At 35.5% G+C, this 51226-nt stretch overlaps 2 protein-coding genes, 1 long non-coding RNA gene and 2 other non-coding genes across 7 annotated transcripts; 3 read left to right on the forward strand and 2 right to left on the reverse strand.

Annotated features, from left to right (window-relative positions):
* The first annotated feature begins 3476 nt into the window (after window positions 1–3476).
* LOC107908673 (uncharacterized) lies at window positions 3477–8146 on the forward strand. Its single transcript, XM_016835916.2, has 4 exons — window positions 3477–3677; window positions 3876–3943; window positions 5237–6061; window positions 6321–8146. The coding sequence occupies exons 3-4, from the start codon at window positions 5237–5239 to the stop codon at window positions 8010–8012; spliced, it is 2517 nt and encodes an 838-aa protein (XP_016691405.2). The 5' UTR covers window positions 3477–3677; window positions 3876–3943; the 3' UTR covers window positions 8013–8146.
* Window positions 8147–9830: 1684 nt separating this feature from the next.
* On the forward strand, window positions 9831–9928 carry LOC121220653 (small nucleolar RNA R41). The gene has a single exon (XR_005917872.1). It is a non-coding gene; the product is annotated as a small nucleolar RNA R41 (small nucleolar RNA).
* A 27-nt stretch (window positions 9929–9955) lies between these two features.
* LOC121220656 (small nucleolar RNA Z155) lies at window positions 9956–10035 on the forward strand. Its single transcript, XR_005917875.1, has one exon. It is a non-coding gene; the product is annotated as a small nucleolar RNA Z155 (small nucleolar RNA).
* A 1305-nt stretch (window positions 10036–11340) lies between these two features.
* LOC107917412 (cysteine-tryptophan domain-containing zinc finger protein 3) lies at window positions 11341–23263 on the reverse strand. 3 transcript variants are annotated; one of them, XM_016846767.2, is made up of 14 exons: window positions 22638–23259; window positions 20604–20676; window positions 20362–20492; window positions 19875–20225; window positions 18455–19737; window positions 17841–18277; window positions 16216–17753; window positions 15950–16110; window positions 15602–15762; window positions 14867–15027; window positions 14105–14479; window positions 13193–13343; window positions 12977–13100; window positions 11341–11676 (listed from the first exon to the last, which is right to left on the reverse strand). In XM_016846767.2, exons 1-11 carry the CDS (start codon window positions 22809–22811, stop codon window positions 14285–14287), a joined length of 4665 nt encoding a protein of 1554 aa, XP_016702256.2. In that variant the 5' UTR covers window positions 22812–23259; the 3' UTR covers window positions 11341–11676; window positions 12977–13100; window positions 13193–13343; window positions 14105–14284. The 3 variants fall into 3 exon arrangements, with proteins under 3 accessions (XP_016702256.2, XP_016702283.2, XP_016702276.2); XM_016846794.2 differs by lacking the exons at window positions 20604–20676; window positions 22638–23259 and having other exon boundaries at window positions 19875–20286; XM_016846787.2 differs by lacking the exons at window positions 11341–11676; window positions 12977–13100; window positions 13193–13343; window positions 15602–15762 and having other exon boundaries at window positions 14244–14479; window positions 22638–23263.
* Window positions 23264–30185: 6922 nt separating this feature from the next.
* On the reverse strand, window positions 30186–31779 carry LOC107917447 (uncharacterized). Its single transcript, XR_001689732.2, has 2 exons — window positions 31040–31779; window positions 30186–30640 (listed from the first exon to the last, which is right to left on the reverse strand). It is a non-coding gene; the product is annotated as an uncharacterized lncRNA (long non-coding RNA).
* Between the last annotated feature and the right edge of the window lie 19447 nt (window positions 31780–51226).

Consider the following 51226-nt stretch of genomic DNA (forward strand, 5'->3'; position numbering starts at 1 on the left):
CCTTTCAATCTCAGTCTTTCTTGTAGTTAATTGATATTTTATGATTTTAATTATTGTAAAATAAATAAAATCTTCAATATTTATAAATTAATTCAATTAATATGTAATGCAAACCATCCCTAGAACCTACTTCTATTTCTGGAATTCAACAAAACCAACTAACAGTCAAGATCCAACTTCTTATCAACCAATAGTCATCATTCACTTTCTTTTATACATGTATATATAAATATATTTTAACATTAATAGTTTAAAATAACTTTATATATTTTAATATCTAACCATTAATTTCATCATGTTTATAAATTTTCGATTTAATTTAATATATTTATCATATTGATCCAGAATATTTTTTTATTATAATATATTTATCTAATATCACTTTAAATGTGAGGTTGTCATATATCTTTATATTGTTGGTCGTCGGTTTTCCAAATTAAAGTACCTGTTAGGTAAAAGAAATTCAGATATCAAGTAAATACAAATTATCAAATTTAAGTATCTCTGTATATATTAACCTTTTTTGTTTTAAATATAAAAAAATTCCAAAATCCAAAATTACATCTCACTTATAATGTTCTAGTGTTCCAAGCTCTATTCTTTGTATTGTTTTGGCAGTTTATCATTGTATAGTTACAAACTATCTATAGTAATGCTTAAAAAATAAGAAAAGTAATGTATTTCTTGTATTGCCTAATTACTTATTAGCATACTAAGTAACTTTGAAAGGTGTCATTATATAGCCTAAGAAAGAGGCAGATAATATTCTAATAATGGGAAAAAAGTAGCTACCTATTAGCCAAATCTGAATTATCATTAGAGGCGCTCATAGGACAGGTCAGGCCTAATCAAAATTTTAATTCCATTTGTTAGGCCCGGGTCCAGCTTGAAAAATGGGCCTAAGATTTTTTTTCCAAATTTGGCCCAAGTAAAAATGTTAAAATTTGGGCTCAATCTGTATTAAGTTTTTATATAATTTTTTATATAAAATTTTAAAAATATATAATACATCAAAAATACTAAAAACATTAAAATATATATTTCTCAACAAATTGAAACTAAATTTTAAAGATAAGTACAACTTAACAAGTAAATACCTATAAAATAGTAACAAAATTAACAATAAAATAAGAGTTATACAATAACAACAAAATAGTAGCAACATTATAGCAAAATGGTAGCAAAATAGTAAAAAAAAAGCAAAAAAAATCAATTTTTTTTTGCATATTCGGGTCGAGTCAAGCTCGGGCCAAAAAAGCTTTGCCCAAGGCCTGACCCATTTTCTAAACGGGTTATTTTTTTGCCCAAGCCTATTTTTCGGGCTTATATTTTTACCCAAACCCTCCTACTTTTCAAGCGGGCGGTCCGACCCATCCCATGAGCAGTTCTAATTATAATTGGTGTATGATAGTTTTTTTTCCTAATTATAATAGTTTCAATAAAATCAATTAAGTATTGAATTAGATAATTAATTAATTCTGATCAACTAATTTATTAATTAAAATAAATCTAAAAAAACTTATATATGTTTTTTAGAGTAGAATTCAAATATAAAATTTTGGGAATTCTCAAAACTTCAATCTTATCCTTGAGCTAAAGGAATGCATGGTTAATGATTTCACACCTAAACCCTCTAAATAGTTTGCCCCTTTATTATAAATATATATAATATATGGGCTTGATGAAGTTCAACAAATAATGAATTACACAATATTTAAAATGGGGTTTGGGCTTAATTCCTTCTATTCATTGATAACAATATTTAAAAAAGTATTTATATTTATATATTCTTATAATTAAATTTTTGTTATAAATAAATATTTTGGGTACAATATGGGTCTCTACAAGGAGCTCCATATATATATTTCATAGTATCAAGACAAAATTAGATTTTTAGGGTTTTTCTTCTCTTTTACTTCTCGGTCATCAAAGGCATCTCTTGACTTATTTTTTCACCCTGAGAACCCTACATATTTTCTCCTCCACATCTCCATTTACGATTCCAACTTATAAAGATGAACCGTTCAAATAAATATGATTTTATTATCAAAATAACATTTTAAACTAATTCATATCGAAAATAATTTTATTCAAACCTTGTTCTAAAAAGATTAAACAAATAGTCCGACCCGCGAATAAATCTTAAGATGTAAGAATTAGGGCTTAGAGTGAGCACTTAATTATAATGGGTAATGGTTAATGGCTTAACACCCAAGCCTTGGATAGCTTGGGCCATTGTTACAATTTTAGGCTCAACTCCTCTAACTAACATATGGGTTTTATGGACTTCAATAAGAGACATTTGAAGAGCCCCTTCCTCTTCATGTTGGTTATAATCAGTTTCATTTTTTTTTATTCTTTTTTCTTTTGGGTGTCAATATTTAGCCTTAATTTTTTAAGTTGTAATTACAATCATAATTATAATCAGTCTAAATTAAAATAAATATAAATAGGATTCACGTAACAAGACTTAAATTAAAATAAAGATAAATAGGATTCACGTAACAAGACTTAAATTAAAATAAAGATATATATTGAGAATTCACACACGGTGATATTTGAATTTGAGTGCTAAAATTTCAACTTTAATTAAGAATTTATGTGAATAAAAATGTTCTAGAAAGGAAAAGAAAAAGTTAGATATGATTGTTCGTAGGTTTTAAGTATATATAAATCTTAAAATTATGCATCAATTTTAATTTAACGTAAAATATGATACTTTGATTTGGTGCAATTGTATACCTAATATTTTTTACTAAATTTTTCACAATCAATAAAGTGAGAAATAATTATATCTAATCCAAAGGTAAATAATTGTATTAATTTAAATTTTAAATGACTAATATTTAATTAAAATAATTTTTTTAAAAGAATTGAATCTGATCTCGATTGGTACCATTTTACTCGAAGGAAGGCACGTTAAATTAAATTTTTATCACATATTATTGAATGAAAATCAAAATTTTAAATATATAATTAAATTAAATCAAAATTATGTGTCTAATTAAACATTAGATTGTTGACCTGAATTACTATCTTAATAATAAAAATAAATTTAATTATAAAATATATATTATTATTAATATTTTGTTATTGATGAAATAATCAAATAAAATAAATCAATTTTTTAAAAAATTCAGAAAAATTCTTAGCTACCGAGGGATTCAATCTATTAGCATTTAACATTTGTACCAAAAACAATCTCCTAAAATTATTAAAGGGTTAATATAACTTTCAGTCCTTAAACTTATCAATTAGATTCATTTTGATTTTTGTATTTTCTTTTGGTGCACTTTAAACCTGAATTTGACAACTAGACCCCATATTGGTCAAAAATATAAAAGGCTGACGACATCAAAATTTGATGAAATCCGGAACTAAAATAGATCTAATTGAAAAGTTTAAGGACTAAAATGAAAAATAACCCATTACTAAAATACGAGGGTCGAAAGCCAACGTAAAATGGAACATAGATTAACAATGTTCATTTTCGGTCAATCGAAACCCGCCTTTGGTCTCTCAACTCTCTTAAATCAAACCCAACAAAACACAAGCTTTAATCTCCTTTTTTCCCCCTTTTTTAACAGCAAAATTAAAGAGAAAATTTCCTTCCTTTTTTTTCCTTCAACAATTCAGCTTTCTCGTATTCATGAAAACCAAGTTCTCTCTTGTACAAGGTAACTAAAATCTTCTCTTAATCTTCACCCATTTCCATGTCTTTTTCTAGTGGTTTTTAGCTTTGCTTTTTATTTACGGTAACTGGAAAACAGTGAAGTGAGAAAAAAAAGTAATGTTTTTTTTTGGTAAATTAGGAAAAAAAAAAAGGTTGACAATCGAGGTTTATAGATGTTAACAATAAAAACCCATTTTTCCAGGTTGATTTTGGGACGTGGGTTTTAACGTTCAAGTTCATCCATAAAGGTTTCAAGTTCATCCATAAAAGGTTAGCCATATGTTTTCTCTTTAACCAAAATAAAAATAAAAAACGCTCTATTGCTTGCTTATTTACTTTAATGTGCTATTTGCCTTTCTTTTTTTCTTTTTTTTTGGGGGGGGGGTTGATTATATGTTTGGTCAAATTGAGTTACATGTTAATTTTCACTGTACAATGGTGGTTGATTCCATTTTACTGTAGAAATTGTTTGACATGTTTATGTATTGACAAACTATGTTTCATTGTCGTAGTTTAGATTCTGGTTTTATGTGTTTTTTTCACTGTTCAATTGGCACGTTAACATGTGCCTTATCATCATGTCGTTAACCACAAGGTTTTTTTTAGGTTCTTGTTGTTGGTATTTATCTGTCTTAATTATAGTAAATGAAAAAAATATGCTGGAATTTGATTTTCTTATGATAGATTTAACCATTGTATAGCTTTTGATATATTTGCATTGGTGATGACCTTAGTTTGCACATGTGCGCGCGCTTGTGCGTGTTTGTTTCCTTTTGATGAGTGCTTATCTTTGTCGATTGAATTCATGAAGTTTTTGGACCAGTTTCGTGTTAGGCTGGACAACAAAATCATCTTAGACCCTTTCGGGAAATGCATATCGAGTCAAACATATTACCTTCTGTGTTTAGGCACTCTTTTTGCGAGACTGGCTAAAAAACCTGCCTGGTTGAAACTTTTTTTTTATTACTTCTACGTTTAGTTGAAAAATGGGACTATATCGAACTCCATTTCTCAATTTTTTAGTATCCAGTAACCAACACGGGACCCTAAGGATGCCATGCTCAACAATCACAAGCACATTAGGCTATATAATGGTTCTAGTGCCTGGTGTGCAGTTGAATTCTTGGGGGTCACAGATAGATCTCGAGTTTAAGAAAAATGGTAGAATTTTCCGCGCATTGAATGCTGGTAATTACGAATTTTCATGTGCAAAAGGATTCCTCCGTTTTCTTCTGTTCATTCTTTATCTTGAATTGCAGTGGATACTTTTGAGAAATTGTGCTTAAGCCTTTAAGTTCGAGGAAATTGTATTTAGCAGTTGCATGTAGGACTAGCAGTAGAAACTGATGCTTTCTATAATTCTATTTCGAAATATTGAACTGTTCTCATACACAATGATAGTATTTCTTTTTATTCCATTTATATAAGGGTGGTGTACCTATGTTTTATATTTAGGACCATCTTGAAGCATATTACGGCTAAGAAGCCGGTTTTATGCAGTCTTAACTCCATTTTAGTTTTTTTTCTTTCCAGTTTCATTGTTTTTGCTTGCTTATTGTGCAGATGGATACTACTGTTTCGGATAACGACATAGTGGGCATTAAAGATGAATCTGCTGAACAATTACATGCTTCATGTTCATTTTTGGATGAAATATTCGGAGATCCACAGGTGATTCCTCGTGTTGGAGATCAATACCAAGCAGAAATTCCACCTCTAGTTGGAGAATGTCGCAGTTTACAGGTTGTAAAGGAACCAATTGACACAAAAGTCGTTACGAGTGTGCCAAACCCTTTCCCAATGGGGTTGCCTATCCCTCTTATCTGGACAAAGACTAAAGTTGAAAGCATAAATGGTGCGGTTGACTTTGAAAACAGTGGAGAGAGCCACATTACATTAAGCCATTGGTGTGCAGAATATAAAGTCGAAAGTTTAGGTTCCGTGTCGGGTAATGGGAACGACACGAGAGAGTATTTAAAGCATAAACCTACAACCAAAACTAAGATGGTTGTTGATTTACTCTCTCCAATGGAGCCAAAATCTAAGCCAAATCAGGTGGATGGTGATCTCTATCCGCTTCCAGGCTCTTCTAGTGAAGTGTGGAAGGATATCGAACTCAACAGTTTTCTTCTCGGGTTATACATCTTCGGGAAAAATCTTATCCTTGTGAAAAACTTTGTTGAGAGTAAAGGGATGGGAGAGATATTGTCTTTCTATTATGGAAAATTCTACAAGTCGGATGGATATTGTAGATGGTCAGACTGCCGAAAATTAAGAGGCAGGCGGTGTGTTCATGGACAAAAGCTGTTCACTGGATGGAGGCAACAGGAATTATTGTCACGATTGTCTTCTCACGTTTCAGAAGAATGTCGAGATATGTTGCTTGAGGTGCATTTCTGACTTTTTTTACACAATCATTTGATCTTTCTAAATAATTAGACATTTATTTATGTTGTTATTCTTGTCTAACTTTCAAGAACCTCTATCGGTTTTCGTTTGAGCTCCCGGTTTTTGTTATCGAGTCTACTTATAGTTGAAACTCTCAGTTCATTGCGGAACTATTGCACCTAATTTTGCAGTTATATTTGGTCTATATTTGTGAGAGAAATGTTTGCGCATGATGTTTTATGAACTATGATTATTGTAGGTTTCTAAGACATTTGGCGAGGGAAAAGTATCCTTCAAAGAATACGTATTCACTATAAAGAACACAGTTGGTATTACTATGCTCGTAGAAGCTGTAGGTATTGGTAAAGGAAAGCAAGATCTCACTGGCAATGCAATGGAACCCATAAAACCCAATCACGTAGTTTCTTTTCGTCCTGAAATACCAGTTGGCAAAGCATGTTCTACTCTTACATCTGTGGACATTATCAACTTTCTAACCGGAGATTTTAGGTTGAGCAAAGCTAGATGTAGCGATCTTTTCTGGGAAGCTGTTTGGCCTCGCCTTTTAGCTCGAGGTTGGCATTCTGAACAGCCTAAGGATCAGGTTTTTTCTGGTTCAAAGAATTCTCTGGTGTTTCTTATGCCTGGTGTTAAGAAGTTTTCAAGGAGACTAGTGAAAGGCAACCACTATTTTGATTCCATCAGTGATGTTCTTAATAAAGTTGCATCAGAACCAGGGCTTCTTGAGCTTGAAATTGAGCTGCCTAAAGACGGCAGAGAGGAAAACGAAAATAAGTGGGAGCCTGCAATAAAACAAGATCCTGGTTTTATATCGAACAAACATGGTCGTTACCTCAAACCACGAAATCCTGGTTGCAATCGAGATCTAATGAAGTTTACGATTGTAGATACTAGTTTGGTCCGAGGGACTGAACGGTCCAAGGTTAGAGAGCTGAGAAGCTTACTTCCCGAAGTTGCTGCTAACTTATCCACCCCCTCTAGTCTATACAGTGATTCTGAGGAGGATACATCTGATGACTCGGAAGATGTATCCGAAGAAAATAGCGTTTCTCATGCTGCAGAGGCCACGGCTGATGAGGGAGAATGTGCGGAAATATCAGATTGTGTAAATAGTAATTCGAATATTGCAATTCCCCTTACCTCTGATATGAGCATTGTATCAGTGAAAAACCATGAAAGCCACCATGCAAGTCTGCTTGATGACGACTGGAAAATGGTTACGAAAGAGCAAGGTTTAACCGATTACGCCAATGGAGAATCGAGTTGTAGTGTTGAAAATGTTTCTGCTAACAGGATGTTAAATGAAGACAATTTGCACTATCGGTCTAACTCACTCGATGATTCCGAAAATATGGTTTTTCAAACGGGATCAGTAAACTTGTCTCCTGCCGGTTCTTTGTCCAAAGGCAGTCCTGATGATCGAAAGGAAGGCATTGTCGCTGAAAACTGCTTGCATAGAGAAGAATCTCCAACGAAATCTCAGTTGCATACATTGATAGACTTGAACGTTGGTCAAGTTTCAATGGATTTCGAAACGGAGAGCCCCTTCGTCACAGAGACCACTCAAAATAGTGAGAATTTGTGTGCACATACATCGTTCAATCAGTCCGAAGTTACCATGCAACCTGATAAAGTTGCAGAGGTGAATCAGCAGCCAGTAGTGCACAATCGAAGGCAAAGCACCAGGAACCGACCATTAACCACTAAAGCATTAGAGGCTCTTGAATGTGGGTTCTTCAGTCCCAAGAGGAAGCGAACGGCAGCGGAGACTCCAGAGATTAACTCACAAAGAATTCGCTGTAGGCCGGTTGGGAATACCACTTTTAGGAAGCGAAAGGCGGTGGAGACTCCACAGAATAGCTCAGAAAGTGTTCGCAGTAGGCCTGTTGTGAGTGCCATTTTCAGAAATGGTGCAGTGGGAAAAGAATAGCCGGTTGGTCTTTCAATTTGGTAACAACTCTTCTTTTCTGTTCATGCTTTATTGATTAATCCTTAGAAAATTAGGATTGTAGCTTTTGTTATGATAGATTTTTTTTTTAAATTTATTGAATGATTTTGGGATTATTGATTTTGTATGAGATTTCTAACATCACAAGTAATAATTTTAAGAGGTTTATTAATACAAATCCTTTAAAAAATTAGGATTGATTATAAATTTAGCATTTTTATATAAAAATGGTTGTTGTTGCTGTGTGATTATTGTAAATCTTGTGTTGGAAAAATAGTTGTTGGCTTTATTCAAGTGGATTAGATGTATTTGTTCTAAATGTTTAACATCGGTTCATATGACTTTTTTTAAATTTTTTTTAAAAATTAACTCACAATCCAAAAATTCTTATCTCCGCCCCGCGCCGGTCCAATCTCGAATCCGAGCACAATACATGGAGAGAAATCAGCTGCCTTTTACATAAACAGCAATAGAGGAAGTAACATGAAGACTGTTGATATTATGAAGTTATATTTTTATAATTAAAATTAAATATAATAATTATTATTATTTTTTAAAAGGTAAACTATCAAAATAATTTTTTTTGTTTATCTCAAGTTATATTTTAATTATTTACACTTTTGCGTTGTAACATTTTAGTCACTAATTTGTTAATTATCGTTAAATTATCATTTCAAACAAAAATATTTATGTTAATTTATACAATCAATTCTTTTTTTCTTTTTTCTTTCGTTTTGAGCAATTTAATTTTTTCTTTTATATTATTTTAACTGTTTTTTCTTTATTTTTAATTTTCTTTTACTTCTCCCTTTATTTTCTTCCTTTCCCTATTTTTTTAATTTAGTTTTTCTATGTTTTTCATTTGTTAAAGCTAGTCTCTATACTTTTATTTTTTTAAAATAATTTAATTTTTTTGAGTGAGACGAGCTTGTGTATTAATTTTAACAAATGAAAAATATTAAAAAAACCACGTTAAAAGAAAAGAAGACCAATTATAGAATTTAGCCTAAATTTTTTGTTTGAAATGATGATTTAGCGTGCCAAGTCAGCTTATTGTTACACCGTTAATGACAATTAACAGCTCAGTGACTAAAATATTACAATGTGATAACGTAAATGATTAAAATGTAACGTGAAACAAACAAAAATGACTACTTTGACGGTTTATCCTTTTTTGAAACAATAAATTTTGATAAATCAAGTTTCGACTTAATGGAAATTTTAAAATCCAGACCAACATTTTAGGATTTTTCAAGTACTTTTTAATTTTAGAATAAATTATATTAATAGTTTGTCAATTATGTTTTTTTTTCTATATTTGATTATAAAAATTTATAAAATAATTATCAAATTATATATATTGACAATTTAACTATAAAAAATTACAAAATATTTACATAATATTTTTCTGATTTCCTAATTATTTTGAATTTGAGTGTTTTCATTTTTATTTTAGTGATAAAAAATAAAATTAAAAATTGATTATGATATTTATAAATTTTTATAATTAGACGAGGGTATTAGTAATGAAAGAGAATTCCTTGAAAGCCCAAATCCGATGAACAGGGGTAAAATCGTGATAAAGCTTGCCCCTTCTTATCCGTCTCTCTCCAACAGTAAAAACCCTAACCCTAATTTAAAGAATTGTCTATTTATACACGCCTCCGCTAAGTCCAACCCCGCAGCCGAAAGCCGACGCCATGAATTCGCTTTTTTCTTTATTCGAATCTTCCGATTCGCCAATTTCATAGTTTTGATATATTTTTTTCTTCTGATCTTTGATTTCTTCCTCTCTCGTTATTGAAGGCGATGATGTTGAAAACTACCTATTTTATGAATGGTTATTTAGCCATTTTTTTTGTGATTAAAAATCACCAATGGATCCTTCTGAGCCTTCTCTCATATTATTGATTAGTTAAAGTGGAGATTGAGATGATGATATTTTGGTTCTGAAAATAAACATAAATGTTGACTAAAAAGTCAGACTACAATTATCTGATCATTTTTGGCTCTCTTTTCTCTTTATTTTCCCATCAACTTTTCTTTAGTTCATAAGAAATCATATTTTTTTTTAAGTAAATACTAGAGATTGAGTTTTGGTTTATCCCTAAATTTCAGAATCGGGGATACCAAATTTTTGGAATTCTTTCTTTTTTAATAACTGCAATTAGAATAATTATTTAATTTATTTTGATCAAGTCATTGCTTAAAATCCAATGCATCTTTTAACATAATTTATTCTAGTGTAATCTAAAGTTTGGCACTCTAATTTACAAAAAAGAAAAAAAATCATTTTTTTATTAATTTTTTTAAAATAAATAATTTTGTTTCTAAAATAATTTTTAAAAATAAAAAATTTTAATTAATTGCAGTTGTGGCATGGCAATTCATTATATTAATTTTGAGTTGGAACGAGGGTTAAAAATTCTAAATTGAAAATTTAAATGATTTTTTTTTTTTTTGTAAAGTTGAAGGTGAATCCTAAAACATCACATAATCTTAAAAATAGTCCATTTATTTGAATTGAATAAATCAATTAAACTTAAATTAAGTAGTTAATTTATACACATTATAATTAAAAATCTCAAAACCTCGTGTTTGCCATTAAAGCAAAACCACATTAGCAATATTTAACCTTATTTTTTTTTTGTTGATTGTGATTAGCATGAATGACATTATCTATCTATTTATGAGTTGAGAAAAAATTATAAAAATTCTAGGTATTGTGACAATATATATATATATAATTAAAATTTATAATCAAATTAGTAAAAACAAAAATTCTACTTTGGAAACACTAATCATCATTAGCATGTAAATTTGAACTGTGATGTTCGATCCATTTTGAAAATATAAAAGATTTTGGATACTCAAACTGAACAAAAATCTATTATTTTTATTTAATTTTTTATGATGTAAAAATAAATATTTTATATTTAAATTAGTAAAATAACTTAAAATATCATAAAAATTAGCTATTTTCCAAAAAAAAAATTATATAAGAATAATTGATTGCTTTTATTTATTTAAAATTACTTTTTTAAATATATTTATGAAAATTTTAGTTAGAAAATTTCACAAAAATGGAGAAATTATTCGTAAAAAAACTAATATGAAATTTTTTGTTTAAAAATTAAAATTGAGTAGAATAACAAATCTAATTTCTACCAATTCTTTTAGCATTTTACTGATTACACCGCCGGACCAACCCGATCCGGTCTGGATTATCACCCCTGGATCCTTAAAGAAATGAACAATCCTTAAAAGGAGATAAAAAAAAGAGGAAAACACAATTGAACACAAATTCAGATTTGGGTCCAATTTTGTAGAAAGACTTGATTAAAATAAGTCATTGCCTAGTAATGAGATTTTTAAAAAAACGTCAGTCCAAAATTTGTCCTCTAAATGTCACATGGAGCCTAGCAACCGATATATTTTTAGGTGAAAAAGTTGGAAAACATGGACGCCAACACGAGTACGTTGGGTTTTATTTGGAAGATCATATCTCCATGCTCATTTGAATTTGCATCACATAAAAGGTGTAGTGCCAGACATGGATACTCTAATAAAAATGAAAAATCAGAGCACCATATCCATCGATCCATAGGCAGCTTCCCGATGAATGCGACTGCCCATATTATTCAACCTGAAATGAAATCAACGGATACCGGTAATTTAACAGAGACTAACAAATAGATCCAGAGCATAAAGTTACAAACATGAACATTCCAACAGTAGTGACATGCTTCATACTCGGATTACTAGCTTTTCCCACTTGAGAGTGTAAACCAGACGTGTGTATGTAAACTATTAGAACTCGGTCCGAAGAATACCCAGAATTAGGCTTGGTCATTGAGGTTATCAAATTCTATTACACACATACCAGCACCTGACACCCGTACCCAAGTCCAAGCAACATAGGACCAAACTAACCCAATAAACTGATTTTCAATTCGAAACCAGCTAAACCAAACCGAATTATAAATGGTTTCGGTCGGTTAAATTAGTTTAAACTGATTAATGTTCACCCTAAGAATTACTGAAACTATAAGCCCTCCCAAGTCAAACGCCTACACACATACCAGCACCTGACACCCGTACCCAAGTCCAAGCAACATAGGACCAAACTAACCTAATAAACTGATTTTCAATTCGAAACCAGCTCAATCAAACCAAATTATAATTGTTTCGGTCGGTTAAATTAGTTACCCTAAGAACTATTGAAACTACAATGCCTCCCAAGTCCAACTACATGTCTTGGACGCAATTTGCCGAGACATTTAGGGCTAGTTCCTCATTGCTTTTGGAAAGTATTTTTGAAAAGTGTTATGAAAAAGTGCTCATGAAAAATGTGGTTTAAAATTTAAGTGTTTAATATTACAGTCAAAAAATGCTTTTGAGAAATAAAATATCCATTTTAGACATGATATTGTGAAGTAAAAATATGCTTCAAATAATGTTCAATTTTGTTAATATTATGATATTTTAGTAAGAATATAAAAAAATAATTTATTGTAACTCATTAATATTTTAATATATGGAATATAAATTTTAAATATTTGTAAGCAATGAATATTAATTATTTGTGATGTTTAATTTGAATATATAATCTATATGTTAAAAACGATTAACATATAACCATTATAAATTTAAATATATAATGTTATGTATTTGAAATAAATTTCAATAGGAAAATAATTATATACCCAATATAAATATTAAATAAAATATATTAGATTATAAATAAGGGATAAAATGTCATATTGGCTCCAAAACTGCTTTTCCAAAAGCAAAAGCTAAAAAAAATTGCACTTTTGACTTCAAAAGTTGTCTGTTGAGCATTGCTTATGGCTCCAAAAACACTTTCAAAAAGCAATGAGAAACAAAGCCTTAGAAGAAAACAATCCATTCAATAGAACAACAATGGCCAGTGGAAGTGTTTTTACCTATCAGCATCAAGATGGCCAACTTGAAGATAATAGAATGATGTCTCCCACAAACAACAGCACTTGCCACATTCTGAATTTTAGAACCATTAGAAAAACATGTTTACGGTACATAAATATCTGACTGCAATAAAAAATAAGAATGGTTAGAAGCAAACGTGGTATACCAGAGCAGAAAATGAAGGTAATCAAATAAACAACAAAGAGTGCGCCAACCTCTAGAGGGAAAAAAGAAAAAGAAATTTTATTCCAGTAAACTCATTTGGACCTCTACCATAGAATTTGGCACCAATCTTTTTCATATATTGTTTCAACTCATCTTGATTAATCATATGTGCATACCATGACAGGTACTATGGTGGTTTACCTGCACCAATAGAAATAAAAGATGTAAAACTGAAAGATTACAAAATCAGAATGGATTAGGGCAAGCTATGTTCCTCCGACTCTTAATCTTTCTTGAAGTACCCATATCCAATGCCATGTTTAACAAATATTCAGACATTGGTATGCAAATATGACACCATTGTCTAATGGGTATGCAAATATAACAGAAGCATACCCGTATCCGACATGTAACAGAGTTCGACTAACATAAAGGGCAAGGGAAAGAAGGGGAAAGAATATTGCCTCAATGTTGCAATTTTGTTTTTAAAGCAGACACGAGAGGCAAACCTGAGATTGTGAACTACAGTGTTCTGCTTTATGATGCTTGAACTGATAAAATAGAAGTCCTTGTGGCAAAAGGGTAAGCAATTGCTGCTGCATATCCTAGTATTTTTCTCTAAGTAAAATTGTATTAACAAAGTAATTAGTAAGGTGACCCAAAACTCCCTCCGAGGAACATTAATGCCAAAACAATGGCGAACTCTACTATTAGAATTCTACCGATCTATGCTTCAACCTATAGTGGGATTTCTCTATAAAAAAATTTATTCAACCACAATTCTTTTGGAGTGTGGTCACCTATTTATACAACTTGGAAGGATATCTAATATAAGCCCTACAAATCACATCTTCAATACCATCTTGAGAAGAAAATTAATAAAGCATGTTCCATGTCAAAATGCAATTGAAGCTTGTGAAAAAATATACAAAAAAATCCCAGATTTATCTTGCATCACGTACGTGTAAAATGTGTGTTAGAAAGCAGGCACTGGTCAGCTTCTCAATATAATTGTTATGCATTGCAGCAGAAACTGACCATTCCATTTCTTTTCTCCTCAAGGACTTCGTCACCAAGGATAAACCATAAAAAGGAAAATTCCTTCCTAGTATAAATCATGCTCATTAACCACTTTCTCTTTCTTAGTGGATAACGGCTTCCATTGCAAGGCGTATCAAACGTAGCATCCCCTCTATGTCTTGGAAGTTAAAATCAAGAGCCTTTTTCACAGAATATATAACCTCTCCCTTTTCATCCCCTGACAAACTTGATTTAGAATGTGCAAAAGTAATTCGTGATTTCCTCGAAGCTTCCATGGCATGATTTACATCCTGTGCCTGCAACTCATATCACATTTGATTTTGGTCATGATGGAACCCTCATATAAGATATACAAGCCAAGAAAGAATAAAATGACAATCTATGATCATTAGAGAGAGACAAAAGACAATTCATTAAAGAATCTTTTGTGCTCAAAGTTTTAAAACACATGTCCAATTTCAACATACATAAACCGGTAGTCTTTGGTTCAAGGTTATAGGGGAAGAAAGGGTTCGTAAGAATGTGACAAAAGCTTTTGGGCATTAGACCAAAAGGAAGAACTATTATGGGGAAAAGGTTTGCATTTGTTGGGGAGGGAATGTTCAGTAATGCTTTCAAGTGCATACCATTATAAACGCATGAGTTGCACTTTCAAAATCACATACAAGCAAAACTACACTTACAAAATTGAGGAACCGCACAAAGATAGGACGGTTTCGAGCAGAAATAACATGATTTGCAGCAACCTGGGGAGGGCTAACACCTTTTGAAAAAGCAACCTTGTCTGCTGTTGTTGGGTGGTTTAAATTATCAACATCGGAGGCAGAAGAAGAAGGAGACTCGCCTGATATCGAAACATCCATCAATATCAAGAAAAGAAGTTAAATTAGCTCTCAATTTGTCTCATTCAGTGAAACTTTAACATTTACAAATAAATTTAATGTCCATAAATTAACATAAAGAAGGGGAAAAAAAAGGTGAAAAGGGTCTAGGGAGATAGAAGTACGATGAGCAGAATTGAAAATATCTTTTCATATGTATATATTCCGGCAGGGCCAGCCTAAACTTAGTTCCAAAAGCAAATTCGTAATAACATCTTAAATGTCAAATAGCAACTAGACATTCTCTCTTCGGGAACTCCCCCCCCCCCAAAAAAAAAACGAAATTCATGGGAAGTAAGCAAGTAAACTAAACATTTATGCAGAGCAATCAATTTCTGCCTTGCTACTAAAACATAACCTTCTCAGGTTGAGGTATTTTGATAAATTAAACAACAAGATTCCAGAATAAATATGCGAGGCTGCTGCTCCTTGATCACTAAGTGCAGAAGAGCCAGAAACAACAATTACAAGTTTATGGGCTAGACAGAGAAGCATCAAGGAATGCAGCCAGTACAATCACTGGGTTCTTTGAATTACCAGGAGGAACCATTTGTAAAGCTGTCTGCAACTCATGTCGATCTCTACTTGCATTGGCATGAGAAGTATAGATGACTCTCATATATGCCACCTCTGTACACTTGTAGGCCAAAGAAGCAGCAGCCATTTTGTTTAATCTCTCATATTCATGGGCACAAAACCTGAAATATCAATTAGTAACCACACAAAAGTAAAAGAAGGTGCCACAAAAAATAAATCATCCCAAAACCAAATGCAATAACAGAAGATTCCACGTTGCAAGAAACTTTTTAGCTAAAACAAGATCAAGTTCCAACGAAGTGTTAAAAGAAAGAGAAAATGGACTATAACACCTAAATTTTAACTTACTCGAAGAGTTTTGCAGTGCTACTATATATTTGCATAGACTGAATCATCTCTCCATGCTTAGTACCCTCATTATTGCAAGATTCGAGTAGAGAAGCACTATAAAGAAACTTCAATGCTGCCTGGAAGTAAAGTCCGATGCTCTCCACAATTGATCCAGAGTTCTAAGAGAATTTTCAAAAATCAGAAAGGATAAAATCAAGCTTGATAGATGCTAGGCCAAAATAAAAATGCAACAAATTATTTACAAGGAAACAACAAGGTAAAACCTTGACACGGTCAGCCATATGCTTTAAATCTGTAGCCTCCTTCAAAGCATTGGTAGCTGCCTGGTTTGGGGAATCCTTTCTCATTGGACTAGGGGCATTAATGCCCCTGATCCTATGTCCAGTATGCCTTGAACTACAGTGCTGAGCCCCATTTTGACGATCAGCCTCCTTTATTTGTTTTTGTACCTTCAAAGCATCATCACTTTGAGATCCATCAGCTCTATTTCCCTTTTGGGACCCATTAGGGTGGGGGCAATGAGTCAGTATCTCATTTTGAGTTCCTCCGGAGGGTGGTAATGATGGTGAGTTCCCTCTCCCAGAAGCAATTTCCGCATGATCAGATTTGTCAGAATGGAATCTTTTCATATATTTTTTAACATTGCCATCCTGCATGATACTCTTCTTCACAGTGCACATTACATCTTGACCTCCAGTTTCATCAGGTTTAGCATCTGACTGACCAACATTTCTTTGATTTTCTCTTTTACTACTCTCACTGGATAGTTTTCCCATAGATTCTTTGTTATCATCAACAGATCTATTCTCACTTCCATTAGACTTAACTCCAAGCCTCTCCTGAAAATTATTTCTGCCATTCTTAGGTTTTACCTTACATAAAGGCGTACGACCTTGCATTTCATCCACATAATCAGATTTAAATTTCTGACTTCTATCCTTTGACCATGAGGACCCCTTGCCCGACTTTCTTGGCTGAGAGACATTGTCATCACCATGTTTGTCATTCTGATTTTCTTCATCAAGGAGTTCATCAGCAGTTGTTAATTCAATGTCATATTTAACCTCTTGGCCTAAATAATCAACACTACCATTCATAAATTGCACTTTTCTGATATTAGGAGAAGATTCAATCGAAGCCTTAGCTCTACTGCCACCTAACTGACCACCATTCTTATCTTCTGTACCACATAAGCGACGTTCGGACAGAGTGCTATCTAGTTCTTGCCCACTATGGTGATTCTTTGAATGTATTTTTTTTTTCTCCAGCTTACCATTGTTTTTACTTGAAGAGGTATCCTTCCCCCCAGTCGTAGATAACCTGACCTTCTTTTCCTGCCTGTACTTATTTTTGTTGAACTCTTCTTTGGCACACACCGTTCCATCCTGGAGGTGGTTCCCCATAATTTGATAGGAACCTGAATATAATTGATTATTAATACATTCATCAGCTTTTCTCTTCCTTGAAACTTCCCCACCATCAAAATTTACCAGATCCACTGATCCATCAGCCGAGGAAACCTGAACTTTGTCCTTTGGTCTTTTACCAGAGACCTGTTGTCTGTCCTCCGTATCCAACTTTGGAGCATTATAAGAAGAAAGTTGACTGGGTTTAGGTTGATCCTTTCCTGTAGATGCGGTTGGCAGATCATTACTCGTGCTAAGATCCCCCTTACCAGCATGCTCATACATTGAATTTTCATCAACAAGATGCAAACTTTTAGACTTAATTTTCTTGGACGCCCTCAAAGAATCTTGATCAGAGATCCTTTTTCCTTTCATCTTTGAAGTTTTGGCATCACCTAATCGCATGCATTTTATAAAAACATGTTATATAATTTAGAAAAGTAGCTCTAACTTTACAATAAATATCTATTTAGAAAGAATACCTCCACCAGATCCATGTTCTGACACTTTATGCTTCTTTTTCTGCTTACTTTTGTGTTTCTTGACAGGCACGCCGCATTTTCTAGGATCACATAAACTTGATCCACTTACCACGAGAGATTTAGTTATATCAGTTGAACTCCCGGATAGAACTGATGCCTGGATGTTCTTCTTCATAGGAGTTGGCCCATCCTTGTCCATTGCATTTGATATTTCTTTTAAACCATGTTTCTTCCTTCCAGAAGGGGGCATGGCATGTGAACCAGAACATTGTTGGTTTTGTTCAGGCTGTAAGGTATCAGCTGATTTTAGTCTGGACATAGTACTGCCAAGATTATTTTGCAAATTAGTTTGACTCACTACAGCAGGAACTTGATGCGATGTCAAAACAGCTTTTGTAGTTTCCTCCTCATCAACACTGCAGTGGTTCATTGCAGGCCTAAACAATTACAACACAAACAATATTAGAGAGAGAATCCATCACAAAGTTAACCACCAAAACCATTTCATGTTCACTCCAACACCATATTAACAATACATATGTATGAAAAAACTAGGAGTCTAAACTCTGAACCATTATATTTATAAAAATTTAGAGGGGTGATAAAGAACTTACAGCCAGTTAAGCATGCTGCATACCCACTTCTCAGGTAAATCAGAAGGATTTAAGCCTATTGGAAGAAGGCGCCACTTCAGGCACTTGTCACAAGAAACCCAATTTTCATTTATCAATACAGGAGCTGCAGTTCCAGGGGAAGCTCCAACAGTGTTCACACAGCCAGAGTTAGAAGCACCATCCAATGTTGCTCCAGGGAATGATTTGCTTGCCAGTAAATCCTCTCTTTTCTTACCACTTCGTCTGCCATTATGTGAACTATTAATGGCTAATGTGTTTTTTCCAATCATATCATCTTCCTTCAGTCGATCTTTAGAACGAATTTCTAAAGAACTTGTTAGGTTCTCTTCATGTTCTGATTCTCCAACATCTCCAAAAAAATCTCTATCCCTATCTTCAGCCTTTTGAAAAGGTCTTTCTAATTTTTGGTCTCCCAAGTCCTTTTTGTTTGTATTATTGTTCACATGAGCAGTCTGCTTATTTTTCAGCGTCAAAGAAGAACCAACCCTCAAGCTATCTTTTGGTACCTCGGCAGCTAGACTGCCTTGACCATGACTGCTTTTTGATTTATTTTTTCCACCAGAGAAGGTTTGCTCCTTGGCAGAAGGCAACTTCAGATTGTTTTGTTCCTGCAATGTAGCTTTCAGGTTGCTCTTCTTCCTAAGAGGATCTACCGCTTCACTATTTAGAGCTTTGCTACCTTTAGGAACATTAGACTCAGCTTTAACAAAATTATAAGTGTTTTCTGCTTTAATATACTCATATTTTCTCGTGCAACCTGAATTATCATCTAGAACACTTGTCTTTTGTTCCTCCAGAACCTTTTGAGCTGAATTAACCCTTGGATTCTCCCAGCCAATATCTTGGGTAAGTATAGGCTCCAGTGACTCCTCCACAGCTACATGATGTACACCTTTATTTCTTGCTATGCTATTATCTTTTACCTTGCCAACAGCAGAATATGGATTAGATAAAAGAGGAAGCTCTAATGTTTTTGAAACAAGCTCCTCACAAGCCAATGCGTCAATATCTACTTCCTTCTTTGACATGATAACATTGCCATTCTTTATTTCCCTTTTACTGCCACCGTTCCTTTCCACCAGAAAATCCTTTTTCTCCACTGAGTCTGAATTTGCTTTCTCATCACCTAATAATATTTCATCACCCTTTCCAGAATTCGATATATTCTCTTTTAAGATTTTTTCCTTCACAATCAAGTTAAGTAGATGATCAGAGAGAGGAGACAATAGTGCTTCCCCAGGTACCGGGAAGGAAGTCATCAACTGCTCAAATACATTCAGAATAAAAGAAAATATTTCAATCACTTTAGGTATATCAAATGTAAGAAAATATAAGATCAAAGATAAAGAAAAACATTCCTTTAATGAGAAGAATAATAAACATTAAATGGAGGATTTACCTGAAGAATACTGGTTGGAGATTCAAATAAGGGCTCTTGAGTGCCCCCATACATCCCTTCACTTTCAGAAGGGCTCTCATCTAAGGAGGAAGATGGTGAGACATCAAGGCCAAGACCACTGTAGATTGCAGCATTTTTTTGTGTCAAAAAGTTGTCTGAACCCATTTTGATTCGTAGCTTCAATGTTTTCTGGTCTGGCAGATTGGAAACTTTCTTGTCCGCATATTCACACCTGGTGGCAAGCTCATGAGCATGAGTAGATGTTAAGCTGACCTCTTGCTTAATTGAATCATTCGCATATGATGCCTTTAAAGCATGGAAGGTTCCAAAATTTGTAGGATGACGACCATCCTATATAACAAAACAAACAAAGTGCTCACTTTAACTTGGACTTCTCAAATCAACCAACATCCTGCAAAAGATTCCTCCCTTATACAAATTGAACCATACTTTCAAGTGAGGAAAAGAGAAATAAAGAAACTTTTACCTCCAATTGTATCGTGTTAGGAAATCTAGGTGCATTGCAATTCTGAAATTTCGGTGAACTCGTCGGATGAGACCGGCCAGGAGAACGTTGATAAGTAGGTAAGAATGATCCATACCCACCAAATTTTGCCCCTGTACAAATGCCAAGAATCAAAATCCGGAATTCATCAATTACAAACTATGAATTCCAACATATTGACTCTTGACATAAAGAACAACGGTTCTCTTTTTCTTCCAGCTTACCCAGGTTTTCTGCAGATACTCCACCTTCAAAATCCTTTTGAAAATGTCCAAGAATATGTTGAATTTTCTCGTCCTTAAAAAACATTACAGGAGCCACACATCACTAAAAAGATCATAAACACATGGAGAGAAACTAAGAACAAACATCAGAAAAGTTATAAGAGAGAGGCCTATATACATATAATCCTACACCATTACACTAGCTCTTAGAAGCTAATCCTCTAAAAGCATTTATACTACAATGAGATCTACAAGCTAACTAATGAGCTTGAATCTTACTCTCCTAACTTCCAGTTAAGAAATTCCCATAATTTACCATAATAAAACATCACCAACCTTACATTGAAGCGAACATTCAAGAAATGCCACTTGAATTTTACTCTGCTAACCTATGTTGCTCAGACTCGTCAATTGCCTTAAAGCTTAAGACACTTGATTCACCATAAAAGGGTACGAGAGAAAGATACAGGTGTGAGGAGTCGTTTTACATTTACTTTAATATAATATATACATTTACACAAATATAATTTGCATGAATTATTTGTTTGATTTTGATAGTTAATTTCAATTTAGGTGAATATTATAATGGATGAAGACCATATTGATATGTTGTCTATTTTTTTAGGTATGATTGTTGTAAGGGAAAACTGGTTAGACTAATATTCTTGTTTGAGCCATTTATTTTTAATTGAGCCTTAGCCTTAATCTTAATGATTAAAGAATTGGACACATATCCCGCACCCTTGTCCATGTTGTAGGTGCGGATGGTCATAGGAGCCAGGGGGGCCAAATTTTTTTGAAAATTTTAATTAGGCCCCAAAAATATTTAAAAGTTCTAATTAAGCCTTCCAAAAGTTCTAAAAATTTTAACTAGACCCCTTCAGTTTTTTTTTTTGTAAATTCTCATTAAGCCTCTAAAATTTTGAAAGTTTTAATTATGCTCGTCAAAATTTTTGAAAATTCTCAATTAATCCCCCAAAACTTAGTGGCAAGATCTGCCAGTGCCATGTGGTGTCATGCCAACACATGTGTGACTCCCATTTTGGTGAGTCTGAGTTATAGAGCTGCTAACTTCCAATTACGAATGTTAATTTCAAAATTACCATAATTAAGCATCACCAACCTTACATGGAAAAAAGTTACAATCAATTCCTTCCCCATTAAACATGTGTCCAACTCACATCCAACAATTCAAAAACCCTAAAACCATTCATGCACCACTACCAAAAACAAAAATAATTATTTATGATCATGCTAGACACATTGCACAAAAAAATTATCTTCCCTTAATTAGATGCTTGATTATGATTATCATCTAAAAGAATTAATAAGACAAGGAGACTATATAAGGTAACTAATGCACATGAATCTTACTCTCTAACTTCCAATTACAAAATCCCCAAGGTTATATTCAACATTACCACAATAAAACATCACCAACCTTACATCAAAACAAAAGTGAAAAGAATGTCACTTGAATCTCACTTAGCTAACTTCCAATTATGAATGTTACATTCAAGATTACCATAATTATACAAGGAAGCAAAGTTATGAGCATTGAACCCAGTGTTTGCTCCTGCAAAAGGTGTGTGAGTTGTAACAAAAAATATATATATGTGCATTGCCTTCTCCGGTAAACATGTGTCTAACTCGCATCTAACAACTCGAAAACCATAAAATTATGAATACACCACTACATACACACTAAACAAAACCCTTCATTTATGACCACGTTACACATGTAGTAGAAAACAATTCTATTCACCTAATTAAACCTCTTAAAAGCTAAATTCTTTAGATACGTACATCATAAACCACACAAAACTAGCAATATTGGAATAAAAAATTAAAAGCCAATCATAAGTTATAAAGAAAGTAACACAAACGGTAAAAACATTTAAACTGAAATTATAATACAAATGAAGAAATAAAAACGAGTCAAAACAATATAAATGAACATAGAATTTTTTTTTTTTTAAATGAAAGCCAGCTTTTTGCAGATCAGAGGAAATAAGAAGCACCAAGTTTGCTTACAATGTAAGAGAGAGAAGATAGATCATTCTTGGGGCCGAATGTGTCATCATAAGCATCGTCATTGTCATTATTTGAACAGGCCTCTCCTTCTTCAAGCTCAGTCTCTTCCATTTCTCTTGCACCAAAACCTAATCCTAGCCCCTTCCTCGTATCGTTACACCCTAACGAAATCATTCAAAAAAAAGAGAGAACATTTTTTTTAAGAAAAAAGGAGAGTAAATCTGACCTGAATTATCAAATTCTCAAACGTAGTTTTCTATTATTCGAATCCCACGAGTCTTTTTCCCTACCATTTTGAACAACTCCCTAAAACCCACCATGAGGAAAGGGGCTCTTCTACCCTAATTTCCATAAAAAATAAAAACAAAAAACTCGATCACAAATTCAAACACCTAATCAAAATTTTAGAATGGTTCAATTTCCGAAAAGAATAATAAAGCGATTTAAACTCAAGGATCTCCTCGAATTTTATTGTTTCGTAGGGAAATTTTTTGGTTCTTTTTTTTCGATGCGATCTCTTTTAGCTGGAATCAATTAGCACGTAAGAAAATGAGAGAGAGAAAGAGAAACTCTCTCTGGTTTTGGTGTCAAAGAAGCCGCCTTTTATTTGCTTGTTTATTTATTTTTATTTCTCTTCTCTCCTTCTTCGTCGTTTTTTGTTTTGATCATTTCTAAGTATTTTTACTTTTCAAGTTGTATATTTTAGGTTTTTTATTTGAATATTAAAAAAAATATTGTGGTGGTTGATCTTGAAATCCGATTAAATTGGTTAATTGGATTAAAAACGGATCAATATAATTATTTAAACAAAAAAATTTGAACCAACTATTTAAAAGTTGTAAAAAGAAAATCTAAATCATTGCTTCAATTTTTAAAACATTAAATATATTTGTAAGTTATTAATTATTTGCAATTAACATAAGTTAGCCTTTCTTTGGATTAGGTTTTCTCTGTTAATCTAAATTTAGACGATTTGGAAGACGACCCTATTTCAGGATAAGAGGAGATTGACGAAGGAGACGATGACTTCAGGCTCTGCTTAGTAGGCAAGGTGCTAACTAGAGGTGCTCATTGGCCGGGCCGGGTTCGGGTCGAGCCCATAAAAATATTCGGCCCGGGTCCTAGTCCTGGGCCTGGCCCGGCTTGAAATATGAGCCTGAAATTTTATCCAGGCCCGGCCCGGGAAAAAATCATAAGCTCAGGCCCGGCCCGACCCGGCCTATTTTTTTAATAAATACTAAAAATTTATTTTAAAAATTAAAAAAAATTATTTTAAAAAGTATTTTAAAAATATTTTAAAATTTAAAAAAAATTTAAAAATAAATATATTTATTATATCGAGCCGGGCCCGGGCCAAAAAAGTGGTGCCCGAGGCCCAGCCTGTTTTCTAAACGGGCCTCATTTTTTTGCCCAAGCCCATATTTCGGGCCTATATTTTTATTCAAACCCTCTCATATTTCGAGCGGGCCGTCGGGCCGGGCCGGGCCGCCCGGCCCATGAGCACCTCTAGTGCTAACAGATAGTTCAATCCACTTCCCATCCTTAAGAAATGTTCTGTCTGAATTGTGGCATCCTATTGAAAAGGTTACCATATCAGAGATTGAGGAAAAACATATTCTATTTCGATTCTACAATAAAGTTTATTTAAAAAGGTTGATCAATGGTATTCATTTGTTCTTTAATCGACACCTAATAATATTTCATAAATTAATGAGAGGGGAGGATCCGTTACTTGTTCCCCTTACATTACACAACTTTTTTGTGCAAATACATGATTTACCATTGGGTTCAATGTCGGAAGGCATGGCAAGACAATTGGGCAACTTTATTGGGGAACTTTTGGATTATGATACAAAGATTCTAATAAAGGGTTTACGGAAGATCATGCACATCAAAGTATGTTTGGATGTCCGAAGCCCCTTAAAAAGAAAGAAACGAATAGTGTATGGCAAAGATAAGTCAACTTACGCTACTTTTCAATATGAAAAGACTTTCTCTATTTTGTTTTCTGTGTGGCCATCTAGGGCACGACGAAAGTTGCTGTCCTCTCCGTATTTCGTTGAGATCTCAATAAGTTGAATTTGGTTGGGATATTTCTTTAAAAGCGGCACCAAGGAGGGAATCGAAAACTGTAAGTAAGTGGCATCGAAAGGAACCAAAAGAGGTGATCAAGAGCGACATGGATGATGGGTGTCGAATCCACCAACATAAACCTACGCCTTAGTTTGCAAATTATGCAGTATAGAGAGTAGGGCCGATCCCTCAGAGACTGGTTTATTGTAAACTGTTGCTCGCTTGACCAGATTTATGTCGGGGCAGCTGTCGTGCCCAAGACGTTTGGGGGAGGATAAAATCGAAAACTTGGAACCTGAAATAAATAAATAAAATGCGTAAAAAGTAAAAGTTGAAGACAAAATAATAAAAATAGTTAAATAAAATATGTAAGAGAATTAATTTAAATAAGCTCAGCCTTAGGCACGATTTTCCCTCGTCTTTGAACCGATCCTCGAAATTAAATGAACTCCTCTTCTCCAATAAGCTAGTTATAGCTACCAAGGATGCCTCGGACACCAACTCTTCCTTGTGTAAATTAGTTATGGAACGTCTAATAACTAACTCTTACCGATCGAACAACCATGAAACATTCGTGATTTAGAACTCCGGCAGTTTTGCGTTCTAGAAGAGCCTAGCTCGAACCAATGCCCTCAACTGCGTGGGACATTTAAATTCGGTTACTACTTCCCTTGACGGAACCAAACAGCAATCTCCCCTTGGCACGCCAATGTGTTCACAGAAAACCGATTAGAAACGTTCTTTTCGGAATTCCAACTGTACGTCTAATCACACTAAATCAAACGACGTCTTTTTTGACTTAGTGTTGATCTGACTTTATGAGCTGACAAAATCATACTCTTAATCCGGAGAAGTAATAAGTACTGGAATTTTAGGAGTTAAATGGCTCGGGTTCGTAACTCACGGGTTTTGACGAGGCTAATTTCGGCCTAAAGCTGAAAATGGGTTTAGTTGGCTAAGGTTTGGGACATGTTGATATTTGATAAATTAATTAAGGTAAATGGGTGAAAATGTGGGTGATGTGATTGAGTATGGGGGTTGGAATATATTAAAGTGGGGTGGTTAACTATTTGGAAAAAAAATTGAAACAGGAATTGCAAATGGCTTGATTTGGCGATTAGCTACTGGAAATTAAAAATTAAAGGAAATGAAACTAAAGAAACAACAATGCTACGTGAGCAAAGAGAGAATGTATTGAAAGACAATAACTTAATATTTTTGATTGATTGATGAATAAATGAACAATACATACTCTATTTATACTAGAGGATTTACTAAATTAGGAGCCAACTAGTCATAGGAAATTAAGAAAAAATATCCCATAATAAAATAAATCTCAAAATAATCTCCCCCACTAAGTCAACAAAATTTTCAGCTAATTAATATTGGAAAAATTCTACTTTGGCCCTCCTTCTTTGCTTCTTTCTTTAATTTGGCCCAATTGTTTCCTTTTTCTTCTATTTAGCCCCAAATTGCATTCCTGCACAAAATTCAATAAATATGGCAAAATTAGTGGTGTATTCTTATAAATTAACCAATTTAGTTACATAAAATATGTAACTTTAGCATTTAATCAATGGACATGGAAGAAATTCGTAAAATGAATTAGATGTGATCTCAAGGAGAGGAGGAATTTCATAATGTGAGAGGAAAAGGCATGGAAAATGAATTAAGCAGAAGATTTTATAGGACTTATCAAGTTAATGAATCTGCAAATCGAAGGTGTGAAAACGAGGCAAAGCATAATATGATAATAGAAGCAAATGAGGTACTTAAAGAAACGCCAATCGGACCTATTAATGGAAAGAAAAGATAGAGGATTCAACAAATAGAAGGGGTTCATCAAAATAACCGATCAAGTTCTACGATCAATAATGAAATATCTACGACCGCTAATAAGCAGGCCGACCGGTCGCAATGAAAATATTAAGTTAGAATGTCCGTGGCCTGGGGCAACCGCGAACAGTTAAACGTCTCAAAAATAGCTTGAGACAACATTAGCCTCAAATTTTGTTTCTAATTGAGACAAAAGTCAATTCAATAAGAATGGAAGCAATAAGGAAAATGTGTGGCTATGCAAACGGAATTGATGTTTGTGCGAACGGATCGAAAGGGGGACTTTCTCTTGGCCGGAATGAATGAATAATTGTTAAACTGATAAGCTATTCTAGATCTCATATTGACATTGAAGTTATGGAAAATAGTGGAGAAGAGTATTGGCGCTTTACAGGTTTTTATGGTTCGCCAATTAAGCACAAAAGGAAGGATTCATGGAGCCGCCTTAGATAGTTAAAAAGAAGCAACCAGATGCCATGGCTTGTTATGGGAGATTTTAATGAAATACTCTTCTCGTTTGAAAAAAGATAGGGTAGGTTAAGGGAGAAAAGACAAATGTTGGCATTTAGGGAGGCTTTGGGAGATTATGAACTGAATGATTTAGGCTTTTCAGGTCAATGGTTTACGTAGGAACGAGGTAGACTTCCAAACAATAACATTCGTGAAAGACTTGATAGAGGGGTGACAAATCCATTATGGTGGGAAAAGTTTCCGAATTTCTCAGTCCAACATAAGTGTCATAGTATTTATGATAATTGTCCTATAATTATTAATATAATGACGCATGGAAGAGGGAGATTTGCGAATAGTAAAAGCCCAGTGCAATTCAATGCTAACTGGGTACTGAAAAACAATTTTGAAAAGTTAATCAGTCAATAGTGGGATTTGGGAGAAAAGGGTCTGCCAGAGAAATTAGAAGATCTGAAATTGAAATTGAAATCTTGGGATAGATCTAGTAGCAGATCCAGATGAAAGACCAGGGAAGAATTAAAATTGTGACTTAACAATTTAAATAAAGAAGATCCAGATGAAGACATCTTGGCTGAATTAACAGAAGTTAAACTAGCACTAAATATGAAAGCTGACAAGGAAGAATTATTTTGGGAACAACGGGCAAGAGCTAATTGGTTACGAATAGGGGATCGAAACACCACTTTCTTCCATAATTTTGTAACCCAATGCAAAAGAAAACATGCAATAAAGATTTTGGAGGATGGAAGGGATGGATGGGTGGAGGGTGACAACGCCATTATTGAACTTGCGACTGATTTCTTTCAAAAACTATTCTCTTCCAAACCATTACAAAGTGGTGAAAGGCTTAGAAGCAAAATAAAACTGTGCATTACAGAATATTTAAATGAGGAACTCGTTAAAGAATTTAAAGAAGAAGAGGTGATGGAAGCTTTAAAAAGTATGGCACCTCTCAAAGCATCTGGAAAAGATGGATACCCAACGTTTTTTCTACCAAAAATTCAGGCATATTATAGGAAATGACGTTGTTAATTATTGCCTCTAAGTGTTGAATAATGGGAAGAATTTTGAGGAAATTAACAAAAACCAATATTGTGCTTATCCCTAAGGTACAAGCCCCTGCGAATTTGGGACAGTTCAGACCCATAAGTCTTTGTAATGTCATCTACAAATTAATCTCAAAAGTAGTGGTTAATAGATTCCGAAGGGTGCTACACTTATGTATCGAAGAAACGCAAAGTGCATTTGTCCCAGGAAGATAAATAACTGATAACATTCTAATAGCTTATGAAATTTTACATTCCTTCAAAAAAAAAAAGATGAGGCACAGGATATTTTTCCTTAAAATTGGACATGAGTAAAGCCTATGACAAAGTGGAATGAAATTATATTGAAAATATAATGAAAATGTTAGGCTTTTGCAACAGTTGGATAGATCTTATAATGAGGTGCGTAAGAACAGTGTCATACTTGGTAATACTTAATCGGATTCAAGGGACAGAATTCAAACCAACAAGAGGAATAAGACAAAGAGACCCACTAAGCCTAGACTTGATCATTAGTCGAGCCACCTGGCTTGGCCCGAAGGCCCGCCCAAAATGTGGGAGGGTTTGGGAAAAAATATAGGCCCAAAAAATGGGATTGGATAAAAAAATAATGCCCATTTAAAAATGGGTCAGGCCTCGGGTAAGGCATTTTTTGCCCAGGCCTGACCCAACCTGAATTCACTAAAGGACAAAAAAAATATGCTTTTTTTGTTTTCATTTTTAAATATTATTTTATTGTTGTTTTCTCCCTATTTTGCTACCATTTTACTTATTATGTTGCTACTATTTTGTTGTTATTGTTTGGATATTGTATAAAACTTATTTTATTGTTAATTTTGTTATTATTTTAGAGGCATTTGCTTGTTAAGTTGAATTTATCTTAGTGTTATTTAAGTCTACATATTTTTTAAAATTTATTTTCAATTTGTTGGGAAATATTTATTTTGATGTTTTTAGTATTTTCATGTATTATATATATTTAAAAATTATATAAAAATAATATAAAAATTAATACATGAGGGTCGGGTTAGGCCCGGGTTTTAGTATTTTTATCCAAGTCGAGCTTGAGCAAAATTTTAGGCCCATTTTTTGGGTCGGGCCAATCTCGTGCCTAGTAAATGGGCCTAAATTTTTAGTTGAACTCGGTCCAACCCGGCTCATGAGCACCTCTAACTAAGCCCATACTTATTTATCATATGTGCAGAAGGCTTCTCTAAGCTCCTAAATAAGGCTAATAGGGAAGGAAAATTTGAAGGGGCTAGAGTGGGCAGAGGTGAGCTAGCTATCACCCATCTTTTCTTTGTTGATGCCAGCATATTATTTGGGAAAGTAACAATGAAAGGCGCAACTTCAATGAAATCAGTAGTTAATGAATACGAGAGTATTTCTGGACAACTGGTGAATTTCGAGAAATCATTGATTTACTTCAGGAAAAATGTACAAGACAACCCTAAAGAGCAAATAGGGGGAGTTTTGGGGGTCCGAATTTCAAATAATCCAGAAAAATATCTGGGTTTACCAACAATGGTAAGGAGGAGAAAGAAGGGTGCATTCCTAGAACTAAAAGAAAGAGTTATTCAAAAATCGAAGAATTAGAGTATCTATAATTTTTCCTTTGGTGGTAAATAAGTTTTTATTAAATAAATTTTACAAGCACTTCCAATCTACGTCATGCAATGTTTTAAATTACTAGTATCGTTTTGTAAAGAATTAGAAAATCTGATCAGTAAATTTTGGTGGCACAATTTAAAGACTAATAAAGGCATTCACTGGTGTAATTGGTTTGCGATGTGTAGTCCAAAAGCGTTTGGGGGTATGGGGTTTAGGGATTTAGCAATGTTCAATACGGCCCTGTTGGCTAAACTGGGATGGAGACTAATCACCCAACCTGCTTGTTTGTTTGCGTACCTTATGAAGTTAAAATATTATCCGCGTGATAAGTTTTTGAATGCAAGGTTAGGAGCTTACCCCTCTTTTACCTGGTGCAGCATTTGCAATGCACGAAGCTTATTAGAGGAAAAAACAGGCTAGAGGATAGGAAACGGTGAATCAACAAACATCTAGAATGATTTTTAGCTACCCACCCCGGATGATAGAAGAGTAAAGAATCAACACATAAATATCAACAATTCTAAAGTAGCATATCTAATTAATAAAGATTTGTTTTCATGGAACTACAAGGCAATCTGGAACTTACTGGAAAGGGATCAAATTGAGGCAGTCCTATCTATTCCATTGGCAAGCAGGACTCAACCGGATGTTTTAGTATGGCGAGGGGACAAATCAGGCGAGTACACAGTTTAGAGTGGCTTTAAATGGCTAATGACTAATACTCTACAACTACAGGATTATGCTACAGACCAAATCGACAAAAAAGATTATTTTATAAAGCTTTGGAATCTCCTGCTCCCAAGTAAAATAAAAATACATATGTGGAGAGTTTCTAACAATTTTCTTCCGACGCTCAGTAACCTTAGGCTTCGAAGACTCAGGAACGATGCTGCATGTCCAATCTGCTCAGTTGGAGAAGAAACTGTGGAACATCTTTTTCAAGATTGCGCATTCACAAAATAGGTCCTGTAGGAAGTTGGTTTGGACATCTCACACATAAATATAAATCACACATGGAAACAATGGTCAACCTCTTTCTTCTACATGAATAACATTAAAGTATGTGCAACCATGGCAATTTCTATTTGGGTAACCTAGTATAACAGAAATAGACTTTACCATGAAGGAAAAAAGGGAAGGGTACAAGAGGTTATAGGTTTTATTAGAGCTTATTTACGGGAATTAGAACAAGTTAACTCTTTAACAGAAACTAGAATTAAACCAAGAAAGGATTTCTGGAGACCCCCCAAAGCAGAACAAGTTAAAGCCAATTTTGACGCAGCATTTTCACAATAAGACATGACAGCAACAGCGGGAATCTTTATAAGAAATCATGAAAGTCTTGTAATGGGAGCATGTACTTACCCTCTAGGGAGAACAGGGGTTCCGATCACTGCAGAAGCGAAGGCGTGTCTTCAAGCCGTCATATTTAGGGAATAAATGGGCTTTCGAGATTTGGTTGCTCTTACAGTCATTAAAAAACTTAAATCAGACTCAGCGAATAGATCAGCGATTGGCAACATTATTAATGAAATCCAAAGAAAAAGATTCAGTTTCGTTAACTTATCTTTTGAGTTTACCCTTCAAAAGACAAATGAAGCAGCGCACGCCATTGTAACTTGAGGGTACAATTTGACTAGCCCATCCTATTGGATTGACGAGGTACCGATGGAGGTTGAACCCATCACAGTCAATGACCAAATAAGATTTTTGAACCGGCAGAAAATGGTCATTTCTGTTTGAGCCCGGGGATGCAATGCAAAAATGACTGTCCTTACTACCCCCTGATGAACTCAGATTTAGGAGAAATCTGGCATGGCGCTTCAATGGGATCATCTACAGTGATGGAAAGGAATAGCCAGTATACTCCATTAAAACGTCTAAAGATGCAAAGAAGAGGAAATGTGATTTTTGATAGACGGTAGGTTTTATGTTTCTTCAGTTTTTCTTTTAGGTTTTACTTGCTTAGGATCTTATCTGTGGCCTTTCAATTTCTTTTCTCTTTTTATTTTTTAGGAAAACCTAAGGCACCACACCGATTACCAGTAATTTCATGACAGTTTTTAGGACAACTATTGAGTATTTATTTTTGATAAGTGTACCACATATCCTCTTTAAATGCATTTTGATTTTATCTCAAAATATATATATTTATAAGTTAACTTTTAAAATAGGTTTTGTCACAACTCAATACATTAAGAGTATTCAAATTTTGGTTAAAACTAAATTAATTAATTGAATCGATTTAATTCGGTTAATCGATCTAATTTGGTCGGAGGTCGATTAATGATTGTTTGAAAGTTGTTCGAAATCGGGTAATTAACCAAATTAACCGAACTTAATAATTAATAATACAAATTATATGTAGTATTAATTCGGTTAATACGAATTCTCCCACTTAGCAAAAAAAATCTTAAACTTATTTAAATTTCTTTTCTCATAAAATGATTGTTTTAAGGTTTCACCCGTGGATATGTTAACTTATTCAAAAAAAAAATTATTATTATGGATTTTTTTTAAGATTTATGAAATTAAATATTATTTTTTATAGTCTTAACAACAAAGAGATTGTGTTGTTTATCCCGAATAATTTAAACTTCATAAAGTTAGATGGATATATCCCGAATAATTTAAGGCATCTACGATAATAAAGTTTAAAATGATACCGAAATTACTTGTCATTTTGTGTGAAAGATGGAAGCCAAGAACGCATACATTTTTTTCATGTGAGGAATTAATTATAACATCAGAAGATGTCATTTTAATAGCTAGTCTTCCAATCAACGGGCAGGTGATAATTAGAGATAGTAATATGGATGCAAAGTCAAGTGTTATTGATTTGTTGGACGTTGCATCATCTTAGAATGAGAAAAATTAGACGAGAATTGGGTGAAATGTACATTCTTAGACAGACTTGTCAAATTGGTCCTGCACTATATGCAAATATAGAGTAGATTGATCGATATGTTAGAGTTTGAATGCTTTAGACCAAGACAATCAATTCCATTATAGTAGTAAATCAGAGCAATTAACTCTAGGTTCCACTCCCGTGCAAACTCCCATCGGTACTGACCATATCACTACATACATGTCGAAATATGGTGTACCGATTGGTACAAAAAAATAAAATATAATTTTAAAATTAAAATTTTTTATTATTTATTTTGAATTAAATGAATTGTGGATTTTGCAATATGCATGGTATAGGATGATCTTATTGTTTAATTTATGCAATAATTTTTTTAGATTATTTATTTTAGTTTGTTTAATGGTGGATTGTATTTGTGAAGCTTATTAAAGAATATTTTCATGTAATTCATGAGTATTTTATATTTAATATTTATTTAATCTCATTATTTATTTGTACATATGTTTTATACATATATATAAATTATTTTAAAAAATAGTGATAAATCTGAAACAATACATTTAAATATATTGACACTTGTACATATTAATACCAGTAGAAAAATGGTACGTCCACTGGTACAGTACTAGCAACCTTGCTTTAGATGATAAGAGGAATGCTATTTCTAGATAAGTCTAGCAACAAGGTCCGTGCCATGTGTTGACACCATTTTTTGAATGAAAACGGGGTCGACTTGGATAAAAAAAAAGAATGAAAACGGGAGTCGCCACCGATCCTTTTTGATGAGGTGTGATCGGGTCACCTTGAAAAGTGGTTGTTTTTAATAAACGATTTAATTTTTATTAAAACAAAGATTTTGGTCTGTGAAATTTAAAAAAAAAAAACGGGTTCGGGAGTCAGTTACGCACGAGGAAGGATCAGCACCCTCGATACGCCCAAAATTGGTACCTAGTTGATTAATTAGTGTCTTAGTGTCGAAAATTGAAAATTTGAAGGGTTTTAAAAAAATACGATCCTTAAAAGAAAACTCTGATAACGTGAATTGAAATATAAGATTCTCTTGTTCCGAAGGAATATCACATCCAGCACATTAGGACACGATACCCTAAACCATCGAAACCAAGATCACCTTATAGTTTAATAAAACTATATTTTGAAGCTTTAAGAGGATATTTGGCTGTTTAGTCGAACGAGAAATCGAAACCCAGCACGTTAGGGCACGTTTCCTCGATTTTCCAAACGCGAAATATCGCCTTATTTAAAAGTTTAAAAAGGATATTTGGCTATTTGGTCAAACGAGAAATCGAAACCCAGCACGTTAGGGCACGTTTTCTCGATTTTCCAAACGCGAAATATTGCCTTATTTAGAAAAATTTTCCTTTTGATGTTTGGTGTTAATGCTTGACAATAACGAATACGACAAGGTAAGCAAAGTAAAGTGAGTAACAACAATACAATAGGCAAAATGAAATGACGAGGTGATTACATACACAAGGCATACAAATAAATAAATAGAACTAACATTTAAAAAAAGCACAAGTGTATATGAATAAATAAACAAGCACCCAATAACAATGATGACAATAAATACAATTATGTAAAAATGTATATGCATGTATAATTTAAAACCATAAAATAAGAAATATATATATATATTACAGAATATGAAAACATAGATAAGTATATACGCATATATGAAATCGATAAATATTTAAAAAATGTAAATGTATATTTATATACTTACAAATCGTGATAATATAAGATATATGTATGTGAATTATAAAATATATGAAATATACAAAAAGCATTTTTAAGAGTATAAAATATATAAGTATGTATATGATGTAAAATATGCATAAATATATGTAAGTGTATAAAAATTATGAAGTGTGAAAAAAATATGTTTAAATAGGTATAAGTACGTATATCTACATATATATGTAAAAATATAATATTTAAAAAAGGGGGTATATATATATATGCGTAATATATATAAATTTATAATATAATGTTAAAATATTCACATAATATACATAATAATAGTGTTGAAAACATCTATTAATAATAAATATACACTTATATGTATTAAAGATATATTCATAAATATAAAAAACATATACTAATAATCACAATAGTAAAGACAAAAAATGTATACGTAACATAATGCGAAAATATATAAATGTTGTGATATCTAAAACATATACATAAAAATGAAAAAAATGTATGACAAATAATGCAAAGATATTTGTATGAGATGATGGGAAATATACGAATAGCACGATATTTACAAGTGTATGCCTAATATAATTATAAAAAAAATGATATAAATAAATGAATACATGAAAATAATACCATATACACAAAAATACCTATATATATATGTAATGAAATATGTGAACAAATATTAATATTAATGAATATATGATATATGTATATAATAATAGAAACGAAACAAAATATATATATAGTTAAATATAATACAATAATAATAAAACAACAATGATAATAATATTATATATATAACAATTTATATTTAAAATTGAGTTAAACAGCAAAAATATTATGAAATTTAAGGTAAAAAATTGAAGAAGGGATGAGATTGGATTAAAAACCAAATCTCTGGGGCGAATTTTGAAAGAAATTAAAGGAGAATGAACTTATCAGAACGCGCGTTAAACTATGGGGGATCAAATAAATAATTTGTCCAAACACTTGAAACGACACTGTTGGAAGGGGGACTAAATCGCAAAGTGTAATGAATTTCAGGGTCAATTTATAAACAACGAATAACTTAATTGCGAAATATAAAAATGCGGAAAGGCCAATTGCGCAAATAGCCCTTCCGCTCAAAAACACGCGGATCCTACCCTGGTGTGGGTCGGGTCGACCCGCTCCACGTCCGAAACGACGTCGTTTTATCATTAAACAATGGGGGACCAAAACGGTGCGTTTTGGTCCCCTATAAAAGCTAAAATTTTTTGAAAAAATTCATTTGAGACCAGGTGAGGGAAAAAAAAAGGGAAGAAAGAGGGAGAGGGAGGGCACGGAGCGATTTCCGGCAAAAGGGGGGGTACCGGACGGCCACCGGAGGCTCGCCGGCGCCGGCGCTGGCCACCGCACGCGGTGGCCGGAAAGGTAAAAATTTTTTATTTTTTTTGCTAACTCCCTTTTTTAGATTTATGCTATGTAAAAATATGTAATAGAGAGTTTTTGAACAATAAAAAACCTTAGATCTGACTGCCTTTTCTGTTTTTGGTCTTTCTCGCTTGAATCTGCTTTTTTCTTGTATTCTTAAGTAGCATTACAGTTGAAAAATGAAAAGAAAAAATCCCCCCGTTCCCATGACAGATTTCGGCTTTTAAAGCCAATATATTTGTTTTGTTCCTTTTGTTTATCATTTTCCCCATCATCGCATGCTTTCTTTGCTGTTGTTTCTGTCTCTGTTGCAGGTGGTGGGCACGGTGGAGCAAGTGGGGGTGTCAGACGCGTGGGGCGTGGTGGGCGAGGAGGTGGAGCGGCGGCTGACAATGGTGGGAGCTAGGGCTTGCTGCTGGAATCTTTCAAGCAGATGGGCTGTTAGGGTTTTAAATTTTGGGCTCAGGTAGTTTTAGGATTGGGCTAGGTTGGTTTAGGGTATTGGGCTAGGTTAGTTGGGTTTTGGGTTTATTTTGTAATTGGACTGTTGTTTATTGTTTTAATATTCGGGCCTGGGCATAAAATTGGGCCTTACAGCTGCCCCTCTTTGCGTGTTATCGTGTAACGAGAACAGAGCAAAGACTAAGAAAGGCCAATTTTGCCCGGGCTCGTCGAGTTTTGACTTCTTTTGGTGCTTCCTTTCTTCAAGTAACCTCATTCTAGTCCACTGCGTCTTATGAATCTTCGATCTGCTCTACTGCAACTTTAGATACGCCTTGTAGCTTCAATCTACTCTGCTACAATTCCATGGGGATGAGATTTGTGTTTTTCTTCGTCCGCTCAATTACTGCTTAGGGAGACAGGATTTGTGCTCTTCACTCTATTCCACTGTTGAATGTAGGGAGATAGAGTTATTGGTTTCAATGTACTCCACTGTAGTCAGGGAGGTAAAATCTGCCATCGTCGATCGGCTTTCTTCGATCTACTTCACCACCAGTATGGGAAGACAAGATCTGCATCGTCGATCCACTTCCTACCAATATAGGAAGACAGGACCTGCTATCTTCGATCTACTTCACGCCAATACATGAAGATAAGATCTGCTTTCTGCGATCTACTTTGCCACCAATATGGGAAGACAAGATCTGCATCTTCGATCCACTTCCTACCAGTATAGGAAGATAGGATCTGATATCTTCGATCTACTTCACGCCAATACATGAAGACAAGATCTACTTTCTTCGATCTACTTCGCCACCAATATAGGAAGACAAGATCTGCATCTTCGATCCACTTCCTACCAATATAGGAAGATAATATCTACTTTCTTCGATCTACTTCGCCACCAATATGGGAAGACAAGATCTGCTTTCTTCAACCTACTTCGCCACCAATATGGGAAGACAAGATCTGCGTCGTCGATCTACTTCCTACCAATATAGGAAGATAAGATCTACTTTCTTCGATCTACTTCGCCACCAATATGGGAAGACAAGATCTGCTTTCTTCGACCTACTTCGCCACCAATATGGGAAGACAAGATCTGCGTCGTCGATCTACTTCCTACCAATATAGGAAGATAAGATCTGCTACCTTCGATCTACTTCACGCCAATACATGAAGACAAGATCTGCTTTAATGACTTCAATCTATCCCACTGTAACTTCAGGGGTATAGGATTTGTTTCTTTGATCTGTTCTCTGGGGAACATGACCTGCAAAATCCATTTCATGGACCTATTTATGCCTAGTGTTTAGGATGACATGATCAGAATGAATCAAATGCTCCTAACTAGATGTGTATGTATTATATTTGTAGAATGTCATGAGAATGATCCATTTTTAATGCTTAGGTTGTCATTCCTCATTGTTCATCAAGGTTCTATCACTGATGTCTTCTTGTTCAGCCAGTTTGACAGAAAACCCAAAGAAATAGACGCTATTTAGACTATCATTTCTCAAATGTTTCCAACCCTTAGGTTTGGTTAGTTCTAAACAATAGTCCTGTTTCAGGTCCTCGTATTATTTAGAAACTTTCAGAGTAATATGCAGAACTCTTTCTGCATGTGTATTGTCAATCCATTAATCGTTATTTCAAGGAAAAATGCTTGAAAGATTATCAAAATGGACAAAATAAAATTTTGCTGAGAGCAAAGCTCGAAATGAATAAATCAATCAAGATAGCAAACTTTGCTGAGATATGATGAAAAAGATTATCACAATGAATAAGATGGAATTTTATTGGGAGCAGAGCTCTAAATGAACAAATAGCAAATTTTGCTAAGATAAGATAAAAAAAAAACAGGTGCTCCAGATATCGCAGCATGAGCTCCTCTGCACAAACTCTGTGTTTAGAAATCCTAAAAGACTTTGTTGATGCCCCAAGATATAGCATCTCTCCTTCTTGTTAATTCGGAGAAGACAAAACTACTCTATGCCTCAACTTTGATCGAAAATTCGAATTGCCCATTCCTGGGTTTTCAATTCAAAGCCCCTTTGGTCTCAAGGTGCCCTTTGCGGGTTTTCGCCTTGGCCTCTCCCCTTTTTTTTTTTTTTTTTTTTTAGGCAAAGTACCTCTTCACTGAATCCGAATTCACAGGATTGGGCAAGCTTTTGCCATCCATCCCAGTTAAAATTAATGCCCCTCCTGAAAAGGCCTTTTTTACTACATAAGGTCCCTCCCAGTTTGGCATCCACTTTCCTCTGAAGTCCTTTTGTATGGGAAGGATCTTCTTCAGTACCAAGTCCCCTTCATGGAAGTTTCTAGGACGAACTTTCTTATTGTAAGCTCGCATCATTCGTTTCTGGTACATTTGACCATGACGGATAGCTCTTAACCTCCTTTCCTCAATCAAGTTCAGCTGATCATATCGGGCTTGGACCCATTCTGCTTCATCTAACTTTAGTTCTGAAAAAACTCGGAGAGAGGGAATTTCAACCTCAATTGGTAGCACTGCCTCCATCCCATAAACCAAAGAGAATGGTGTTGCCCCGGTAGAAGTCCTGACGGATGTTCGATAAGCATAGAGGGCGAATGGCAACTTCTCGTGCCAATCTCTATAGGTCTCAGTCATTTTCCCCACAATCTTTTTGATATTTTTATTGGCTGCCTCCACCGCACCATTCATCTTCGGACGATATGGTGATGAGTTGTGGTGCTTGATCTTGAATTGATTACAAACCTCTGCTATCGTGCTATTATTCAAATTTAATGCGTTGTCTGATATGATCCTTTCAGGCATTCCATACCGACATATGATTTCCTTCTTTAAAAACTTGCTGACAGCTGTCTTTGTGACGTTGGCGTAAGAAGTAGCCTCTACCCACTTAGTAAAGTAGTCAATCACTACAAAAATGAAACGATGTCCGTTTGAAGCCTTTGGCGATATCGGCCCAATGACGTCCATGCCCCACATGGAGAAAGGCCATGGGGAAGTCATGACGTGAAGAGGTGATGGAGGCACATGAATTTTGTCTCCGTAAATCTGGCATTTATGGCACTTCTTAGCATACTTGATGCAGTCTCCTTCCATGGTAGACCAATAATATCCAAATCTCATGATCTGTCTGGCCATTGTGAAACCGTTAGCGTGTGTTCCACAAATACCATCATGGACTTCTTCCAAGATCTGCTTAGCCTCCACAGCGTCTACACATCTTAACAGCACCTGATCTTTTCCTCTTTTGTACAGGATTTCCCCATCTAAGACGTAACCACTGGCCAGCCTCCTCAACATTCTTTTGTCATTCTCAGTTGCTTGGTTTGGGTATTCACAATTTTTCACGTATCGCAATATGTCCTTATACCAAGGGTTGTCGTCCTTTTCTTCTTCCCGCAATATTACAACAGTGGGCTGGAGCATCATAAATGCTCATTTGGATAGGCTTCACATCCTCTGGTCTATTTACTTTGATCATGGAAGCCAATGTAGCTAAAGCATCGGCCATCTGATTCTCGTCTCGTGGGAGATAACAAAAAGTGATGTCGTCAAACTCCTCAATCAATTCTAGGACCATCCTTCGGTAACTAATCAACTTAGGGTCTCTTGTTTCCCATTCGCCTTTGAGCTGATAAATTACCAATGCTGAATCCCCATATACCTCAAGTACCTTGATTTTGCATTCCATAGCCGCGCGGATTCCCATGATACATGCTTCATATTCCGCCATGTTATTTGTGCAATCAAAATCTAGTTTACTGGTGAAAGGATAATGATCACCGTTTGGAGATACCAAGACTGCCCCAATCCCGTTGCCCATGGCATTTGAGGCTCCGTCAAAATTTAATTTCCAAGTATTGCCTTCTTGTGTGCCCGTTTCAATAGTTGCCACATACATCAGATCCTCATTTGGGAAGTCAAAGTTCAAAGGCTCATAATCGTCCAGGGCTCTACTTGCTAGGAAATCTGCTATCGCGCTCCCTTTTACAGCCTTTTGATTCACATAGGTTATGTCGAATTCAGATAGTAGAATTTGCCATCGGGCCATCCTTCCGTTTAGAGCAGTTGACTCCATCATGTATTTCAGAGGGTCTAACTTTGAGATTAACCAAGTCGTATGGTACAACATGTATTGTCTCAATCTCCGAGTAGTTCAAACCAATGCGCAACATAATTTTTCAATTGGCGAATATCTCGTTTCGCATTCAGTAAACTTCTTACTGAGATAATAGATCGCTCTTTCTTTTCGTCCTGACTCATCATGTTGGCCGAGCACGCACCCCATGGAATTCTCAAATACTGCCAAGTATAGTATTAGTGGTTTGTCAGGGCAAGGTGGCATCAGTACTGGGGCGTTGGACAAGTAATGTTTAACTCTTTCGAAAGTTTCCTGGCACTCCTCGTCCCATACACCTGGATTGTGTTTCCTAAGAAGGCGGAATATGGGGTCACATTTCTCAGTTAATTGTGAAATGAATCGAGCGATGTAATTCAGTGTTCCTAGGAAACCCCGAACTTCTTTTTGAGTACTTGGCGGAGGTAATTCTTGTATGGCCTTAACTTTGTCTGGGTCAATTTCGATTCCCTTTTCGCTGACTAAGAATCCTAGCAGTTTTCCTGATCTAGCCCCGAAAGTACACTTGGCTGGGTTAAGTTTTAGCTGGAACTTCCTTAACCTCAGAAACAGTTTTCTCAGAACTTGCACGTGTTCCCTTTCTGTTCTGGATTTTGCGATCATGTCATCAACATAAACTTCTATCTCTTTATGCATCATATCATGGAATAATGCTACCATGGCTCTCTGATATGTTTCTCCCGCATTTTTCAATCCAAAAGGCATCACTTTATAACAAAACGTCCCCCACATCGTTATGAATGTGGTCTTTTCCTTGTCTTCAGAAAGCATCTTAATTTGGTTGTACCCGGAGAAACCATCCATGAAAGAGAACAGTGAGTATCCGGCCGTGTTGTCTACCAAGGTATCGATATGAGGCAGTGGGAAATTATCTTTTGGACTGGCTTTGTTCAAGTCTCTGTAGTCCACACACATTCGCACCTTCCCATCTTTCTTAGGAACAGGGACTATATTGGCTACCCATTCTGAGTACTTGACCACCTGTAAGAAACCAGCATCGAATTGCTTCTTGACTTCTTCTTTTATTTTTAGCAAGATATCAGGCCTCATCCTTCGAAGCTTTTGTTGGACTGGTTTGCATTCTTCCTTTATAGGCAATCGGTGCACCACAATATCAGTACTTAAACCTGGCATATCTTGGTAGGACCATGCGAAGACATCTTTGAACTCTTGAAGCAACTCAACAAGGTCTCGCCTTGTTTCCTTGGCAATGCAAGCACCAACTTTTACCTCTCTGCCCTCTTCTAAGATCACGACTTCTACTGATTCCTTATAGGGTAGAATTTGTTTTTCTTCTTCTTCCATCATTCTTAACAAATCCGGAGATAAAACGCTGTCTTGGTCACCTTCAAAATCTTGAGGATTATCTATACTCATGTCTTGCTCAAATAGAGACACTGAATTAGTAACAGAGTCGCTCATCTCGTTGATATCTGAAGACCTGTTATTGGAACAAATGGAGGCCCAAATAAAAGAATCTAAGAATACTTGTATGCATACTATGATTATAAAGGGAATGAAAAGAATGAAAGAATATTTGCTCAAGATGAAACTGAATGATAAGTTTTCACTGAAATTAGATTTTGGACATGTGCCTTTTACAAAAGATTCTTATCGCCCCCAGGCTTAGGGCGACAAGTGTTCTGAATATTACTCTGAATTAGTTCTAAATGTTACAGGGATCTCTTCTGCAGTCCAGTTATTCAAAACACTTCCAGGTTCGTAAGGACGAATGCCCGATAAATTCCTTTCCACCCTTTCTTCCGCGGATATGGCATTAATGTCCAACCTCTCAATCCTTCCCTCTGTAACCTCATCCTTCTCTTCAGGGTAGACAATTCCCCTTGAAACAAAAGTCTTAGATATATGGGGAAAGGTCATCGGTCCCCACTTGACTTCTATCCCGCCCAAATGTGCTCTTCTCTTTTCCTGCTTTTTCTCCATCTCTTTCCTCCTTTCCCTCGCATTAGACTTATATCCCAAACCATAACGGTCCTGTTTGTTAATTAGGATCGGTACTCCGACCCTTCCCTGGAGGTATTTTCCCAATCCTCTTCCAGGCAATGCTCCCTTTCCCATCGTTAGCTGTAAGCTCATTGACGTAGCTTTGGATATCTTAGGCTCTGGGATTTTGCTCATCTCGATGACAAATGTGGCATTTACGAATTCCAATGATCGGAATGAACATTCTATCGCTTCACCATCGGCCTCTATGTATGGCATATCATCGGTGACTGATGCAATGATGTCTTCTTCTGCATCTATAGTCACCAATCGACCCTCCATCACCAATTTTAACTTTTGGTGAAGTGACGATGGTACAGCTCCTGCAGAATGGATCCAAGGCCTCCCCAATAGGCAATTGTAAGATGGTTTAATATCCATTACCAAAAAGTCACCTCGTATGTATTTGGACCAATCAATAGAGGTATCTCGATTCTCCCCATCACTTTTCTCTCAGTGCCATCAAATGCTCTCACTATATTTTGACATGATTTCATGTGAGAACTGTCCACAGGTAACTGTTTAATGTGGACAGGGGTAAAACATTCAGGGCCGATCCATTGTCCACGAGTACTGCCGGTAGTATACACCCCTTGCAACGGGCAGTGATGTGCAAGGCCTTGGTAGATCCCATACCACCTGGCGGGATCTCATCATCATTGAAGAAATGAAATTATCGGCATTTATATTGTTAACCAGGCGATCCAATTTGTTCACTGAGATATCTTTAGCGACATAGGTCTCATTTAGCACTTTTACCAACGCATTACGATGTATCTCTGAACTTAGAAGTAACTCGAGCACTGAGATGCGAGCGGGTTGCTTATGCAATTGTTCCACCACGCTATACTCACTATGCTTCAAGAATTTTAGGAATTCTCTAGCCTCATTTTCGGTCACCGGTGTGTTAATTTGCGGTTCAATTCCGGTCGTCTTCGTTTTATTTTGTTCAACCGCCAAGGCTTTTCCTTTTATAGGTTCCCTTTTTGTATTTCCCAGGTCGTAACGTTTTCCACTACGCGTATAGAAACCTGCGTCATTACCCTCTTCTGAAGCATTTATCGGGTTCTCCTCTCCCGTGATCATCACATTGCAGTCGTAATTCCAAGGAACCTTTTTGCTATCCTTGTAAGGAAAGGCTACAGGTTTTTGGATTATGACCCTTGGCGCCATTGTATTCCGGATCCTGTACTCGTTGGCCTTGAAATAATCACCACTGGGTGATTTGGGGCCTTTCCCGTAGGCCCCTCCTCCGAGGCATAAACTTCTCCATTTTCAAGTCCTTTGATCTCTTCATAAAATTCTAGCTCTTTGTTGTCCATCAGATTTTGCACCAAGGCCTTGAATTCAGTGCAGTTTCGAATGTCATGGTCTTCTTCAGCATGAAACTCGCAGTACGTCTTCGTTCCTTCGGGCCTTTCTTTTGAATCTTGTTTGATGAGACCTCCTTCTATCATTTGTCTCCAGACCCAACTCAATGGGGTTTTTATCTCTGCAATGTCGGTTTTGATTCTCTTTTTCTCACCTTCGATTATTGCGTTTACCCCTTTATCAGCATGGTTGGGTAACGGATTCGCTGCTACGTTGGGTCCTAATGGGTCGTCAAACTTCACATCCCCATCTTAATGAACCTTTCCACCGCCTTTTTAAACCCAGTACAGTTCTCAATTGAGTGTCCTGGTATCCCTGCATGGTATTCACATTGGGCGTTCGTGTCATACCATTTGGGATATGGAGGTTGCATGGGCTCGAGATAAAATGGAGATACTATGTGTGCATCAAATAACTTCTGATACAGTTCCCCGTATGTTATTGGAATGGGCGTGAACTGAAGTCTCTCTGTGTTAGTCCTTGTATTGGGCCTTGTGTTGGGTTCCTGCCTCGAGGGGGCTTGGTGACTAGCGGTTATCATTTTTGGAGGGCCAACAGTAATCGGTTTTGAATGGCTCTTGCTATATGTGCTTACGTTGTTTACTTCACCCTCTTTTTCCTTGGGGCTGGTCTTTTGAAGTTTTCCCCGTGTCAATTTTACCGCTCCTTACCGCGTTCTCAATCATTTCACCGGACATTACCATGTCCGAGAAGCTCTTGGTAGCACTCCCCAACATGTGGTTGATGAACGGGGCTTTCAAAGTGTTGATAAACAACATGGTGACCTCTTTTTCCAAAAGGGGTGGCTGGACTTGTGTTGCCACTTCTCTCCATCGTTGGGCGTACTGCCTGAAATTCTCGCTAGGCTTTTTCTCCATGTTTTGTAACGTAATTCGATCGGGTGTTATATCCGTTACATGACTGTATTGCTTCATAAAAGCTTGCGCCAAGTCTCTCCATGAACTAACTTTAGCACGACTCAGTTGGTTGTACCATTTGGCTGCAGATCCGATCAAACTGTCCTGGAAGCAGTGGATTAACAGCTGATCGTTGTTGACGTATCCTGTCATTCTTCGACAGAACATAGTTATATGAGCTTCAGGACAACTAGTCCCATTATATTTTTCGAATTCCGGCATTTTGAACTTAGGTGGGAGTACTAAATCAGGGACCAGACTCAGATCCTTGGCGTCAACCCCGCGATGATAGTCGATGTTCTCCATGACTCTAAATTTTTCCTCTAACCATCTACATCGGTCCTCCAGCTGTTTTGGCAGGTTCATTCTTGTTTTTTCTGTTTCTACCACATCATCGAGGTCCGGGACCACAGGATTAGTGGGATTATCCCCGGGATTAGAACCCGAGCCCATTTGAAAATGCACTGGTACCGAGGCACTAGCCAGACATTGAGGTCTAATGGTAACCGGTATCCTCTGTGGGTACACCTCTGGTTGTGCTTGGATGTTAGTTGGGGTAAAACCTGGAGGATAAACAGGGTCATCGTGATCCTCCCCAGCATCAACTACGGGGTCTTTTCCTTTGTTATTCCCTCCAGCCAATAACTGCTTTAATTGGTTCATCACAGTGTTCTGGGATTCTAACATGTCCTGCTGGATTTTTTCCAGTCGTTCATGCATCTGATCTTGCATCTCTCGTTGCAACTGTTCCAATCTTTCCATCCTTTGATCCATTACTTTTGTTTGGCGACGAGTACCGTAGTGATATTTGATTAGATTTTTGTTGGTTTCCAGGGTAACTGTCATAATTTAATTTTATTAGGGTCATTTTATGAAACTACTGCATATGATGTAATGCAAATGTATGAAATGAATGCAAAAAGAGGCATTGATTCGAATTCAATTTCATTAGAAAACTCAACTAGAAAGCAAATTTCTTTACATAAAATAAATTACATATACGACTTCGCCTTTATACCCAAGGCCTTAACCTTCCTAAGAAGCCAAGCTAAATCTCGACCTCGGCTTGATTCTGACTCATATTTTAAACTCAATACATCGGCCTGAACTGCTAATGTTTGCAGATGATCAGCCACTTCCCGCACTTGAGTCACAGCTTCGCCCATAACGTAATCTCTGTCTCTAATCTGCCTTTGAGAATGATGGAATTGCTCTTGCCATTGATCATTACTCCTCTCAAGAAGCTCCATTCGTAGCTCAGAATTGTGTAATGCGTCCTCAAGCTCCTCTACCTTTTCCTTCAGTTCTTCGATCTTATTTAAGCTTGCTCTTAATTCGATCATGGAGTTGCGACTACGGTACGAGTGAAGTGACTTTTCTAGCTCTGTCACCTTGGCTTTAATCCTGCCTTCTCATTTCGGCACTCTAACAAACTCCTTTCCAAAGCGTTTTCTCGAGCTCGAGCATCTTGAAATTTCTTTTCCCACTGATCGGCCCTATTCTTTTCCTCATTGATCTCTTGTCGCCACTGCTCTGACGTTTTGCCCAGACCGACAGTTCTCATCGACAATCGCAGCTTCTTGTAATCTGTTTTTAGACTATCCAAATCCTCTTCAGCTTTGTTCTTTCCCTTCCTTAATTTCTCGGCTTCTAGCTTGTGGATATCGATGTCTAATCCCAAATGCACTCTTTCTTCTTCTAACTGTTCTATCCTCTTTCCCAACTCAGAATTTCTTTTCTCAAAGTCTCGTTTGATGATCTCTAATTCTGACGGAACTACTTGTAGATGCTCTCTATAGACTGAACGCAATCTTCCCTCGGCTTAGGGATGTTGTCATTGACTCTTTTACTCCACCACCCATAATATTCTGAAGTTGCCATCGCTCCTATGGTAAATTTTTCATTCGGTGAACCTGTTTCCAAGCGTTAGATATTTCTCGAGTTTTTCTCTTGTAGTTTTCATCCTTATAAGAAAACTCACATTGAGCCAACCCTTGTGTTGCTGGTATGAACTGTCTCGATCTATATTGTCTTAATACGAGTAAAGGGGCATAACCGATAGCTCCCCAAATTCCGAGTAAAGGGACCCAGTCGAAATCACCACATCGATACAGGATCTCGTCGGGTACCATCCAAGGAGCTTTCCATTCAACGTCATCCTCCTGAAGATTTTGGAGAATCGTCATCCACTTCTCTTCCGTGATGTCGTCTCGTCTTGGTGTAGCAACTTGTTCCTTCAACGGGGAATAACCTTCTGAGAAGACTCGATAAGAGACATTTTCCACTTCCAAAAGTGACTATGGAACCACACCAATAGTAGCTGTGCGCATCCGATGAACCTTCCCTCCCCTGCTCTTCGACATGCGCTTAGAGATCTGAAGGTTTCTGCTAAGATTGCCGGGATGGGCGTGACTCCCTTACTAAGCCGATCGAACAAATCAGAGACGGCCTCATCTACGTGCCCTAAAGCTCTAGGGAAAATTACCAAACCATAGATACCTAGAGCGAAGACATCCACTCTTTTCTTCACATCAGGGTGTGCTAATACTAAATCTCGCAAGCTTTTCCAAGGAACGCATTTACTGTCTCCTTTCTGTTGGATCCGGGCAGCGACCCACTGTTCGCTCATCCCTGTAATGCTCATCAATTTTTTTAATAATGTGGGACACTAGCAGCTCTAGAATAGGCTTTGTCAATTTGAATCTTTGGACACCGAAGCAAGGTCGTATATTCTTCCACGGTGGGCACCAAGTCCACTTTTCCAAAAGTGAAACAACTGTAAGCAGGATTCCAAAACTGGGCTAGGGCTCGGAATAAATGCTTGTCCACTTTGACACCAAGTAGGTGAGGCAAGTCCCCGTAATCACAGTAAAACATCTGCTTGGTCCCGTCGTCCCATTGATCCCATATTTCCTTCATTTCTCGCAGATCATTTTGGACTACGCTGATACGGGTGAAGTCCCATAACTCTGATACGTACCCTTCTGCAAGACTATCGCCTTCTCTCTCCACATCGTCTCAGCCCATAATCGTACAGCTGCATTGTCTTCTACTTTATCAAGAAACCTCTTTTCCATGATAAGCTTTCTATCTATACTGAACGTGAATCGACACCTCTTTTGAAATGAAAATGCCATGCAATCACAAACAAAGCAAATTAGATCTAGGATTTAAATAAACAATAATAAATAAAGCATCTATTCGGTAAGCACTAGGGTCTGAATAGCTCTATCTCGGTGGGTTCTTATGGCTCGCTATGTGTGGTTTGGTTCTAAAGTAGGGTACCTGAACCAGCAGATTCCTCGATCCTCACCCATTATAGGCTCATATGGACCGAGTTCAGTTCAGGGGAATACATTTCCCTATGGCCATGCGGAGATGAAAATCTCACGAAGACATAGGTACGGATGTATCCCGGAAGCGATTCACTATCCCATGCGGAGGTGAAAACCTCACGAAGGCGTAGTTTCTCACTCCCACTTAAAAGGTGTGACCAACGGTCATGCAATGGAATGTGCGGAGTATAAAATAAAATACAGAACACGATAAAAATGTAACTCAAAACAAAAGATGAGAGGATCGTAAATTTAAATCGAATTTTCAACTTTCGACAAAAGACAAGAAATAATCAACACGTGGCTTGACTCTCTTATTTCCCCAGGGAGTCGCCAAGCTGTTGACACCATTTTTTGAATGAAAACGGGGTCGACTTGGATAAAAAAAGAATGAAAACGGGAGTCGCCACCGATCCTTTTTGATGAGGTGTGATCGGGTCACCTTGAAAAGTGGTTGTTTTTAATAAACGATTTAATTTTTATTAAAACAAAGATTTTGGTCTGTGAAATTTAAAAAAAAACGGGTTCGGGAGTCGGTTACGCACGAGGAAGGATTAGCACCCTCGATACGCCCAAAATTGGTACCTAGTTGATTAATTAGTGTCTTAGTGTCGAAAATTGAAAATTTGAAGGGTTTTAAAAATACGATCCTTAAAAGAAAACTCTGATAACGTGAATTGAAATATAAGATTCTCTTGTTCCGAAGGAATATCACATCCAGCACATTAGGACACGATACCCTAAACCATCGAAACCAAGATCACCTTATAGTTTAATAAAACTATATTTTGAAGCTTTAAGAGGATATTTGGCTGTTTAGTCGAACGAGAAATCGAAACCCAGCACGTTAGGGCACGTTTCCTCGATTTTCCAAACGCGAAATATCGCCTTATTTAAAAGTTTAAAAAGGATATTTGGCTATTTGGTCGAACGAGAAATCGAAACCCAGCACGTTAGGGCACGTTTTCTCGATTTTCCAAACGCGAAATATTGCCTTATTTAGAAAAATTTTCCTTTTGATGTTTGGTGTTAATGCTTGACGAAACAATAACGAATACGACAAGGTAAGCAAAGTAAAGTGAGTAACAACAATACAATAGGCAAAATGAAATGACGAGGCGATTACATACACAAGCATACAAATAAATAAATAGAACTAACATTTAAAAAAGCACAAGTGTACATGAATAAATAAACAAGCACCCAATAACAATGATGACAATAAATACAATTATGTAAAAATGTATATGCATGTATAATTTAAAACCATAAAATAAGAAATATATATATAATTACAGAATATGAAAACATAGATAAGTATATACGCATATATGAAATCGATAAATATTTAAAAAATGTAAATGTATATTTATATACTTACAAATCGTGATAATATAAGATATATGTATGTGAATTATAAAATATATGAAATATACAAAAAGCATTTTTAAGAGTATAAAATATATAAGTATGTATATGATGTAAAATATGCATAAATATATGTAAGTGTATAAAAATTATGAAGTGTGAAAAAATATGTTTAAATAGGTATAAGTACGTATATCTACATATATATGTAAAAATATAATATTTAAAAAAGGGGGTATATATATATGCGTAATATATATAAATTATAATATAATGTTAAAATATTCACATAATATACATAATAATAGTGTTGAAAACATCTATTAATAATAAATACACACTTATATGTATTAAAGATATATTCATAAATATAAAAAACATATACTAATAATCACAATAGTAAAGACAAAAAATGTATACGTAACATAATGCGAAAATATATAAATGTTGTGATATCTAAAACATATACATAAAAATGAAAAAAATGTATGACGAATAATGCAAAGATATTTGTATGAGATGATGGGAAATATACGAATAGCACGATATTTACAAGTGTATGCCTAATATAATTATAAAAAAATGATATAAATAAATGAATACATGAAAATAATACCATATAACAAAAATACCTATATATATATGTAATGAAATATGTGAACAAATATTAATATTAATGAATATATGATAATGTATATAATAATAGAAACGAAACAAAATATATATATAGTTAAATATAATACAATAATAATAAAACAACAATGATAATAATATTATATATATAACAATTTATATTTAAAATTGAATTAAACAGCAAAAATATTATGAAATTTAAGGTAAAAAATTGAAGAAGGGATGAGATTGGATTAAAAACCAAATCTCTGGGGCGAATTTTGAAAGAAATTAAAGGAGAATGAACTTATCAGAACGCGCGTTAAACTATGGGGGATCAAATAAATAATTTGTCCAAACACTTGAAACGACACCGTTGGAAGGGGGACTAAATCGCAAAGTGTAATGGATTTCAGGGTCAATTTATAAACAACGAATAACTTAATTGCGAAATATAAAAATGCGGAAGGGCCAATTGCGCAAATAGCCCTTCCGCTCAAAAACACGCGGATCCTACCCTGGTGTGGGTCGGGTCGACCCGCCCCACGTCCGAAACGACGTCGTTTTATCATTAAACAGGGGGGACCAAAACGGTGCGTTTTGGTCCCCTATAAAAGCTAAAATTTTTTGAAAAAATTCATTTGAGACCAGGTGAGGGGAAAAAAAAGGAAAGAAAGAGGGAGAGGGAGGGCACGGAGCGATTTCCGGCAAAGGGGGGGTACCGGACGGCCACCGGAGGCTCGCCGGCGCCGGCGCCGGCCACCGCACGCGGTGGCCGGAAAGGTAAAATTTTTTATTTTTTTTGCTAACTCCTTTTTTAGATTTATGCTATGTAAAAATATGTAATAGAGAGTTTTTGAACAATAAAAACCTTAGATCTGACTGCCTTTTCTGTTTTTGGTCTTTCTCGCTTGAATCTGCTTTTTTCTTGTATTCTTAAGTAGTATTACAGTTGAAAAATGAAAAGAAAAAATCCCCCGTTCCCATGACAGATTTCGGCTTTTAAAGCCAATATATTTGTTTTGTTCCTTTTGTTTATCATTTCCCCATCATCGCATGCTTTCTTTGCTGTTGTTTCTGTCTCTGTTGCAGGTGGTGGGCACGGTGGAGCAAGTGGGGTGTCAGACGCGTGGGGCGTGGTGGACGAGGAGGTGGAGCGGCGGCTGACAATGGTGGGAGCTAGGGCTTGCTGCTGGAATCTTTCAAGCAGATGGGCTGTTAGGGTTTTAAAATTTGGGCTCAGGTAGTTTTAGGATTGGGCTAGGTTGGTTTAGGGTATTGGGCTAGGTTAGTTGGGTTTTGGGTTTATTTGTAATTGGACTGTTGTTTATTGTTTTAATATTCGGGCCTGGGCATAAAATTGGGCT

Source organism: Gossypium hirsutum, chromosome D08 (assembly GCF_007990345.1).
Source record: "Gossypium hirsutum isolate 1008001.06 chromosome D08, Gossypium_hirsutum_v2.1, whole genome shotgun sequence".
Lineage (NCBI taxonomy): Eukaryota > Viridiplantae > Streptophyta > Magnoliopsida > Malvales > Malvaceae > Gossypium > Gossypium hirsutum.

Excerpts from the sequence above, each read along its gene's own strand:
- LOC107908673 (XM_016835916.2), top strand. The coding sequence starts at position 5,237 with ATGGATACTACTGTTTCGGATAACGACATAGTGGGCATTAAAGATGAA. Across the intron at positions 6,062-6,320 it reads GTCGAGATATGTTGCTTGAG|GTTTCTAAGACATTTGGCGA; the intron begins GTGCATTTCTGA and ends TGATTATTGTAG.
- LOC107917412 (XM_016846767.2), bottom strand. The coding sequence starts at position 22,811 with ATGATTTCGTTAGGGTGTAACGATACGAGGAAGGGGCTAGGATTAGGT. Across the intron at positions 19,738-19,874 it reads CTCCAACCAGTATTCTTCAG|TTGATGACTTCCTTCCCGGT; the intron begins GTAAATCCTCCA and ends GTATTTGAGCAG. Across the intron at positions 17,754-17,840 it reads AGAACATGGATCTGGTGGAG|GTGATGCCAAAACTTCAAAG; the intron begins GTATTCTTTCTA and ends GCATGCGATTAG.